Below are 59,434 nucleotides of genomic sequence, written 5' to 3'. Positions count from 1 at the left end.
AGAGGATGCCTCAAGTCTGGAAAGGCTGAGAACCACTGACAGATGGAGGTGACACTAGTTTAAATCGTTTGCAGCTACTAGGGGAGCACTTGCCCTCCAACCATGCAAACACTATGAACAAGTTCGCAGTGGAAAGTGATGTACAAATGTTCAATACTTCTGTAAATGTAATGAGCTGCACTGACTGTTACCACCCCAGGAGGTAGGGTGACACAGAGACACCTTCTCTGGCTTCCTTCATGAAGTGGTAACCACTGCTGCCTGGCGCCAGGAGCACACTGAAAGCCCCCTCGGTGCTGGTGTCCCTGGCTTGGGTACTGGAAGGGAAGGGGTAAAGCCTCACCTGTAAGCCAGGGAGTAGTTTGCTATCCGGTGCATCACATCACACTACCAGCAGGATGTCAGTCCATTGACTTCTTGTTGCCATGGTTGTGCCTGGGGGTGTCTACCGCGTACCTCTTGAATGAACTGATTTGCTCCCTTACAGGTCTCTTCCCACACTGAGCTGCTTGTTGGTCTTTTATTGAGGACCTGGTGATTGTCAACCTAGTCCCCACTTCATACTTATCTCCTGGGAGGCAGCTAATTAGTCATAACTGGGTGCAGAGGGTTGGACAAGATGACCCTGGAGGGTCTGTCCCTTTTAATGGGTCATCACACCCAGTGACACCACCCATGCTATTGCCCACTGATTTCAGGGACAATGTAAGGGGGATTGCAGGACCAATGTAAGCCTCTGACCCAAAGTTGGGGGTGTTGGCAGTCTCCAGCATTAGGTGTTGTCCGAGCTACCATCTAGCTTAAAGCAATCATTTCAGCACAAGGCCTGTAAAATCAAAATCCCTCAGGCCAAGAACGAGGCTTTCACAACCTCCTCTGCCTTTGCCCAGGACATCGCTCTCTCCCTTTTGGTTTCATCCTTCCAGCTGCAGCAAGGGCCTCGAGAGCTGTAATTAAGCAAAGAGATAAAGGCCCATGTTAGTGGAAAGGGCTGGGAGAGGTTCCATTAGTGGCAGCTGGATCTGAAAGGGACTGATAAAGGGGAGAAATTAAATTAGCAGAGCGGGGAGAGGAACTGGTCGTGGCAAGGTTTAAAAGCTCTCAGCACCCTACATGGATTCTGCCGACACGGATGCTTCACAGAGGCTTATCTGCATTACAGCAACGCCTGATAGGGAGCCCTACGGGCAGGGACGCGGTGAGAGACGGCCCTTTCCCTGCAGAGCTGCCAATCCAGCCAGGCAGAAGGGATTAATATTGTTACCAAACAGCTGGGGGAAAAGGGCTAGAGGGATGAAGTGCCTTGCCCACGGTCACACAAGAAAGCTGCGGCACAAGCAGGGGCTGACCACAAATCGTCTAGGACTGGTTCATCAGCGTAACTATAAAGCTGTGCTTCTTCACGGCTATTCTGGGGACTGCAGGGCCTCTGGAGATTACCAGTTCCCTATTCATGTGGATCCTGTGCATGCCACTTGCTATTGGACTTTTTGCACATCTTCCTGTCGTGGATCTGTCCTGGCTTTGAGACCAGAGAGCTTGTGCACACCCTGTTCCTTACCCAGAGGGGCCCTTTGCACAGATCTTTACCCTTCCCTGTGCCACCAGCAACTCTGGATCCACAAAGGGCTGCCCATCTGTCATTCCCTGTAGGGACAGGCTCAGGTGAAGCCAGCGTGAGGAGGGCAGATCAGAGCCCTGGGCCCTGCCAGGCCCGATCAGGGCAGTCCATCCCCTGAGGCTTCAGGGAAACAGGTGCCACCTGCAGCAAGCCCAGGTCTGTGCTAGGGTCCTAATGAGGCAAGGAGGGCAGCCAATACCCTGAGGGTTGCACCTGGTTCAGCCTTTAAAAGCTAGGCTCAGCCAGCAGTCATTTGTCTGGGCAGTTTTAGATGTTTGCTCTTGCTGTGTTTTCCTGCTTCTCCTGTTGGCTCTCTGGCTTTGGTTCTGCTCACCCTGACTTGGCTCTGGCTCTGGATGCTGGTTCCTGACTCCTAGCTCAATCTCTGTTGACTTCTGGGTCCCTGACTGCCCGTGCCATTGTCCCTAACAGCCAGGACTTAGCATCTCTCAGGATCTTTGCTTGGACTTTGGTAGGTGAGTGAATAGCAAATACCCAAGTATGCTGTAAGGCTTAGGGATTCCCAGGAAAAGGAGAAAAGTGCTATTGTGTTGCCCTCAGTTGGCTGGTCCATGTGCAGGATAAGTCTCCTACTGCTGCTGCTAACCAGCAGGTTTACCTCTTAGATGAGGTAGCGGAGGCTGCTGCACTGGAGTGTCCCCTGGCTGGTGACTCAAAGTAGCATCCAGGTGACAGGGCAAGGCTTTCCCCAGCAGAAGCTCTTCGAGGCAAAGGACTTTCAGGCCCTTGCAAACCCACCGGAGAGCAATGCATCCCCACACAACTCTGCGTCGGGGAAGTATAATCCTTCTTCTGCAGCTGACGCCAAGCCCTCTGCCTGGCTGCCCACCGTTCCCAGCCATGCCATGCTATGACACCCTCACAGCACAGTCCCCAGCACCTTCCAAGCAAACTGGGGCAGAAGGGCCCTTGCTATGGTGACTCTTCCAGGCACACCTGTCTCCTCTGCCATTGCCTCTGCCTCTACACCTCTCATCCAGGCTCCCCCTCCGCAGTACATGCTTCACTCATCTCATTCCCATCACCCTTTCATGTCCTTCACCTCCCCATCTCTTTTCTTCTCCTTCTTCCACTCATGGCCTGGCATGGAGGAGATCTGGGGTCTGTTCCTTGTGCTGTGGCCCTTCTTTTCTTTGCACATTGTCTATTTAGGTGGGAAACTCTTCATAGCTTCTTCCTCTGGGTTTGTCCAACAGTGTCTCATGTAAGTGGGACCTCTGTAAGGCAGACAATAAAGCCATGCTCCTGTTTCAGTCCTTTACTGGGCTATTATAAAGGGGTGCTGTTATGGGTGGACTCTGCCCCAGCCAACAGATATGGGTTGGGGGGGCCACACAAGACTGACAGGAGTCAGTATCCATTCAGATTGGTGACTACCATCACAAGAGCCACTTGGCTTGGGGCATATGCTTGGATTTTGGAGCCCTCATGGGGTTTGGATCTGGACTTCCCATTCAACCCTTTGCAAAATGTGGATGTCAGAGTTGAGGGTTTGAGCCCACGCAGGCATGGGCAAACAGGGTGGTCACCTGCTCAGAAAGAGGGCCTGAAAATGGTAATTTTTTTCCCGTTGTCCAATTATTATTATCATTATTTCTGGCGAAGGGGGGCTCAATACTAAAAGTTTGCCCAGGACTGCCGAGAGTCCAGGTATGGTGCTGTTTGAGCATCACCAAAGGTTTAGATGTCGTGACAGCACCTGACCTGGGGCTGATTGACAGATCTCCACAGACCTCATGAGACCGGTGCTATTTGATCCAGCAGCTGAGGATCTGGCCTGTTGGTAGAGAGAGAGTCAGCTCTGGGGAATCGCATGATTCTCTGTTTTCATTAAAAAAACAAAGCCTCAAGTCCCAGCAGGAACCACAAGAAGTCTGCAATTTATATGTTTAAGTCAATCACAGGCTTTTTACAGCCTGCCTTGTGACTTCTTTTTGCACTCCTCGGGGCAGTGACGCTGGGTGTTTAGGGCTTGGGGGTTGTTAGCTTAGAGTGAAGCATTTATTCTCTGAGCATTAGTCTCATCAGTCCAGGCCAAAGCCCCACTGTTCAACAGTAGAGCCGGTCAGAGCAGTCTCTTGCAGGAATGTAGGCATCAAAGAAGCCTCCCATTGCCAAGAAACAAAAAAAACCAACCCAAAACTTTTTTTGCTAAAAGAGTTTGTGGGATTGTCCATTCTAGCTTTTGTCACAGCATAGCCAGCAAGTCCCTTAGCAATGTGCTGCAGGTAGACCGCATAGGAGGTGCAGGCACTGATGCTGCCTGACTGCTGCAAGAGTGGGGGATGTATAAGAGTAAAATATGCTCAGAGGAACCTAGGAAACAAACTCATGCTACAGAGGAAAGGATAAGAGAGCGGGGAAAAAATCCAAACCAGCCCTTATCAGTCTAGCCTGGAGAGGCAATTCTGTCCTGATCCCAAATCTGGCCATGAGCAGCCCAGCAGCCATCTCTTGGCTCATGGGAAACAGGTCATCATCAGCATCCCTGAAGGGGAGTTTTGGTTTTCTGTCTGCAGCCTGTGTTTCTCTTTGCTCCTCTAATACCAGGAGTGACCCTGGGGCGGGGGGCACCCTTTGAGGCAAAGGCCTATGCCAACACTTTCATGGTTCTTTGAAAGTCGACTTTTATGCACAGCCAGAATGGGAGAATCGAAAGAAGTGACAGAGCAGTTCCAGGAGGGCACCCATAAGCCCTACAGAAAGCCAAATTCAAGCGATGAAGGGAAGGCCGAAGAGGGAATGTTCTCTGTAGTTCAAAATGCTCCCGCACTGACTAGTCTGTCTGGAAAGGACCCAGCATGTACTAGACGCTGCTACCAGCAATAATCCCTAACTCTCAAGTAGTTTAATTCAGCTGCAAATCTCCATGCGGTTTGCAAAGGAGATTGGCGTTAAGGCCCCCATTTTACCCGCAAGGCAACTGAGGCACAGGGGGGGAAGGTGACTAGCTGAAGGTTCGCAGGAGGCTAGTGGAAAAGGGTTTCCCAAGTCTGGGAAATCCAGACTCCTCAAGTTTAAGGTCAGTGCCCTCAAGGAAGGATCTCTGCGTTTTGTGAAAAAATGTTACTGATGCAATTGTTCGGTAATGCAATGGATGGAACCAGATTCGGTGTCTGGCTTGGGGGAACCCCCCAATCTCTGCCCTTTTCCAGACTCTCTAGCTTACTCCTAAAATCTTGGAAGGATCCACAAGATGGCACTGTCACCACAACAACAGCAGCCTGGGGACCCGGTGTTACAGCCGCACGCCATCCATGCTTCTCTGCAGCTCAGAGTCCTATTAAAGGAGACGTCTGTGATCAGGAACACGGGCAGTGTCTCGGTGCAACTTGTTCCTTTGCAGTGTATATGGTAGTCCTGGTACGGAGACCATCGCATGTGGCACTCAGGCTCATCCTTCGGGGGTCTCAGCCCAACGATTTTGCCCCCAGAACCAAGTCTGGTTTGCAGGAGATCACCTGAATAGAAGATGCAGCACAAAACTAGCGGTAGAGCCTGCCTTCGTGGACGATACGCTGCTCGTCAGCTGCGAGCAGGAACTTGCAAGGATGTATGGAAAAAGTACGAAGCAGCGGCTTTCCATTTCGGAGCACTCTGCAACGCTCTCCCGCTGTTCAGGGGGGAGCACTAATACATCTCGTTGAACTTGCCCAAGAGATGGAGGTCTGAAGACTGTAAATGTGGTGTTTGGCATTTAGCAAGGATGCTGGGATGACCATATGCCTTCTGCTCTATGAAACCTTTAATGGCCCGGTGGTCCAGATCTCAGCTTTACTTCTTCCCAACTGAAAAAGGAATAAAATGCTTTTCTTCAGCCTCCTGCTGGAGCCAAACTGAGCTCTCTCCAGACATGGGTCTCTCTCTGAGGAGGCCTTGTACACCAGGGTCCCATCTTTCTGCACGGACACTTTAAGGGTCTGATGGCCTTCTTGAACAGTGTACAGGTCTGCACTGGTATCATTGGCTAAAAGTTTCTTTTCTCTCCACATGGGAGTCATTTATCTGGCTGGGCACTTCACCTGCCACCCCGGAGGTGGCCGCACTGTAGTGATGCTAGAAGGATATGCTTTGCTCAGTACATCAAGGTCTCTGGGGATGAAAGGCACTATATAAATGTAAAATCTGAGCATTGGGTCACATCCCTACAGCCTTCATTGCTACTTAATTCTGGCCAGACTCGCATTAAGGAAGGCAAGATTTGATCTATTATGATAGATTTATTATGCAGGGAAGCAGTAGAGTTTGCTTTTCTTAATAACAATTTCCCCAGTCTAAGAAACCAAGAGCCAGATCTCCAACTTAAACCATCTGGGTTACCACTGTGGAGCTGACACGTAAAGTCCAGTGCCCAAGCTACTGTAGGGGAAGGGTGCTGGGTTTAGTACTTTAACTGTGGATCAAGCAGAAAAGTAATGGAACGTATTTCTGTCACATCAAAGTGCCAAATTTCATAGACATTAGGGCTGGTAGGGACCTCAGAAGATCATTGAGCCCAGCCCCCCGCCCAAAGGGCAGGAAGTCGGCTGGGCTCATAGGATCCCAGCAAGATAAGCATCTGATTACACCCATCCCTCCTTGGATATGCAAAGAGAGACTGCAGAAGCCCATTCACCCCATGCAAGAAGCAGTTAATGATGGGGTGGAGAGGATGCCCAGGGCAGCAGAACTAGTAGTGTCTGTCTGCAGCACTAAGCACTTGCGGAGATGTGGACCTGGGCCTGAAGTCACCGCTGCGGATGCCACTGAATGGACTCCGGGGAGCTGCAGTGGCTGCAGCAGGAGGGATCCTTGCTGCTTTGCTTCTCAGCTCCCATGACAAAGCCCTGGCTGGACTAGCAGCAGGGACAGAAGCAAGGAGCTCTGAAGCTGAAGCCACTACCTGAGTTGGTCCTTCACCCTACCCCTACCTCCCCATCCTGCCTCCAGTCCAAGAAAGAAGAGCCATGAGAGCCTTTCTCTGGACTTCGGCTGTGACAGTGGGCCTGATCCCAACCCCGCTGAGCTTGGGGGAAGGCTCCAGTCAACTCTCTTCCCTGAGTTTTGGGTGGGGCAGGAGTGACATCCTTGCGCTGGCCTGCTGCGTCCAGAATGTCGGCACTGCGTGTGGCTCGAGCACCCAAGGTCCTGTGGAGTGGGCCAGCCTAGGCACACCATGCAGCTGACACTGACCTCCAGTACACAGGGCATTGGCCTTGGAAATTATTTTTGTCCCCTATTCCCTTTCCCAAAATGTCTGAAGTCTTCTACCTGGGCAGTCAGTACAAACCACCTAATGGGAGCTTGCTTGAGGGCTCATCCTAGGCATGTGACATCAAGCAGCACAGCTGTCTCCAGGAGGGAGCAGTTTCAGGCATGAGAGCTTGCTACTAGATGGACCCTGCTTTATGGGACCATTGGTTATCCTGTCCTTGGGTTCTGGCAGATGCTTAGCCCAGACACCATTGGAAAGCTCCTTGAACTTGCTGTGCACATTATGGACCCTTGACAGATGCTCTGGAAGGGGGACTGGTCCATAAAACCCCACAAATACTGTGCTCAGGAAGGGAAGGAGGTGTGCAGAAGTGAACAGACTCGGGTAGTCTCATTCCACGCTAGCTCTCCAGGGCAGGCTAGTGCATCAGGGAGAACAGATGGAGAGGATATGTCCTCTGAGAGAGCTGACTATATTATCCCGCACCCTCGTGGAGTGATGTGGATCCCACTTGAGGATCTAGCCCAGATGGTAACTAGCTCTTGATCTGCCTGCGAGACAGAGCTGTGGGTAGAGCTTAGGACCTTGTACAATAGCGTAGGCTCTATTCATGGCTCTGCAAGCAACTGGCTCCCTATCCCCAGCCAGGTCTCTCCAGATCTCTCTCCTGCATTCACCAACAGTGAAACGCAGAGACTTCTATTGCTACATCTCTGTGGACCAAGGCTTGAAGCACTGCTAGTAAAGATTTCATAGACGTTAGGGCTGGAAGGGACCTTGACGATCATCAAGTCCAGCTCCCTACCCCAGGGGTAGGAAGGCAGCTAGGGTCAAAGGGTCGCAGCAAGATAAGCATCCAAACCTTTCTTGAATGAGTGTTTAGAGAGCCTCAGATGGCATTAGGGTGCAGCTAATGGATAATGCCTAGCTAGCCAGATGCTTATGGGGATAGGCAGATGGGGCTGGAGAGAGGAGGGTGAGGTGGGGATGGCTAGGTTGACAGGTAACGGATGGATTGACAAATGCATATAAACATCGAGGCACAAAGCAAGCTGTGCTGCAGTGCAGTGCTGGAAGGGTTAATCAGTTCAGAGAGGAGAAAAGAGAGGGGCTGAGCTACCACTCAGTGGAAAGCCAGGAGCGGAGTGTAAAAGCAACGAACAGCAAGAGGCGCTTCCCAAGCAGCCCCAAAATATGGATGTGCCTCTGCCCTCCCCCTGGAGCAGCCCTCTGCTTCTCTGAGCTGTCCCCCCTTCCCCGACGCGCAGACACACACGCACACTTGCCTTTGGAGAACCCCTCCCTTGCTGGATCCCTGCCTGGGAAGGTGGAGAGAGAGAGAGAGAAGCAACGAAGCAACAGATCTCTGTGGCCCCAGCCTGTGAAGCCAGGAGCCAGCACCTGCCAGGTGATGCAAGAAGATACTTGGGGTGGGAGAGAGCTGCACCAGCCCCTGAGCTGCGACCTAGCTCTGCTTGTACCCCCGCTCCGTGCTGCCGATGCAAAAAGTGATCGTGAGCCGCCAGCGACTGATACACAGCCAGCCTGTAGATCCCACCCATTCATGCTACTGAGATCGGCTTGGTGCTGAAACCCAACCCTGGATCAGAGAGGAGAGGCAGAGAGAGGGGGCAAGTCTGCTGACAAGTGTGCATACATCTCCTCGACCTAAAACTGACACCGCCCAGAGGCCCTGCAGTGTCCCAAGGGCCCGCCTTGGGTCAGAAGCTCACCTGGAGAGGAAAATCTATCCATCCTTTCTGAGTTGTGTGTTTCTTTCTCAAAATAAAGCCAGTGTCCCCATGGGTCTGGTGGTCTCGGATGGGAAGCGGATTCTATGGAGTGTCTGAAAGCAGATGAAGGTGCCATAGAGGAAACCAAAACCAGTCCCTCTTGATTTTGGGGACGCCACCTTTGCCTTGGTCAGGAGCAACTGGTGATGTGCTTTCTACTCTACTTCCCAGATCAGCGGAATAAGCAGGGATCTCTCTTGCAGGCAGGAGCCAGTGCATGAAAACAGTTTAGTCCACGGTATTTCGTGGAGGGAAATATAACACAAGGGAAGAAACACTCTAAATATAGACAAGACCAGGTATCGATAGCTCTGTGTGTGTGTGTGTGTGTGTGTATTTGTGTGTGGTGTGCATGCATGTGTGTGCAAGTAAAGAGGGCTCGTCTTGCGGTGTAGATTTGAATCGTTTCCCTTCGGGTTCTTTCAAACTTTCAAATTTATTTTGAACCAGGGTGAAGCTCTCAAGTCTACTTTGGAAAGAGTCTGTTTTGGATTTTGTGTGTGTGTGCGCCACCGACACGAGCCAAGGGGGGAGGCAGATACTTCAGCAGCAGCAGCAGGAGAAAAAGTATTTTGTTTTTGTTCTCAAGATTTTGTTTTGTGAATCCTCTTCCCCCGGTGAGATACACGCAGATTTTTGTTCCCTTAATGAAGAGATCAAAGTGCCTTTGCTATTAGTGTCCCGGCTGTGGAGCAGCGGCACAACCCTCCGTCGCTGCTCTGCTCTCTCCCCAGTGCGGATTTACTTGTTGCTGCTTGGTGGATTTGGAGCAGGGGACTTGGGTCTTTAGATCTGATCTCCTTCCTTTGCCGTCTCCCTCTGAAGCAACCACCTGTGCACAGCAGCCCCCTCTTCCCGAGAGGGCTCGATGAGGCAAGCACCGGGCAGAGCCATCTGAGGTTGGGGAGAGAGAAATCTGAGCTCCCCCCTGGCTCTCCCCCACCTCTCTTCCCTCCCAGCTCCTTGCCAGAGGAAGGGTGTTTAGAGGGCATCTCCCGTCCACCTAAATCTATGATCAGCTCGGTGTGTGTTTCATCGTACCGTGGGCGTAAGTCTGGGAACAAACCACCCTCCAAAACATGCCTGAAGGAGGAGATGGGCAAGGGGGAAGAGTCGGACAAAATCACCATCAATGTAGGGGGGACCAGGCATGAGACTTACAAGAGCACGCTGCGCACCCTGCCCGGCACCCGTCTGGCATGGCTGGCTGACCCCGATGCCCAGAGCAACTTTGACTTTGATGGCAAGAGCAACGAGTTCTTCTTTGACCGCCACCCTGGCATCTTCTCCTACGTGCTCAACTATTACCGCACAGGCAAGCTGCACTGTCCTGCTGACATCTGCGGGCCCCTCTTTGAGGAGGAGCTGACCTACTGGGGCATCGATGAGACCGACGTAGAGCCCTGCTGCTGGATGACCTACCGCCAGCACCGGGATGCCGAGGAGGCGCTGGACATCTTTGAGAGCCCTGAGCCTGGGGGAGGAGCAGGGGGAGAGGAGCCAGAGGAGGAAGGGGGCAGGGACATGACCCTCCAGCGCCTAGGCATGGATGACAGGCCACCAGGGGCTGCTGGAGCTGCAGGAGGGGGAGGATGCTGTCGCAGTTGGCAGCCCAAGATGTGGGCGCTCTTCGAAGATCCCTACTCATCCCCAGCGGCAAGGGTGAGTTTGCGAATGACCCCCCTGGGTGGGGAAGGGGAGGGACTGGAGCAGCTGCAGGGTCATGCACATGCACTGGTCCCCCCCCCAGTTCATTGACTCTGCTGTGGATCCACTGGTTCCTCCTTGGCTCCCACCATGGGATGCACTGGATCCACCCCCTTGCACCTCCTCTCTGGGGGATGCACTGCTTCCCCGTTCATCTCCCCTCTTGGCTTGCATCAGTTCCCCTCCTTCATTTCCCCCTGTGCTTGGGAAGAGTTTACTCTACCTGTCCATTTCCCCCATCAGGATGTTTTGAGTCCCTTGCGCACACTTACCCCCTTGAGAAGAATAAGTTTTGTTTCGATCTCCCCAGCCTGCTCCCTCGAACTTCCTCTGCTCCACCCCGCCTCCTGTACCCAGGGTGGGTTTCTGTGGGGCATGGGTATGCATTGGTGGCTTCGGTCTCAGAGCTTGCAAGACCTCTTGCCCTGCCACCATCCCCTTTTCCTCTCCCCCACCCCAGCCAGCACACATCCCAGACAAGGCATTGTCAGGGACAGTCCTTGTCTGCCCAAAGTCCTGGCAGAGTTTCAAAAAAGCTCCAGAGGCAGCAGGATTATTTAGTTCCTCTTGCTGCTTTTTGTGTATCTACACGCCGAGGACAATGTTTAACATCACAGTCTTATAGCAGGGAGTACAGGATTGCAGTGTGTGCTGCTCATGTACATGCACAAGCACACACTGACGAAGACATGCACAACCACCACACACATCCCCACCTCTCTCTCTCTCTCTCACTTCCATGCACACGAATATTATAGATATACACACATCATCCCCATACAAACACACACCCACTCCCATCTGCACATATTAAAAAACACAGAATATACCCATACACAAATATCCACAACATAAACTTCCTCATCTGTACATATTAACACACAACGTGCACATGTCTACATCTGTACCATTAACACACGCATGCAATGCACATGCCCATCCAGGCACTTGAATACACACCAGTATATCCCCTTTTTTATACATCTATTAGCATCCCACCAATGCACATTGCACATACCCATCTATACAGATTGATAAGCACCCAACATGCACACCTCACCGGCAAGGTTCCCTCAAAGCTGCGTGCGTCCACGGCCACGCACGGTTAAGCATCTGGTCTGTCACCAGAACACAATAAACATGTACACAACCTATGCAATTCATCTGTGCGCATTAACATGGAGACAAGACATGCACTCTTTTGTCTGTACACATTCGTCCTTCCCAACAGACACAGTCAGAAACATCCACACACCACACATACACCTGTCCATACATCTCAGTATTCACAACACACGCCCAATGTATGCACATCAACATATATACAACACACCCGCTCATCCATGTATTAAAATAGGCATATATGCAATGTCTATCTGCATACATTAACACTCTAACACCCTAAATCATTAGCACATATCCAGATAACTTACTTTCCAGTTTATACATATTGGTTAACGCATAACATACACCCCCCTCTTGCAAATGGATTAACGCACATTGTCACAACGTACACTTCCCATCCATACATATCAACACACCCCCTCTTGAGTCGGTATTAAACACTCCCACCCATCCAAAGCCATCCCCAGTAGCACAGATGTAGACACAATATGTTCTGACCCAATCCTACTCGTACACCTTTACACCTACACACCTTTGCATACTCATCTTTTTATATATAGTCTTATTCCATTTTTATCTACACAACTCCACTCACTGATTCCCATAAACACGCACTCGCTACCACTTTTATCCATGTCTGCCCATGCAGGCTCATCCCTTCCCCTTCATGCAGTCATTCATACCCAGCTCAAAAATATTGGAAGAACCACTGGGGATCTAAAAAACTGGCTTTTGAGGGTTTTGAGGTGTAAAAGGGAACAGTCATTAAAACAGCTTCCAAGGCCAATCCTGCTCTTGGCAGGAATCACACCCAAGCCCAGAGAGGGGGAGGAGGAGGAGATTGCACCTAGAAAGTTTCCTTTCAACTAAAGAGAAGCCCAACAGACGCACAAGATAGATGTTTAGGGAGCAAAATCTGTTTCCTTGGAAAAGCTTCTGAAGATGTAAGCAAACCACTTTCTCATCTCTGAGGGATCTTTGCTCTTGAGAAATCCCAGAGAGATTAGGACAGAAAACAATCCAGTTGGGGGTTTTTTGGCACTGTGCTTGCTGACTCTTGGAAATACCTCCCCCAGTGCAGGAACTCCAGGTCTGTCTCTAGAGGAGCAGAAGTGGAGCTGCTGCAGCTTAGAGGCTAAAGAGCAGTTGGAATTGAGCAAGTGGCTTGCAAATGCTTCCTTCTTCTCTCCTATAACATTAAGACTTTAGTTAGCATTGGCACAGAAACATTTAGCTGTATTGCACTACAGCTGTAATGATCTTTGCCTCTCAACACTTTCCAGGCTGAGGTCTCCAAGGGTTTTGCAAAAATTTAGGATAACACATGACACTTTTACAGCTGTGGAAACTGAGGTGTGACGCCATTTACTTTGGGTCACACAACATGGATGTTTATTATAGATTCCTAGGTCAGGGATCTGCTTCCTAGCCCCCGCGGTCTATTGGGAGAAGGCTGATGTGGGGTGGCCCAGGCATGGGGCAGTCAGTGGGACAGAGACTATATCCTCACCCAGTATAACCCACTACAGCTGCAATTTTATGGGAGCTTGGGGGCATTTGAACTCAGGGTTTTGATGCTGTCACATCTCTAGCTCATACAGGTCCTTCTCCAATGAGGAAGCTGACCACGGGGCAGTGTAAATCAGTGTTATGAAGTCAGTGATGCTGTGATGTCTTGCATCTATTAAGAATCCAGCCCTGTGTTCATAGCCTGAGAAGCTGCTGGCTAGAGAAGCGTTTATGCACTTGGTGAAAATACAAATGAACGTCCTTCATGGGGAATAGCCTTGCATTGCAGCACTCTGGTGCTGGGGGAGAGGCCGGGGGTGAATGAGTGACTGAAATTTGGGCAATAGCAAGTATAGCTTGAATAAGGGATCCTCCTTGACTTAGGGCCCTCAGCCGGCAGCTGCTGCATCCTGACCCTCCGCGGCTCAGAAATGGGCCGAAGCAAAATGAAACTAAATAGGTTGAGGTGGGATGGGGAGAACAGAGCTGATTAAAAGGGGCCTGTTGCTTAGCTACAGGCCTGTTGCCTGCACCCGTTTTGCCAGTCGCACCACCCCAGCTGATTTTCTTGTCTTGAGAGCCGGCTGCTGCCTCCCGTCTCCCTGTCTGGCTGTGGTACTCTTGCTTCGTCGTGTCAGTCTGTTGCTACAAAGCATAGAGCTATTGCCATAGGGTGCCGTCGTTTTGTCTGTCTCCGTTTTGCGTGGCACAGTTTCCACTTGTTAGACTGTAGCTTGGGTTACTAGGACAGTCGCTGCATTGTCTTGTGCTGCTGTACGACCGGGAACATGTGTTGGCTGCCTTATTTCCGCCCTTCTAGCCCGTGCCTTGCATGTCAAGTTGATCAGCCTTCATTCATAGATGTGACCGGTAATTTGGGATCAGCTGCAGAAAATGAGCCTTCAGATTTGTGTTAAAACACACCAATAAATGGAATTCGTATCTGCCTTGCCACCAGCTGCCTCTGCTGATGTCAGTGTTCAAGTCGGTTCAATTTAGTTCACTGGGAAGCACAGACCCTTTCTTTTCCATCAGCTGTTTCTTTCTGGATGTTTTCAGTGAGCCAAAATAAAACAGTGCTTGGTAATTTTCCAGGCCGCTTCCAAAGAAGCAGTTTGAGCCCATTGTTTTCCCATAGTTGTATAGGTGCACTGCCCAGGTCCAGGGCTGGAGAGAGGCACATGAAGATATTTGAAATAAAGCCATTGTTAAGGAATCGGTCAGGCAAATATGAAGCGTTATGCTTCCGGTTCTCTCTTCGCTCCCTCCAGAAATAACCTTGTTGGGTTACTTTGTTCTTTTCCTTCCCTGGTATCTGTTAGAAGTTACTTCGCTTCCTAGCCTGTAAAATCAGTGCAAATGGGAGGAGATTCAAGCCCATTCACACTAGAGACCTTTTTGCACCTGGCTGTGGAAGGGAAAGTCCTGTCAGATCACAGTGGCGCGATAAGGAGGGAAGAGGAGATCTTCTGAGCAAAGTCACAGCTGTTCTGCAGCATGTGAAGACCCTCACAGCTTTCTCCAGCTATTATCCTATGAACTCTTTTCCACTAGGACCTTTTGGAGAGAGACACGTTTAGGAGCAACAAGCACTCTCCATAGGGATTGCCAGGGGACTGGCATGAATTTCTAAGGGTTTGATCCAGAGGACACCACAAGAAACAATAGACCCACGGTGGGTTTCCAAGCAGGTGCTACAAGCTGTCTTACCCTCCATTTCAATCACTGTTCAAACCCGGCCTGGCCTGGCATGGACAGAAGCTGCTATCATGGATCAGCAATTGAATGGCTTAGCGGAGACCAATTAGCTGTGCAGTGCTATGACAAAAAACACCCCGGGAGTTAAGCCTTTGCATGTGTCTACCTAGCTGTGAGCGGATAGTCTACCAATATCCCCTCACACTTTTATCTGGGATAGAGTCCTTGCAGTGTCCTTGCCTGTCTATAGACATGCAGTGAGGCTGCTCCGACGTACCGGCATTGCCACGCACCAGCAGACTCCAGCGTCATGTGTATCAGTGTCCCCGCACTCAAAAACGGTAGCGGGGCCGCTTTAACTAAAGCTCGTCGACATTTTTGAGTGCAGGGACGCTGATACACATGCCGCTCTGTGCGCTTTTATTAAAGCACTCCCCCACCCCCCGACTCCTGGAGCATGTCTGTAAACACGCTAAGCCCCTGGAGGAGAGACTGAGAGTCTTATTTCTGTCGTTGCTGCATGACTTGATCTCACACGCTTATGCCGCTCCACCCATCTCTAAACCGCGTGTCTCCAGGTTCTTTCATTTTCTTTACCTAGGTCTAATATTTTTCACAGACGAAGCAAGGGGAAGACAAAGTGCTGGCGAGAGAAAGAGAGAGTGAGAGCAGGCTGCTTCCCTCAAGATGGAGATAAGACAGCAGCCTAGCCCCTTGGTACTTAACCTCCTGTTAGATGCTCTGCATTATCTCTGCATTAGCCTAGCAGCGAGGAGGCCTGATGGAAATGAATCTGGCCAAATTGCTGGAGTACACAAACAGCATGCAGCAACCTTGGGGATTTGAGAGGCCTAGCAGAAACCCCTTCTGGAGGAAGGAGACTTGTGCCATCCAGCTGAATCGTAGATCAGAGCCGCTCCGCTTGTAACGGTGGCTACGGTGTTGCTCTGCTCTGTGCTTGTGGGTTGGGGTTATTTTTATGAGCATTTCATTCCCTGTGCCCCCTTGGAGCATAGCATGTGGATCAGCATCTGCCCACAAGGTTCCCCCAGGTATTTAACCTCTCTCCCCTGTGGGGTATGGGCAGCTTCAATGCCCACAGAATCAGAGACCCAAGAGCTCACCCCTGGAGTCCAGCTCCCCCGGCATCGATGCAGAATTGTTCCCTACTGCATTTGGAAGCCAGTCTCCAATGAGGCTTCTGCAGCTTCCCTGGGGCAACTATTTAATGCAGAGGTCTTGACCCTGAGCTGGGTGTAACTTGAGGATAGCAGGCACTGTTTCTAGCTTTGTAGTCTAGACAGGGGCAAAGTTAGAGGTAAAAAGGCAGGAGAAGGTTTCCAACCTCCACCCACAAAATAAGCTCCACCTGCTTTGCAAAGCCAGGAAGCTGTTCTTCAAAGATCGTGCAGATGTTTGAAATGCAACCCCGTGTGCCCTGGCAGGCCTTCTGGGGGAGGCTTTGAAGTCCTCCTGGGCTCCACCAGGCTCCTCCTGGAGATCATAAGTGGTGGGACTCTCTCCCAAGTCCAAGTACTAGGCAATCATGCCACCAGCACGAGTGACTCGCAGTGGACAGGACACAACTTCCCATGTGCTGCCCTGCCTCCTTCCTTTCCCACTTCGGTCAGCAGTAAAGTAGCTAAAACCATGGATGGGGCAATTGCCCTGGTTGGGCATCTGACAGAACATCCCAGCAATGGGAACAAGGCAGAGCATGTTGCTCAGAGCCACTGTTTCAGGCTGTTTGCAGACAATGAGCCTCTCCGTATCATGGCAGTCGACAGGAACTGAATGCTGAATTCCAAGAGCCGCTTTTAAGGGTTTCAGCCTTGAACCTTGACCTTCTGATGTGATATTTTGCTGTCTGGATTCTCCCATGGAGTGACCTCTCTTTGCTCAGCCTAGTTCCTTTTAAACACCAAGCTAAAAAGAGGAGCCCTTTCAAAAATGCTTTGACTTGCTGCTGCACAAAGGTCAGCTACAAGGTAAAGTTTTAAGATGAGAGCATGAGCTGATGTAAAATTGGAGCAGCTGGGTTGACTTCAGTAGAGCTATGTTGATTCCCATCAGCTGGGGATCTAACCCTTCTGTTTTTAGATGATGGCTATCTGCTGCAGCTGGTTTGGCTCTCAGCTGCACTGGTCCTTAAGCCAGCCTAGGGCCATTGTGTAAGCAGTTATTTCAAATATACGCCTATGTGAGAGTGCAAAATTGGGGTCTAGCGCACTGTTTTCTCTGTTTCTTTCTTAATCTTCCTTTCCTCTCATTCTTTCTTTTTGACCCCTGAATCTTTGGTGCCTGGTTCTGATCTAAGTTATACTCCTACACTATGGGAGTCATTCCTTTCAAAGTCAATAATTGTGGGTCGGCTGTCAACGTGAGTTGGCCATTTACTTCAGAAGTGCTATGTGAATTTTCACAACTGATGATGTAGCTCAATATAATTGCGCTGAAGGGGAGGAAGGTCAGAATGAGAGCTACCTGTCTTTAGCTGGCACATGCCCTCCATCCTCTTCTTCAGTGTGCTGTAGGGCAGGATCTTGCCCTTTCAATGGTTCTGATCGCTGGCCACGCAGGGCACATCCAGACGAGCGTGCACCTGAAGTCTGCGGTGCTGCAGACCTATCTGGGGCACCACAAACTGCATGTGCCGCACATGCAAGCATTTGCCACATTGCTGATTTGCAGTGCAGTGCGGGTTTTTTGACACCAGGAGATCCCGGCATTAAAAAAACCACACCTGTACAAGAAAAAAGTGGGGTGATGCATGCTTCAGGCAGTGCACGCTGGCACCACTGGAGCCTGGCTAGCCAGAGGACAGTCCAGCTGCTGGCCAGGCTCTGCATACCTGGATCACTGCTGCTGGAGCCCCAGAAAGTCCCCAGGTAAGGATGCTGGGGACAGCCTAGGTGCTGGCCCCAGTCTTCCCTACCCCACCTGGGGCAACTTGCCACGTGCCAACTAGCAGCGGCACAGCTATATTCCTGCTTGGGGGGGGGATACATCCACAGTGCCACACAAGGCAGCCAAGAAGAAATCACTGCCTTTGCCTTGATGAGCCCAGAATGGGGTTCCTGGAGTCTGGCTGCAGGTCTTCTCAGCCATCCACAGGACTAAGTGCTTGATGTTTACGGCCAACCCTTCTGCCGGCGTGACTCAGGACGGCTCCATTGTAATCAAGGCTGATTCACTCCAGCTGAGGATCTGGCCTGTAATTTTTGACTGTCTAGCAATGCTGCTGTCCGAGGCAATAAAGATAGTTCAGAAAAGCAGGAGAAGATCCAACCACAAAACTGGACCGATTCCCTTGACCAGAAGACAGGGAACACTCACAAGGTCTGATCTTGTTTCTGCTGTGATTGGCAGAAGTTTTGCCATCAACTCCAGTGGGAACAGAGTCCTGCTTGTGGTATATTAAGAGTATCAGATCCTGGAAAGCTAAAGGCTTGCCTGAGCTTTTTATAGAGGAGACAGGAGAAGATACAGGAAAGCTTTCCAGGTAGCAGCTTTTCTGTTTGGGGGCTCTCACTGGTGCTCTTGGGAACAGATTCTCTGCATAACGGACTCTCCACAAGCTCATCCTGGCAGGAATGAGGCCTGAGTGTGATTAACTAAGAGAAAAAAACCCCCAAACAAAGTATTTCTGCTAAAGAGCATTTGATTTCCATATTATATTGGGCCTCTTTTCAGTTGCTTGTACTCAAGGTGAAGCAGGTCTTAACTGCTGTCTTAGCTAGGGTGCTGTGCAAAGCCTTTGAACCTAGCAACTAAAGGGTTAAATGTTGGTATCTAATGTGCAAGGATTAGAGAGGAAAGCCAAGTTCCTCCTATGGACCTGATGTTGAACAGGGCTTGTTATCCAAAGGATAGCTGAAGCCATGACTCATAAACCAGGAGCATCTAAGGGAAGGTATCTGCTGTGGGCATATACAATTAGTGGATTAATGCCCTAGTCCCAGCATCAGCTCCGCTCTGCTAATTGATGCATTGCCTCTGCCATTCTCATCCATTTCCACCTCATCATCTTGCTCAGAGCTGGTGGTGCAGATGTGAAGAGGGGGCAGCCTCTTCGTGCACCTTTTGTGTGCACGCCTGGATACAAGGTCTGGCTAGACTGATCCTCAGTATAATCTGATTGCAACCACCTGAGACTCCCCAGCGTGGTCTCCCTTTCGAGACAGGGTCTGACCAATCTCAGCAAGTCCTTCCGCTAGAATTACAAACCTTGTGGGGAAGCAAAAAAGCACCTCTCTATATCAGAAACTTTTAAATCTGAAGAAGTGAATGGCACCGCTATCAGCTCTGGCAAGAGACGTAGCATTTGCATGAATTGCAAACCGAGGCTTTTTTAATTGATGCTGTTATACCAGCCTGAATTCATAATGGACACTTGCACAGAACTGTTGCTACAGCCATTTTCATAAACTCCATCATAACTCCGGCAGCTGCTGCAATCTGACACACCCTGCAGCCATGCTGCATTGTAGCACTTGTAAAAGATTCTGTATCGATGGCCCAGGAAACCAAAGTCCATCATCTCTCCCCAGAGCAGCTGGGGTGTGAGTAGGGTAAGCTTCCTGGCACATAGTCCACTGAACTTTTCTGGGGCTGGGTGGAGGGCAAGGACTGAGGAGAGGCCTCAGCGGGTGAAAATCAACAAAGCTCAATAGAGCTATTTTAGATTTAGTGAGGCCATGCGCATTTACATGCTTGAAGCTCTCTCTCACCTTGTCTAGAACTATTCGGCACCTCGTCTTTTTACTGAGGTTGCCAGGTGTGATTTGGACAGATGTTCCCTAGGAAGTTTGTTGCACGCATGGCCTTCTGGCTGGCACACCAGACTGTGGTGCAGGAGAGGTGCGTTCCAGTCCTCTTCACTTGTGTCTCAGTTTTCCCATCTGTAAATGGGGTTAATGATACTGGCCTGCTTTGGGATCAACTGATGACAAGTGCCAGGTCTTTTTATTAGACAGCTTCAGATTTAGATTTTTTTAGATAGCATCAGTTATCTTAGGTACCTGATTCTCTACTGGCCTGGGGTCAATTGGCTCCACTGGAGCTTCAGTGCTGAGGCTGGATTTGAACCAATGCCCAGTAGAAGAGGGTAAGGCTTGTGTGGACTTTCAGATACTAGCAGCTCCAGCTCAAGCAGCTCGAGGCTATGACCAGAGTTTCCAGTGAAACCAGATCTAGCAGTCCTCTTTGCTCTCAGTGCAGGGGTGGTTGCATGTGTTTCATAGATTTCATAGACATTCAGGCTGGAAGGGACCTCGGGAGAGCATCGAGTCCAGCCCCCAACCCCAGGGGCAGGAAGTCAGCAGGGATCGCAGGATCCCAGCAAGATAGGTATCCAAATGTGTCTTGAAGACGTTCAATGTAGGCACTTGAACCACCTCCGCTGGCAGGCTGTTCCAGACCTTGGGGGCTCGGACAGTAAAGAAATTCTTCCTTATGTCCAGCCTGAAACGGTCTTGCAGGAGTTTGTGACAGTTCGACCTCGTCATCCCTTGGGGCGCTCTGGTGAACAGACGTTCCCCCAGATCCTGGTGGTCACCCCTGATAAACTTACAGGCGGCCACCAGATCACCCCTGAGCCTGCGCTTTTCCAGGCTGAAGAGCCCCACGGCTCTCAGCCTCTCTTCATAAGGTCTGTCTGTTTGTTTGTTGAGGAGGTTGAGATGAGAGCTGGTGGTAGCTGAGCTCTTCAGAAATGTCAGCCTCCACTGTGGGAGCTGAGTCCTGAATTTACTGGAGGGTGGGCCCCTGGACTCGGACTTCAGTGGGGGTGCCACAGTTCATACCAGCTAAGGATCTTGCCCATTGTCCTAGCAAAGGACGAGCCAAGGTTCTCCTAATTATAACTCAGGGTGACCACTAAGTGCTTGGGCAGCCTTTGGGTAAGGACTAGTTATCTCACCATGCCATCACCCTTTGCAATTTAGCTGGTTGACCTATTAATGATAACGTGAATATTAATTTCTCATTGGAACTAACATGAATAACACATAGGAGAAAAATAGAGGCACAAATTAACTCAGGGTACTTCCTGTGCAGGGTCCTAGGTGTGGGGCTAGCTTCTTCCTTGTTATTTGAAGTAGCTGGTGGAAAGCTGGGGAGAACTAGGCCTCCTTGCAGAGATTATATCACATCCAATCCCACTGTAAGCTTCCCCCAAGCATCTCTGTGTCTCTACCTTACTCTTGACCCTAAGTGGTCCCTTCATCTTTGGGGCTGGGAGTAGAGTATGGCCAATTCAGCTGCTAGCAGGGCCGGGGAATGGTGGCTGTGCTATACAGAAGCCTATTCCTCAGGAAAAGGACTAAGAGCTCCCAACAGGTGCCCAGGCTGGTTTGCAGGGGCAGACCCTGTAGTAATATCTTTTTGGCCTTGGAGGACTTGAGCTTTGCCACCATGGTTTAGTACCTTGTGTAGCTCGGAGCCAAGCTATCTGCCCCCACAGACAGTGGTCATTTTTATTTTGAGAACGTTTATCAAAGTGGGCACCACGACCAGTAGGTGGGACACCACTGACAGGTAGAGTTAATTCTCTAAGGGCCAGAATCTGTTCCACATATTAGGATTGAAATGGACTTAGGCTCCTAAGTGTGATTCTATCCTACCCTGTTCAAGTACCTAAAAAATCACTAAACCATTTGCTTTCATAATAAACCCTCATCTTACCCTTAATGCTGAACCACAAAAAAGTAGCGAGGAGGAGGAGGAGGAAAAGCCCACCCCCACCTGTTGCATTAACTGCATTTCAGGCACTCAAGCAGGATCATATTTAGGATCCTAAGGTCACTAATACACCCAACAGGAGGAATAGAAGCTGCCCTAAATGTTTCTTGGGAATTTTCTCTTTGCCAATGACCTCTCGCAGGGAAAGCGTCTCTCTTCTACTTCGATGGGATAGCTGGAGAAGATGAGGTGGGGGGCTAGAGCCGTGTGTGCATGTTTATAAAACATGTGGGGCAGAAAGAACATTGTGGAGCTGCATCTGATCCCCCAGGTCTGAACACGGCAGGCATCTTTCCTCAGCTTTATACGAGTGGGAAGGGAATCCAATTTCCCTTTCTTGACCTCATTTTAATATCTGCAATACATGCATTAGATAGAATGCTAAGCTCTTTTAATTCACATTAATCTCTTTACTTAATGTGTAACTTCAACTATATGCATGCGTAGGTAGTTATCCTTGCCTACATAATTTCTTAATCCGTGCATGCATTGCCTTTTCTTGACCCCCTCATCCCCATATAATACTCTTGTACCTTGGTTTTCCACTGCAAAGTTCCTACCATTATTACACCCAAGTCCTCTCCATCCCACCTGCAACATCCTCCTAACCACTGAATTCATTTCCTCCTGCAGGTGGTTGCCTTTGCCTCGCTTTTCTTCATCCTGGTTTCCATTACGACCTTCTGCCTGGAGACACACGAGGCCTTTAACATAGACGTCAACGTGACTGAAACACTGGTGGTTGGCAATACCTCTACAATCCTGCTGACACGCAAGGTGGAGACGGAGCCCATCTTGACCTACATTGAGGGAGTCTGTGTCCTGTGGTTCACCCTGGAGTTCCTGGTGCGCATTATTTGCTGCCCAGATAAGCTGGTCTTCATCAAGAACCTACTCAACATCATTGATTTTGTGGCCATCTTGCCCTTCTATCTGGAGGTAGGCCTCAGCGGCCTGTCCTCCAAAGCTGCAAGGGACGTGCTGGGCTTCCTGAGGGTGGTCCGTTTCGTCCGGATCCTTAGGATCTTCAAGTTGACGCGACACTTTGTGGGGCTTCGGGTGCTAGGCCACACGCTCCGGGCTAGTACCAACGAGTTCCTGCTGCTCATCATCTTCCTGGCCCTAGGGGTCTTGATCTTCGCTACCATGATCTACTATGCCGAGAGGATTGGGGCCAAGTCACTGGACCCCAGAGGAGGTGATACGCACTTTAAGAACATCCCCATTGGGTTCTGGTGGGCAGTCGTCACCATGACAACACTGGGATATGGTGACATGTACCCCAAGACCTGGTCAGGCATGGTGGTGGGGGCACTGTGCGCGCTCGCTGGGGTGCTCACTATTGCCATGCCAGTGCCCGTCATCGTTAACAACTTTGGGATGTATTACTCACTGGCTATGGCCAAGCAAAAGCTCCCAAAGAAGAAGAAAAAGCATATACCCCGCCCAGCCCCACTGGACTCCCCCGCCTACTGCAAGTCTGAGGATAACTCGCCCCGCAGCAGCACGCAGAGCGACACTTGCCCCCTGGCAACAGAGGAGGTGGCAGAGAGGAAACGAGCAGGTGAGATGCAAAACCCCAAGGTACATAAAGCCTGAAGCGGGAGGGAACAGGTGACAGGTACGTACACCCAATCTAGATTTCATAGATTTCTAGGGTTGGAAGGGACCTATTAGCTCATCGAGTCCGACCCCCTGCTCTGGGGCAGGAAAGAGTGCTGGGGTCAAGTAACCCCAGCCAGTTGCTCGTCTAATCTCCTTTTAAACTCTTCCAAGCTAGGGGAAAGCACCATCTAGTACCTTACAATGGCTCTGGGATGGATTCTGCTCCCAGTGCTACATCTGATGGTCTGCCATGGTTCCAAGGGAGCTGCTGCAGATTCAGCCCAGGTGTAAGAGCAGAATACGGCCCTGATGCTACCACTTCTGTGAGATGCTGTTGCAAGAAGGGCCAGAGGCAGCCAGGTGGCTGACTGCTCTGTGCTGTACCCAAGTGGCCAGAGGCTCCGGTGATTTCAGCATTATGAGAAGCAGGTAGGGACTGAGCTGAGTGGGCCTAATTCTGCTCTGACAGGGATAAAGATCAAGGCTAAGTCTACTGGACTTGACCTTCCCCTCTTATTCACCTGGTAGCAATCAGGAGCACTGTTATTGGGACAACTTCCCCTCCCTCTCTCCTCCACATGAATTAGGTGGGATCCTCCTGGATCTCACTCATAACTGTAAACTGGGAGTAAACACAGTGGGATAAGGGGTCCTTTTACTTCCCCATGTGTAAATGAGAATTAACTGTCAGGCCATATTCCTGTCCCAACCTGGTCTAGGTCAGGAGTAACTCCACTGGGTCAGAGTCCCTGCTCATGCACACTTGTGTAAATCATGAATGACTGCATCAAATCATGATCTCCTTTTGTTTCTTATGCTGTAAATCAGGAGTAACTTTACTGGTTGTAGAGAAGAGAAGACTGGGGGGAGGGATGGGAGACCATGAAAACAGCCTCCCAGAACCCAACAGCCTGGTATAAAGGGGATGCTGGTCAAGTCTTCTCCATCACTACTGAAAGAAAGATGCAATTAAATCAATTTATTCTGCAGCAAGAGGCTTATGTTGGTATTAGGAAAACCTGCCTAATGTAGGGGAGTAAAACAGTGGAAGAGCCATAGGGAGGTTGTGGAAGCTCCTTCACTCGAGGTGTTACCGATCAGGGAAGCAAACATCTGCTGAGGCTCGGCCAGCGTAGAGGGTTGGACTAGATGATCTCCTGAGGTCCCTTCTGAGTGTGCCCCACGTGCTAGCTAGCAGCTAGCCTGAGAAGATCAGCTTCTAGCAAGCATTGTGTTCCAGTATTTGAACTGCTACCATGCGGTATGCTGGCATCTTAGCAGCTGGCATGGCCTGCAAGGTGCCTGATTAAATGGCCAGTTCAAGCCTTGAGTCCGTCTCCTGGTAGCTAATCTATCCCAGCTTGATTGTTCCACCACGCTCCATTTACATGGCTAGTTTGGGCTCGTTCCACTGACCTCATGTCTATACTTTACTGAGCCAGCTGGGTCTCCTTGCTGGGTCCTCCAGCCTCAGTGGGCCACATGGAAGCTGTACTGTTGAGGAGCCAGGGGCAATCTAAACCATGGCACCCTGGTGGCATGTTTTACAGAGTCAGAAGAAGCAATTTCTCATGCGGTGTCTCCAGAGCACAGTCTGCCATCAAAGGGAACGAGATGCAGCTGGCTCCTGATCTGTACGGCTTCTCAGCGCCAGTGCTTTTCAGCAGCGAAGCTATGTGTAGCTGCTTCCCAAGGCCTTGTGCATCTCTGGGGTTTCTTGCTGCAGGTGCTGACTGGCAAAGAAAGGTGTTCTGGGCCCTCCGTGGGAAAATGCTGCTCGTGGCAGAGAAGAAATTCAGATTCCTTTGTTTCTCCAGGAAAAAAAAAGCCACCAAATGTTCCTGCTAGAGAGCATCCTTCCCACCCAATAGTGGCTCTCACAGAGCTGCCAGAAGGAGGGGAGCTATCCTCAGCCGGTGTCAAGAGAAGCAACAACATTGGCCCTGAAGGAGCGTCGCCGATTTGCAGGAGCTGAGAGTCCAGGCTGGGATGGCTGTCTCCAGTTCTGGATGTCAAAAGCAAATGCATTCAAATCATGTTAAGAGCTTAGCCTCCAGCTTAGATTGGAGCCTTGGCAGTGGGACCCCTTCCACCGAGGCCACCGCTTCCAATCTGTCTAGCCCAGCAGTGAGGGAAAGAGGCAGCAAATGGGCACAAGAGCAGGCTGGTGGGACCTAGATGACATGAGCCTGCTGGGTCTCTGCCCAGGTCTGAGTGGGTATGTGTCTGCATTGCTAAACAGCAAATTTAATTGGCATTAGGTGGCCTCTGTGCTGGCAGTTTCAGCAGAGACGCCAAAGATGGAATGGGCCACAGTGGCTGAATTTCCTTTGGCCCAAGTGTTGATGCCATTCAGTTCATGGTTGGACATGCAGCATGATGGGAACTGGTCTGGTGGCAGCTATCTATGGTGCACCTGTCTTGCACCAGCACTGAATTCACACAGCTTCTCAGGGGTCATCCCCGTCAGCTTCAGTGAGCGATCCCATCTCAGGATCTGGGCCTGCTTGTGTTTGCTGATGGGTGCATGGTAGTGCCTGCTTGATGCCTCTTGTACTTGCCCGTGTTTACATGCACTACAGTGGTATTTGAGAACCTCGGCTGAGCTCCATGTGTTTGCTTTGTAACTCCCTTGTTTCTACATGCTCACAAACATTTACTTTTGGACTGAAGCTTTGTGAGCCTCAGACCCAGTCCTCAGTAAAAGTCCGCTGGGTGCAGCCCGGGGCATATGCAAAGGAGCCGGCTGTCGTCCCCAATTCCGCAGGTGGCGGTTTGATCCCCAGTGTAATTTAGAGCAGCTCTTGGAGCTGATCAAGGACTCACCTTTTGATCAGTCCTGAACAAAACCTGCTGAGGGCCTGAACAAAACTGCTCTGATCAGCTTGGAGATAGCAGAGGATGGAATTGCCTGGGGAATAGGCCATCAGTCCCATTGACCTCAGACGTGGCTCAGTTCCTCTCTCTCCCTTTAGACTGGTCCCTTCAGGTCAGGGCTAGGGGATCCCAGTTTGGGCAATGTTCAGGGGAATGTTTCTGTAGCTAGTGGGCAGCCATCTGCAAGGCCTTCTTATAGCCAGTGGCAAGAGCCTGGATCTCGGCAGTTTCCTTAGAGAATATTTAATATTTTTCTTAATTTTTCTCCTCCTTAACCCTGCCTCTGAAGACTCCAAGCAGAATGGCGATGCCAATGTGGTGCTGTCAGATGAAGAGCAGCCCCTGTCACCATCCAACGAGGAGAAAAAGCCCATGAGACGCTCCAGCACCAGAGACAAGAACAAGAAAGCGGCAACGTGCTTTCTGCTGACTGCTGGGGACTTCTCCTGTGCAGCTGATGGTGGCATCCGGAAAGGTATGGGCGAGACCTAGAGGCACTTGGTAACTGGAGAGAGCCCAGGCAGGGAAGGGGGAGGACAGAGGAACAAGTACAGATGCATGAGGTTGGTTTTCCATGGGGGGGCCATTTCCAGCTGCTTTCCCATTGGTTCTCCTCATTGCGGTCCCTTTTGAAGAAAAGAAAAATGTGTCTTTTCTGGGGACAGTGCATTCCCTGCCCTTCTCCTGCCAGTGCTGTCCCTGGAGCCCCATGCCTGTAGCCATGGTGCATTATGCACGCACTGTGCTGCTGAGGCGAAGCAACCTACCCATCACGTGTGTACAGCTCTTCAGTAATGAATGCCAAAGTCCATCCGTAAGATGTCATGTGGCCATGAGCTTTTGGCCTTCTACGCCTCATCTTTTAATCTTGCTCTACAGATGTGTGCTGTCCTGGCACTGTGTTTGCCCAGTGCTTCCAGATGTGCCTTACATCTGTCTGAGACCCCTTTCTTTTCATTGTCCTATATGGCTTTTGTTCTTTCACTTCTTCTATCCATCTCTATGACAACACTGCACTTTTCTTGTCCCTTGTTCCCCTCTTTCTATACTTCTATTTTCTATACTTTCTACTTTCATTACTGGAATTCCTTTGTAGTCTTCCCATACTTCACATCCTAGGTTTTAAATTTCCACCAAAACCCACCAGGGTTTTTCCAGCTGAATCTAATTATGTCTTCCCATACTGCACTAGCCAAGGAGCCAATAAAGTGAGTTTTAGGTCCAGTTAGCTGAACCAGTCTGGCTATTGTACGTCCATTGGTTTTACCTGGGGCTCTTTCTACTCTAGCCCATTAGACTAGCATGTGGTATGCTGCTGTTTCATAAGCACATTCTGCAAAGAGCTTAACTGAGAACTGGGAAAATGAATGAAATGGGGAAGTTTCTCTTTTCTATCTCATGAGCCATATAAACAGACTTCTCTTCTGGCTGTGTTTTCTTTCACTGGGTTTTGAGCTCAGAAGCTCTAAACAACAGCTTAGGTCTTTAAATCTCAAACTGAGGCACCATAGTTTAATCTCCCCCCTCCATCTTGCACAGTAAAACACTGTAGTTGAGAGCTGGGCTGCTCCTGCCTTCTCGGTAACATGTAATTTCAAGGCCTAACAGCTCTGCTTATTCTCATGTATCCCACTTGTCAGGGCCATTGTGTATTGTGCATCCACCTCTGTGCCAGATCCAGAGAGCAGATGAGTTTGGTATAGCTTTCAGCCAGGAGTCCTGACACATTAGCTCAAGCAGAAAAGATTCCTGCTTTCAACTCCAGAGGGTCACAGCTCAGTCCTTGGTGCCGGCTAACAAGTTGGCTGTCACACGAGCATCTCTCGCGTCAGTAAAGATGGGGTCAAGCCGGCACTGTGGTGCGTCCAGGGGTGGGGAGCTGTGAGCTGCTTCACAAGCGCCCTTTTCTCTTGTAGTCTGAAGGGCTAACTCAGCAGCGAGTGTCTTGTTCCTGTGATCTCTTAGGACAAGGAAGAATCATCTGCCCTTGCTGAGGCTGATTGAGCTCTGAGGGCTTGGGAACAGCACTGCCCAACCAGTGGTAAATGCAGTGCGAGTGTACTGAGGCCAGTCCCTTGCAGTACAGGGACCCCTGACTTGCTTTGAATTTACTTTACCATCATCCCTATTGCTAAACCCACACTAATAAGAGACACTGGGCAAAGCTGTCAGCCAATCGTGGTAGTAGCAACCAGATCCCTCCAGCACCTCCAGCAGAGACTGGCATTGGAAAGGGTCTTTGGAAGACCATTCAATTGTTCTTCCCTAATGCGAAGATTAGGGACCAGATCTGAAAACCACAGAAGTCAATGAGCCTTTACATTGGTTTCACTGGACTTTGGGCCAGGTCTTGGGTCAGTTAGGACACTGGCAGATGATAAGAGAGATCAGATTTATAATGTGTGGTACTTCTGGGCATCCATAAGGGGAAACTCAGAGATGCTTGATTGGAATATTTTAGTAGTTTTTGGCACTGGTAGAAAAACGTCACTTTTGTTTCACAGGTAATTTTCAAAACTGCTTACTAAAAAACTTCCAGCTATTTTTTTTTTTTTAACATTTTTCTGATTAATGCCCCCCCCCAAAATATTTTCAGTTTTCCAAGCCTGTTTTTGGCGAATCCAAAGACTTAAAAATTCCAGCAATTCATCTTGAGAAACAAGTGACAAGTCTTCATTTAATTAAGCCTTTGAGGGGGATGAGCGCAGTAAATATTTCCACAAAGAAAAGTTTCCAGCTTTTTGGAGCAAAATAAACCATTTTTGCCAAATTTTTACTTTGGTCCAATTTTACTTTGGTCCAATTTTTACCTTTTTTCAATGCAAGGTTGCTGTTGGAAGACCATCTTCCCTCTAAGCAGGGCCACCTGGTCCCAGAGCAGCACCAGCTGCAAGCACTGAGCTGATGGGCTGCAGAGCCAGCTGGGCCGAGTATATAAGTCCAGGCCCTTCAGTTAAGCTCTTGCTGCTCAAACTGTAAGTACAATACAATTGTAAGAAGGCCATAGTTATTCTTGTGGAGTGTGGGCCTAGCCAAGTACCTGAGATCTGGACCAGTGGTTGAGGCTATGACAAAAGGCGAAATGTCAGAGTCACATTTCTAATCTAATATGATATCTGTATTCATAGTCCGGGCCTCAGGTCAGGAGCAGAACAGGATAAGCCGGGCCAAGATAATGGGGTCTGGAGCTGGAGCCAGGCTGAGATCCTACAGGGTGTGAAGGATGAGACTGCAATGAGGAAATTGCACCAGGCACTATAGCTCTTCGACTTCCTGACTAGTTGGGGAAGGCAAGAAGTTTAAGTTTACAGGACAGGAAGTTAAAAAGCTGGTTTTAGCCATGTCCACAATCGGCATGCATTAGAAAAACTAGGATTAGTCAGTCTGGGGAAGACCAGACTGAAGAGGGATTTGATGACAATCTTCAAATACAAAGAGGTTTATTCTCAAGAGGGTGCTGATCAGTTGTTTCCTGAGTCCCCGAGAGGCAGACTGAGAAGTAATGGGCTTAAATTCCAAGCAGGCAGATTTGGAGATTTGGGTTAGATATTACAAAGCCCACTCTACCTTTCAGAGTGGTTAAACCCCAGAATAGATTATCTCAAGCAGTTATGAAACCTCTGGTATTAGAAGTTTTTAAGTACAGGTTAGATAGAAATTTATCTGCGATGGTGCAGATTAGTCACAATTCTGTCTTGACCAGGTCTTATGAAAAATGGTTATTTTGATTATTGATTCATGTGGATGGTTCTGTCTGCACACTTCATCGTTTAGATGCACACATGAATTTCTCAGGCTTGACCCTAAACTGAAATGCAGACACCCCCAGGGTAGGACCTGGCATGCTTACAGCCTGAGCAATGTTACAAGACTGCTCCAAAACACAGAAAGTATTTACAAGATGTAGCAGGAGCCACAGGGAGATGGAGTTAGAACGAGTGTAATTATTATTCACATTAGCTGGGCCCCAGAGGGCTGAGCTCCCTCCTTTGGAGAAAAGCTCTATGAGATAACATGAAGTCATTGGCAGTCAGGGCATCTTTTTAACAGCTGATCAAAAAAACAGAACCTCATTAGCTTCACCTCTCCTATCCACCCTATTGGGACACTGATTCACAACCAAATCCATGCAAAGAGCACCCACCCTTCTGACTCACTGTTTCCTGGAGATCCCCCAGTCAAGTACAGCCCTAGCCTGGCCCTGCTTGACTTGATCACAGTGTAGTGCTGCATGCAAACCTCAAACACTGCATTTTTCAAATCTCCAACAAGACATCTAGCCCTTCTGGTCAGAAGTTCAACTGGTAGCTGATGGCTTGGGAACTGTCAAAGACACCCTACGAGCATGTGCCTCACCCAGCTTCCTTAGCTAGGCCAGTCAGTTTTGTGTTCAGACTTTCCAGACAGTTTTGATTCCTCTTGAACAGGCTTCACAACCTTAACAGACCAACCCAAGGCAAGACCCAGCACCTTCCTTCAGGCAGTATAGGAGGAACTGCTTGGATTCGGGGCTTCCCCCTCCCCCTGGAGTTTTTAAACCCTCTTTATGGCTCTTCCTTCATTAGCTTGTATCAGCCCCAGCTGGCTCCCAGTCTCTCAGCCAGGCAGACTATTAGCTGCTGAGTACTTGCAGCTGGGTAAAGGAGGGCAAAGCACCTCTTTACACACCCATTGGAAAAAAAACCCAAACCCTGCTTTCTTCGTTCTGCAGGGTATTAAACTGATACATCTCAGAATATATCTTCACTGCGCAGTTAACCTGAATAAGTAAAGCTTGGGTCTGAGCATCTAGGTCAGCCTCACATGGGGAGTGCAAAAGTCCTACTTGCTTTTTTGTGTCCTTCCTGTTTCAGCACATGTGCATGGGTGTTGGGGCATATCCTGTGCTCAGACGGTCTAGGATCAATTATGAGAGACCTTGCAGTGGGATTGTGGGAAGGTTATTGGAGCCCTGTCCACAGTTGGGTGATTTGTCTTGCACCCTCACTGCAAAGCAAGCAGGTTTCGGTGTGAGTTCAAGCAGAACTGGGGCTCTGCCCCATATCCAAAGATTAATAAACTAGACTCACTTAAAGCTCCTCCATACCCAGGTCAGAGGCATTGCTGGTGGGTGATGGGATAGTGGAAAACTAAACCCAGGTAACCACATGGCTTACATTTGCAGTGAAGGAATAGCTTCAGGGGATCAAGATGGATGTTTCTCGTCATACTTTGTGACATACGTTTAGCTTGGAGATTAGTGACTGTTCCTATTAACTGCAGCCTTTGCTTCATGCATTGTTATTTAAAGTGGGTCCTTTAGACAGGAGCAGAGAAAGGACAGGGCTAGATATGCCTAGCAGGATGCTTTGTATGTCGCATCACAGCTAAGACCTTCTGACTCTGGATGATCATAGGTGCAGAGCAAAGTCCCTCAATCAGCTGTGGCAGCTCAGCTATTTGGAAAACAGACTGTATTAATCTCCTGTTGAGGCTGTCTGTACTGGTACTGGACATGCTGGCAGTGCTTCAGATTGAGATTGCTTTGGTTCTCAGCCCAGTTCACTGACAGCCATCTGTCAGCTTCTGGGGCAGGTACTTGTGTTGTTACAAGCGGAGGAAATCGGGGAGATTGGGTTCTGCTTGGAAGTATAACGCACGTACTGGCATTCGACATGTTTTGGTCCAGATTCCAGGAGAACTGATTCGGGCACGGTATGGTTTATTTCAGGCAACTAGAAGAATATAGTTCTTCTTCCCATGAGCCCCGGCAACCAGTTTCCCAGCCTCCACGGCAATCTCCTTTCTACACTGCAAAGCTCATCTGCACTGAGCCCACCCTAACATAAAGGAGGGACTCTTTGCTTGTCTCACGGCATGACCTGCCTTCCTTGCCCATGTAGATGAGGTGTATGAAACCATCTCATCTGCAGAACTGGGGACTTGCTCTTCTCCCTCCCCAAAGTGTGTGCCTACCTCTGCATCTGCTTGTGACTGCACATCAATGTTGGCATGCACGTATACCTTATTGTGGACTCTGAGAGTGTATTGCTGATTCAAATCCCTGGTCTTTTGTTGAGCTAAATGCTAAGAATTGTGGAGGGACTGTCCTTTTGGGAAGTCTAGAAGTCCTTCCAGGCAGGTCGTTGGGTGTAAGGGTTTTGAAGTAACCACGTCGGTTGGAGAGAACTAGCTACAGGCAATCGGTTAGAAGCAAGGGCTCTGAGCAGTGATATAATAGAGTTGTCTCCCAATTATATCCCTCTCCTGTAGTTTGTAATATCATTAAGTTTATCTTTTTCCTGAAAGTCTGACTAAGGCTCCTCTGCTGAATTTACAAATGTCAAATTGAGGACGGTATGGTAGGATACACTGTAATTCTTCAAATGGATCCGTTGGCATTTTCCATTGACTAGATTATGGGTAGAATTTAACCCCCTACCCTTCTACACCCCTACTATGTATTGGGTAAAATTAACTCCAGATGCATGGCAGTCGGTTGGGGGGGTCTGGCAATGTCATGGACCCTGCAGACCATGTCTCTTTGGGTCCTTGAGGCTAGCATTGAGCTGTCAGTTTGGAGCTCTGCCCTGATATCTAACAAGAGACTCCAATTTAGTCCTGTTGTCCTTTTTTCCTCAGCTCAGTGAGTCAAGCAGCAGAGAATTTTTTCCTCTTAGTACATCTGAGTGAATGTGCGTGTGGGGAATGCAGGAGTGGGTGTGTTGGTGTGTATATACAGATGCTCGTGTGGATGAGAACGTTACACGTGTTGGCGAGTGTGCAGGCTTGAGCTAACGGAGCATATCAGAAGCCTGCAAACATTTCTGCATGTCTACCTGAAATACATACAATCTGTGTGCATGGGTTAATATTGGTTGCCATGTGGGTGTAGTGATTATATATGCATTTTTTGCATGAGTGTATATGTATGGATGTAAGTGGCCAATGGGATCTGGAGTGCATGAGCTAATGCAGCCCTCCATCCTTGTGTTGTCCAATACAAGTGCGTGTCTGTGTGATGACGCATCCATCATCGTGGATCAATACATGGACACCAGGATGCAATAAGTACTTGCAGGTGGATCTTCTGTGTTGCTATGATGCTAATTCCCATGGGAAGAGACCACTGAGGTGCATGCTGCCCCAGTCGCTCTGTTTATAAAGTGCCTCCACACAGCTCCTTGGCAACAAACCCATTTTTAAACCAATTAGGGTGACCTCAGTTAGCACCTATATGGGTTGCCGGGAAACCACTCTTACTAACTAACAACACCGATGGCAATCAGTGTAAAAGAATCCTCCAGTGCTTTTGCAGCTTTACTTCTGTGTTACGTCCAAGCCGTAGTTTGAGATCAGGTGACTTCAATGGCTTTAGTAGAAAGCAAAGATACTCTGTAGACTGAGTGAAAAGAGTTGAGATGTCTTCATGCAGCTCCTTGGTAATGAAGCCTCCTGATAGGCTTTTATTCACAAACACCGAGGGTGTCTGTCTATACACGTGCTCTGCTACGTCCTGATTAGGCATCACAGCAGACTCGATTCATCTAATTACAACACTCCAGTATTTATTCAGTGTCCTATGTTTCAAAATGGTGGCAGGGGCACTTTAACTAAAGCTCATCGAAGGTGCTTTAACTAAAGCCCCTTCATTGAGCTTTAGTTAAAGCACCCCCCCAGCCGTTTTGAAACATGGCGTGCTAAATACACGAGAGAGTGCGGCATTTTAATTAAAGCGGCTCCCGAGAGCCACCTTAATTAAAACACACCCCTACCCTGGAGCATGTGTCTAGGCACCCTGAGTGAGCAAGGTGTAATTCAAACTGGACTCAATTTGTGCATTTTCGGTTGGGTGGGTTAATCAGTAGAACTGTTTGCTATGGATTTTCCATGCTTTATGGGCCCCTATTTAGGAAAGAACTTAAGCATGTACTAAACTTTAGCATGTATGCACTTGCTGTCTCAAATAACAATACTTAGGCATCTTAAAATAAGGACTGGATGCCTTCTTAAAAAAACTGTTCCAGTGTTCAACCACAAATTGCTGGGACGGGAAACACTGGATGAAAATATCTAACTTAGGTTGTGCACAAGGCCAAAGGTGATCATCTCATGGTCACACAAAGCCCTAAAATTATGAATGTATTATGTTATAAACATTGAGAATATTGCCAAATAGATTTCATTTTTGATGCAATCAGTCTATAAATAATAATATATTTTTTAGAGTGATTTGCAAACAGAAAGGGGTTCTTCGCATTAACCCAAGTGATCAGTCATTGGAAATAAATAGAGAATACAAAGTAGCAGGCCATCCACAGGTTGCAATCTGTTCATACAAACTGTTAGATGAATCATCATGATAGAAGTCTACAGCCCCTATTTTCAAAAAAGAGCTGCTAATTTTAGGTAGCTTTTGTTTGAAGTGTTGCGTGATGTTCCTGCAGCTGATTGCCCATAGCCCCTGATCTTTGAAATTGTTGGCCCCTTCGCAAATATTTTAAGATTAAATCAATAAAATTTACAACCTGTTCACAGACAATTTGTTACGGAAGAAAGGGCCACATCTGTTGAATAAATGACTTGCTGCAATAGTTCAACTTACCTTAGGGACCTCTCTCCCGGCAAACTCAGATTGCAACCTCAACCAAAAAAAAAAAGCCACTTTTCTCTACTCCAGTCCTGATTCTGCTTTCACCTCCTCCCCTGGAAACCAGGAGTCCACTGAAGTCACAGTAAGATGAGAATAAGTTTCTCTGAGCCTAAATGGGACCTAGAGACGCACCATTAACCCTCAGCTAGAGGCAGTGATGCTTTCATATGGCGCACTTGGCACCATCAAACTGACCATCTATCAGTTTGTTTTTTTGCTGTCAGAGCCGACTCCCTTCCCCCACATATGCCTTTTTTTTTCCTGGAAGCTCTCCAGGAAACAGCAAAAGCATTTCTATTTTCAAGGGATCACCCCAGTGCAGTCCTCTTGAAAATGACATATTGTCTTTGGAAAGGGAATGCAGCACAATTCAAAGTCCTGCACTTTACCAAGGGACATTTTTGCCTTATCGCAGATGAGAGTGCATTTATTTTAAGCAGAGAAGCTTGCTTTATCTTGGATTGTCTCTACTACAGCAAACCTGGACTTTTAATTCACCGTTAATGTCGGGGTAGACAGGCTCATGCTATAGCCTCCACAATTGCTACCGCTGTGGGTGCTGCACCAGTGTTGAATGTTCCCTAGCAGAGATGAAGCTTAGTGGAAGCTGGAAGTTTCTTTGCGTGAATTTTGTCCCGATAACCTTTTCCCCTAAAGAACTATGGATTTTTTTGACACAAACATTTCAGCTTGAAATGTTTCAGTTTTCAGTACAAAAAAATTGGTTGTCAAAACCTGATTTTTTTCCCCCACATCACCTTTGGGTGTTTCCCTGGGGAAAAAAAAGAAAAAGAAACATCCATGTGGAATGTATTGGCAGGGTTTGGTGACATTTTCTAAATTTTGCATAGAAAACATTTGGCATTTTTGACTGTTTCTACCTGATGCATGCAGGTATTATCACTAGAGGCCAGTTCTAGTAAAGCAGCTTTAAAACTAGAGCTAAGGGAATAATTCAGTGCAAATCATCTGTTTGCTGAATTAGGCTTCCTTCCTTCTCTGTTTGTTTGCAGTCCACAGAAAATCCCTAGCTTCATTTGTTATTCAAAGTAATTTGTAAGACAAAAAATAATTCCCCCTAAGAGTAAAACAATTCATTATTCAGACTCCAAAGAATCAGGAAAACGTTGGTTGGTTGCATGAGTCGCATAGCATTGTGTCCATGCCCCGACTGGATGATGTGTGTGTATAACCAAAGCAACTCGTATTCACAGCTGAATATATTCCACTCTCCATTTTCTGTTAGTGAATGCTTGACTTCAAAAAGAGCTTTCACATTCATGCTGTGGTAGAAGGGCCATCTGCAGAAATCCAGACAAAAGGTGAGGGAACGTGGTTGAAGCAAAGCAGTCTTTAGAATTTGCTGGCTTTTTACTTGAAGTCTCTTCCACTGCTCTCTTTCCAGCAGGGAAAAGACTTTCCTGACATGATTATCATTATTATTTGGAGTGTCATGCATGCACATGGACTTGTTTTCAGAGCTAAATATTGCTAGGTAGATGTGGACTGTGATCTCCAGGCATCCAAATCCAGGAGGGTGTAAAACCTTGATGATGCTCAGCTAGAAGGTTTCTTTAGGTCTCAGTTTCATGACTCCTGACTCTCCTAGGTGTAGTGGCCTCTCACCTCCCCTCCATCCAGTTTTCTTACAAAGTCCATGAGAAATCCAGGGATCTGAATGACACAGCTGGTATAGCAAGATCTACCCTGGTCTCTCTGTACTCAAATCACACTCCATCTCATCATATCCTCTGAGACACCCCCAATCTCTTAGATGCTCCAGTCTCCGAGAGCACATGTCCTCCTCTCAGTCATTTAATTGGCTGCTCTATTGAGCTAGTTTCTTCTCCATCCCAGCTGGGCTGGGTTTCCATCCTCAGCCCGATCTAGCTCTGGGGAGGGGAACTGAGCAATCGGGTCCCGTTCCTTTCCCCAGTCCCAGGCGGCAGCCCCGGCTTCCCGCCCCCCTCCATCCGGCAGGCAGATCGGGGGCCCGCAGCCCCAATCTGCCTGTCAGATGAGAGAGGCTTTTTTGAGCTTCCCCATTAGAGCTAATGGGCAAAATGTCGAAACAGCCTCACTGTTTCGATGAAGCAAAACAGAACAGCTATTTCAAATTGCAATTCAATAGCAATTCGAAACAAAACGCTCTCTGTCGAAACCTTGAAACCCAAGTCAAAATGGAGCAGTGCCATTTTGCACAGCCCTAGTGTATACACATCTCTGGGTCAGGATCTAACTCAAAATCTTCTGGTTTTTTTCAGTTATCATGACTTTATGGCAGGCATGATTGAATAAATTCCCATTCCCCCCCTGTTCGGGTGGTTGCAGCTGTCTGACTCAGCCAGTCTTCATCTCTTTGTCTATGTCTCCTTTTCAACACCAGGGCCATCATCCAAGTGAAAAAAAGATCTTACGGCTCATTGCGGGGGTTTGGGCAAAGTCAGACCAATGGAATACGTTTGCAGCATAGCGGGCAGGAGGATTTAGCAGGAGCTTTGGGTAAGAGGAGCGTGCCCTTAGAAAGTGTAGGGGAAGGAGACTAGTACTGCAGGAGAAGGAGGTCAGAAGAGTCCCAAGTATGAAGGTGGTTTAGGGTTGTTGGTTGTAAGGTGGAAGTTTCTGTCTCCATAGAGGCAGCCCTTTCTGCTTGCTGGTTTGGGAGTTCCTTGATGGAACATTTTCCACTGGAAAATACAAATTCAGGGAAAGTGGCACTTTTAACTGAGATGGTTTAGTGTTGATGGATTTATCCCCAGGAAGGTCTCACAGGCCCAGGGTGGGATTCCTGATCAAAGCAAGAGAGAGCACCTTTACCCCTGGGAAGAGCCTCCAGTCCAGCAAGTGTGGTCACTCAGGTTGGGTATAAGGAGAACCCAGTCCAAGCCCTCCTCTGAATGAAGTAGAGGAGGAAGCTGAACTTGAGTTTTTTGCATCTACAGGGAATGCCTTGAGCGCCAAGCAAGTAGCTGTTGTGAGGAGAGAGACTGCTGGCTTTTCATAGTTTCATAATTGGTAGGGGCTGGAAAGGACCTTACAGATCGAGTCCAGCCCCCCCGCACTTGGGCTGGGAAGACTGCTGGCATCAAATGACTCCAGCTGCAGCAGGGTTAGAAAAGCTAAAAGAAATCACTTTTACCTTACTTCATTTCTTGAGTGACTCTGCATGAAAATTTGGGATGGGTTTCATTTTCATTCATCACCAAAGCCCGAGAAAACTGTTTTAATTGAAGTGAGATGGCTGTTTTCCAGCCAGCCACAGGGCCGGGTACCACAAGGGCACTGTGTCTCCAGGAGTACACCCGCCTACGGTTGCTCCATAACTGGGCCATATTCTGACTCCTTGCACACACTCTACATAAGACCCACCGACTTCAGAAGCATATTGGTGGAGTAAGGGGCCAGTCAGCCTGAAGGAGACCAGAGCAGCTGTGGGTGAGAATTTGTCCCTTTATCGGTCTTAAGAAAAGCGCTGGGCGTGTTGCAGGAGGCAAGCCAATTGCCTGCCTCACTAGCAAATCACAGCATGGGTTATTGCTCCAAGGGGACTATTTGAGCGGTAAGAGGATGCTCAGCTTCAGTTAAAGTGACACAATCCAGCTCTTAAGGGCCACCACATTTTTTAACACATTTCAGTCCAAGGGGGATTGGCCTGGAAGCGAAGAGAGAGGGTTTCTATTCTTAGCTGTGCTGTGCAGCTGGGTAGTACACTCAGGCAGCTCCTCGCTCTTCCTTTTGCCTCCTTTCCCCATCCATAGAAAAGGAACAGGGCTAGCGACCTTCCTCAGTAAAGTGCTTTGTGATCTGTGTGTGAAAGCAAAGTGTTAAGTGGCTGGCCTGATTTTCCCCAGCGAGTTTAACAAGATCACAGGAGCAAAGAGAAAACGCTCCCTTTTTATTTCAGGAGAAAGAAAACTTGTTGGTTTGGGTTTTTTTAGGAGCCCTAGTTAGCACAAGGCAGAGACTAGACAAGTCTGGGCTCCCCCCGCTCCAAGTCTTCCCCCTCCCTAGCTTGTCTGCGGATCATTAAGAAAAGAAGCAGAAGCAAAGAAAGCTGCGATTTGTGCTGCCAGCTCTGTGAAGTGCTCAGCTCCTTCTCCTAGGCTTCAGGTCACTGACAGATTTATGTCAGGGCTGCGAAGTGCCGAATAAACATTTCTGACAAGGACTGATTTTTTTTTTAACCCTTTCATGCTTCCAAATTGTCCACGGGGGGTGCAGAAAAGCCCTGCATTATTCATTGGTTTCAGCAATCAGTGCCATGAACTCTGTGCCATGCCAGTGACTCATCTGCCATTTGCATCAAACATGTTTGTCATGTATTGATTCTGTAACTGTGCACTCATCTAATTTCTATAATTAAGTGTATTCATTTACCTAACGATTCTGCTAATTCAACAGGTTTGTGAGTCACAGAACAAACATGTTAAGTGCGACTGATTTAGTGGAGGGGAAAAAAAGAAAAGGCCACAGCTCATAGCAATAATAATACCCCTGCCCTTCTCTATTGTTAGTTATCCTTGGAGAGCCAAGCTTGTCACAGACATTAATGATCTTAGCCGCTCGGTTCCTTCTAGCAAACAGGTCAGGATCAGCATTGCAGATAGGGATTTTGAGGCAAGGAGGACAAAAGTTTATTAAGATTTGAATACCAGGGGCCTCACTAGAGCTGTTGTACGTCTTAGAACAGGGTTCTGCGGTGGAGTTTCCAGCACCTGATATCTTCATGCGGGATAAGATGTTTCTTCCTACCAGCTATTTTGGCCTGGCCACCAGGTGTGGGCTTACTGCAAGGGTCAGTGGCTGCAGTTCATTGGCCTTGCCTTAAAATCTTTGGATCAAAGGTTTTGCTCCAGGTCACACGGCAAGTGTGTGGAGCAGCCAGGGAGAGAGGTCTCTTGATCTTGCCTCCAAGGAGGACCTTGGGTTTGAGGAGCTCAGGACAGTGACTTGACCCTATGCTGGATGCCTCTCCAGGTCCAGACAGATTCGGTTCTTTTCCATCCAGGCTGCTAATTAGTTAGGGCAGGAAACTGATTCCAGCAAACCCTAAAGCCTGTTGCTCTGCCTGGTACAGAAAACCCTCCATGGACCATGACACTTTTTACCAGCAAAGCTCTTCATGTTTCCTCTAATGCGTATTAAACCTGACATGTAGCTGCGCTCTGCAATTTTTAGAATTGGCATTATGCAACTTGGTATAAAGCATGACTAATATGCCAATGCTCCTACTTCTGAAACAACAGAAACCAGCATTAGAAAGTAAGATACTGGAATCTTAGTGGAAAGAAAGCATTGGACTGTATAGGAATCTGCTGCGTTTCCTTCCCCCAACCCTTTTCCAGGAGACATTTATGTAGGGAAAGGAGTGGCAAGGACACCTGTAGGTTAGACTGGAATGATCCCACAGGCTCATCATTTAACACAAGTTGGGGTACAGCCTCAGATGATCAGGATTTCTGTGCATACTACCAGCCCAAGCTGGAGATGACCCTGTGCTTTAGGAATACAAGACCTCCCCTGCCTATTGCCAGTCATCTGAGCTGCCTGGGAGGAGCAAGAGATTGGCCACTCATCCTTAATTGGGTGCAAGTTGCCCTGCAACTGAAGCCTTGAAACTAAAAGGATCCCCGGAGGGGGGAGGTGCCGGTGTCGGTTGGGATAAAAATATTCCTACAAACTTTGAAGAGGAAACTCTAGCAGAGGTGGGTTATGTATCGGAAGTAATTACTCCAGTTTCACACATAGAGATCAATACCAAGTGAACGTTACTGAAACTCTGATGCATACAGTAAGTTAGGCCCATGTGGGCCTGCGCTAGAAATGTTCAGCACTACTAGAGATTAGGTATTCAGGGTATCGATCTTCACTAAATACAAACCCACTGGATATACAGCTGCATATACATATCATATGTATTATCAGGCATACGTTACACGTGCTAGCACGCAAACTGTTACTGTACGCAACGTACACCTTAGCCATGCATGTGCTATGAGGCAGAGTCTCCATACACGTCTTCAGTCCATGCTAAAACACCATACACAGACGCTTGATCTGAGCCTTCAAGAGGCTGAACATGGAGCACATCCCTTGCACACTGCTTGGGGTTCAGCCTCACCATGTGAGAGGCAGCCAAGGGGCACAGGCTACAGTACAAGGCAAGTGGTAGCAAGGTTGAGTGCAGGAACTAGTGAGGAGAGGGTGTGCAATGTAGCTGGGGTCTAGATCAGTGGTCTCCAAAGTGGGGTGCACAAGACGATCCATTGGGGTGCAGGAAGAAAATATTAGAACTTCTATTTCTATTTATATAAAAACACATACATTGGGGGTACGTGCTCAAAAATTTTTTACTCATAGGGCTGCGTGAATATACATATACGTATATGGGGGGTGCGTGCTCAAAATTTTTTTAGTGATAGGGTTGTGTGATCAAAAAAGTTTGGAGACCACTGGTCTAGATTCAGGTTAGCCACTGGTCTGCTCCTGTCCTAACGCAAGTTATTTTCACCTCTGTCTTTCTTTAAATTGCAAACTCTTTGGGGCAGGGACTATCTTGGCAAGGTCGTTCATGTCAAGATAATGAATGAGTCGATGCCTTCAGTAAAGCCATCTTCCATCACCACCCCATATACAGTCGTCCCTATGACTGATCCAAAAGAGAGCGCCTAAAGCACCTTTGTGGTGTTCAACGATAGGTGCTCCGAATCCTCCCCAGATCTCCAGGTTACTGGTGTGTCAGCTCAGGGGGCACTGGAAGCAAAAATGCCTCTTTGTTCCCAGTGCTATTAAACGCCATGGTTATCGCCACCTTCAGTGGACAAGTTGCTTCACCGTTCGAGGCGTCCATTTTCCTCCCAGTAAACTAGGGAGCATGATACCTCTGTATCTCACATGGATGTTGTGGCTCTTTAATGCCTATAAAGCACTTGGAGATCCTTAGAAAAGAGCCAGGCAGAGCATTGTTAGTAGCAGCTCTGCTCTATTTCTGAGAAATGCCAGGAAAATAGAAAGACCTAGAGATCAGCTGAGCAGGAAAATAATTGTTCTGCCCAGAAACAGCCTTTGCTAGGTTTCCCCAGCACTGCCAGTAAAAAGCCTCAGTAACAGGTCTAAATGACCCCCCCTCACCCCCCACAACCCAAAATAAAATAATAAAACCCACCATCAGTGCCAGTGCCTTTAAGGCACTGGACAGTGAGCCAGCACAGGGGATGCAGTCCTAACAAAGAAGTTCTCTACCCGCCCTAATATACTGATTTATCATGCTACCTCCTGATGTCCTTATGGGGCAGTCAGCTGCTTGCAGTGTCTGTGTGGGCTCCTTTTGGATGGATTGCTCTTTCGCAAGCCATTTATACAGGGTTGTTTTCGTCTCCTGCTGATGTGCAGCCTCCTCGTTGGCAGAGCTCAGCAGCTGTTTAACAGGCACGATTTAAAGTTAACAGCAGCTTAAGGCAGGAAGAGACAGGAACTTCCAGAATACTAAATAGAGGTACAACTTCTGATCGGTTTACGCTGGACACACAGCTACCACGGATCCTCAGTGAGCACGCTAGGCTAGACCTAGGACCCCTTTATGCCTTGTCAGAGACAGAAAATGAAGGCTGCCAAGTTAGACCCGGGCCCAGTTTCTAGCCATAAAATGGAACTCAACTAGTTTAAGAGTAGTAACAACCTGTGAAAGCAAGAGTGACTCCGGAGCAAAGTCCCTCTGAACTGAGGCTTTCCGAGCCATCCCAGGGGCTGGGACTCTCACGGCCTATTCACTGGGTTCGGCTGAGGCTGTCCAAATACTGCAGGTAGCTTAAAATATGTACAGCAGTTGTTTTCAACTTTGTTAGACTTAAGGCACTTCTTGGACCATACCAGCTCTTAGCTTTTACTTGGTTTTTTTTTACTACAGACCTATATTAGAGCAATTTTTCTGCTGCAAAACTCAGACAGACCACAGCAGGGCAGAATGTTTTTAACACTGTGGATTTTTCTTTGAAATCTCTGGGTTTATCTTGTGATCATGTTGGCACACCTAACCATGCTCGCATCGTGTGGCACTTCACTGCATCTTTGAAAGGATTTCAAGGCACCCCAGTGTGCCATGGCATCCTGGCTGTGAATCACTGATGACCGACATGACCGAGGGATTTTTTCCATCTGACTCTGATCCTCAAGGAAGCTGATGTTCAAAATAACCAGGCTCCCATACTAAATCGAACCACTGTTGTGACAAGATCCCGTGTTTAGGGACTGCCTCGGTGATGGGAGCCTTAGGAGACCGCTCATGAATAGGTGAAATATTGCTTGCGTCTAAGAAGTTCTTCCTTTGCCATACACCCAATGCACTGCTGTCCCTTGAAGCTAAGAGTGGCCACACAAACGCATAGTTCTGGTTTTAGGTTTGGAGGAGCTGCCAAGAATCTGAGACCACCGATGTTTTGGCCCTGGAGAGCCATTTCTGAAGGGTTGTCCGGGGTGGCAGGCTTCATCAAAGGGGCTCAGCTCATGGGCTGCACTTTAGGAACCTGCTCTGGTCCAGATTTCCGCATGCACCTGCTTTCCTTTGTCTGTTCACTACTTCTCAGCTAGGAGTGATTGAAATCCCTCTGCCGTCTCAGGACACGTTCTTCCCAGCCCCTGGGAAGAGTCCCTTTTGGGACAGGAGCCTCAAGCCCTCCTTCTCCAGCAGGGTCCAGCAGCTTTCAGTCTCAAAGTCCCTGGGCCACTTAGCCATCTCTTGGCTTTGCTATCATGGGCCTTTACTTGGCTTGTCTTATCATTTTTAATTGCAACCCAGGCCTGGGTTTTACAACAGCCCCTGAAGATCTTAAAGGAAATCAGGCTTCTGCTGGCTTAGGCAGGCTGCAGAGCATGAGAGAGTCCCCTCTCTAAAGGGCTAATCTAAACAGAGCAGAAAATAGAAGCAGCCTGGTTTGTAGGTGAGGAACTAGGAGTGCTCTGTCTGTGGGCTTCCAGGGAAGGCATGGGAGAAGAGAGGACAGAAGCCACATTTGCCAAGTCCCAGCCCTGTGCCCAACCAATAAAATTATCTCTCTGCCTGTAAAATTACCCCGGCATTCTCAGACAGCTCCTCTTTGAGGTCTAATCCATGCTTTACCTGCCTGAGCCAGTGGGGCCAAAGTAAACTTTACCCATGAACTGGGTTTGCAGTAGCACAGCCAGCCACGAGCCCTGGCTTGGAGTCAAACAAGTAGGCCTGCCCTTCTCAAACTGATGCCTTACTTTATGACTGGAGGAATGACAGGGGTCAGAGGGGTGTGGAAATCAGAGTCTGAGTGAGATGAATGGGAACTGCCATCAAATAAGCTCAACGACAGACTGCGGGAGGCCCTGATCTAGAGCAGAATGTGTCAGTCTGATGGGAACTCACGTGTGCAGAATGAAATTCGTGCCCGGCGCTTATTGTCTAACCCTCACAACACCGATTACAAGTGCACAGCCCTTCACTTGGAGGCTGCTCTGTGTAGCTAAGGAGGCAGGGGGCAATCTGGGCACCAGCCCCCAGGTGCTGAGTTGGGAGAGAGACAAAAGATAGCTGCTACTGCATGGCAATCCCAGCAGCTGCCACTGCCACCACCAGCTCAATCACTGAGGCCATAGACATAGAGATGCAGTGTTTCAATTTGGAATAAGTCCGAAGTGAAGTTTAGATGCAGAGCTGAACCTTTCCAAAGCCCTGGAGCTTTTGATTTATGCCTAATTGCATGGACATTGCGGACAGGGACACAGTGCTAAACCAGGATTTGCAGTAAGAGCTTTGGGCCTGATATTTGAGTGTTCAGTATCTACCATCAGCTCCAGATTTTCCAAAAAGGTCAGCTTCCTTATCAGTATAAGTTCCTTGGCATTGTAATCTAGGTGCAAAACAATTTGTAGATCGCTTCAAGTCAGCAGTGTCCCAAAGAAACATGGTTGATCTAAATTAGCAGCACTGGGGGAGGACATATAAGGGAATGTAAAACTGAGTTTGCCCAAAGTACACAATTTAGCGACAGCAGAAAGGAGGAAGCTGATTGTTGCTCTGGGTACATTAATTCCTTCAGTGCTAGATGTTGTCAGAGTTGCTAAAGGAAAATAAAAGAGAAGAGAAAAATGGGACCTTGAGTTGTCATGTCCCAGATCTAGACAGCAAAACCTTCAAAGCAGCGTGTCTGAAAGATTAAAGTCAGATTCTCAGGGCTGGAAACCGGGGTAATGATATTCAATAGAGCAAGGGAGAAAGGCTTCTTGGAAGGAAGAGAAGACATTTCCTTTTTCTCCCATCCGGTGGCAAGCAGTGAGTCCCTACTGTGGGACCATATGGTGGGCTGGGCGTTGTCACCTCACTTTAGTGGATGGATTGCATGGGAGGGTAGGAGGCTGCTGCCAGGGAGAGCTGTTCCTCTAGCTCAAGTGGCTGGGGCCTGGGGTAAACCCAGCCAAATAGACATAGAGCTTTTGCAGGTGAATAAATTGCTTAGGGGAGCAAGTCCCAAATATTTTGGACCAGTAGACCACTGTCCACACTCAAAGGTCTTCTAGATCACTATGGACTCATATAATCACATTTTTGATTGAAAGGAAGAGACAGGGGGACATGATGCAAATTGCAGACTACCTGTCAGAGACTGTCACTGGTTTGCTAACCGCAGGCCTAGGGGGAGCTGGGTTCAAGTTTATGTTCCACCACAGATTTCCAAGGTGGTTTTGGGCAAGTCACTCAGGTCCAGACCCTCCAAGGTATTTAGATTCCCAACTCTCATGGATTTTGGTATTGAGTAAAGGGCCCAGATAACTTTCACCATCTGACCCTTAGCCTCTCTGTGCCTCATTTCTTTCTCTGTAAAATGGGAATAATAGCACTGCCCGACACCATGAGGGTGTTGCTAGGATAAAAATATTAAAGACTGTTAGTATTCAGATACTGCAAGAATTACAGTCTTGTGAGGGAGCTAAGATAGCTCCCCACAAAGCAAGGCTCCAGGACAGTGAGGCCTTGATTCATGAAAGCACATACCAAGCAGTAATGCTAAGGTCACTATTAGATCCCCTTGGCTCCAGTGGGCATCTGTGACTGTTCACCAGTGCTCCCTTTTTCAGGTGTGGTGCAGTCTTCATGGTCCGTGCACAAACCAGGTGTTTGTCTCCCAGCTTCCCCAGCTGACTCAGCTTTACGGTGGTTTAGTGAGTGGAGCACGGGAGGAAGGTGAGCCTTGCTCACAGGGGCATAGCGCCTTTCTCGACCATGCTGCCTCTGGATCCATTTCCATGCAGCCGCCTTAATAACATCCCTTGGGTTTGTTGTCCAACTTCTCGGGACTTCCTCCACAGCCCATTATCTCTGCACAGTATCTGCTAGGCTCTCCCAGCACCAGCCTTTCTTTAGGCCCCATTTTACAGTCCTTCTCATGAGGTTTCATTAGACCAGCCTTTCTTCCAACCACCTGGGTCTCAGCTTGGTTCTTATCCAGTGTGACTGTCCTGTAGCATCTGGTTTCTGGGTTCAGCCTTCTCCTGAAGAAGTATTTCTGCCCTTTACTGCTGGGGCTTTCCCTTTGTTCCCTTCCTTCTAGTGAGGACCACAGGGGGCCCTACTACAGCATCAAGATTCATAGATTTTAGGGGCTGGAAGAGACCTCATGAGATCATCAGGTCCAGCCTCCCTGCACTTAGGCAGGAAAGACGGCTGGGGTCAGATGGCCCCAGCAAGGTGGGCCTTAAGTTGTTCTTTAAAGATCTCCAGGGCAGGTGATTGTACCACCTCTCGGGGGAGTTTGTTCTAGACCCTCGGCACTCGACTCATAAAGAAGTTTCTCCTTATGTCCAGTCTGAAGTGATCTTCAAGCCGCTTGTGCCCATAGTTTCTTGTCTTCCCCTGGGGTGCTTTGGTGAACAGATGTTCCCCAAGCCCTGATGTGCTGCCACCAAGTCCCCTCCAAGTCTTCTCTTCCCCAGGCTGAACAGTCCCAAGTTTTTCAGCCTCTCCTTGTATGACCTGCTCTCCAGACCTCTAATCATGTGCGTGGCCCTCCTTTGGACTCTCTCGAGCTTCTCCGCATCCTTTCTGAAGTGCGGTGCTCTGAACTGGATGCAGTACTCCAGCTGCCGTCTCACCAAGCTGAGTAGAGCAGGAGGATGACATCCTTAGTCTTGCTTGAGATGCATCGGTAGATGCATGCCAGCATTTTCTTCGCTCTGCCAGCTACGGCGTCACGTTGGTGGCTCACGTTCGTTCTGTGGTCTATCATGACCCCCCCAGGTCTCATCCAGTTGTGGTGCTGGCAAGTGTAGCACCGCTGAACCTGTAAGCGTGTTGTGGATTATTTCTCCCCGAATGGAGCACTTTACATTTCTGCATGTTAAACATCATCAGGTTTTGATCCACCCACCTTGCCAGCCTGTCCAGGTCAGCCTGTGTCCCCAGCCTGTGCTCAGGCGTGACTGCACTCCCCCATAATTTGGTGTTGTCTGTGAACTTAGCCTTTTAACACCCAAATCCAAATCATTGATGAACATGTTGAAAAGCACTGAGCCAAATACTGAACGCTGAGGAATGCTGCTAGTCACCTTCCCCCACGCTGCCTCAGTGCCATCCATTAATACTCTGTGGGTCCTATCTCAGAGTCCATTACCTAGCCACCAGACAGGAAAGTTAAAGATCTTTAAAGATCACTCACTTAAAGATGGAGATCTTTTTCTATTGATCCTGTGTTTTAAGCTGCTTTGTGTCTGCTGCAATAGTCTGTAAACTGGTGACAAAACCTATAGAAAGGATCTCTTGGAAAGCCCTATTGTTTCTATCCACACATAGCACTTTAATCAAGAATGGGCCTTTTTCTAAACAATAAGCTCATCCAGAAATTATGGGCAGGCTGAAGGAATCACTGACTGAGTGCTATGGTCTGTGTTCTTCAGGTTGTCGAACAAGATAGCCATCATGGTCCCTTCTGGCCTTGCCATCTGTGGAGTGATGAATTCGGTGGGGCTTATTCCAGCATACATATCACTTTTCATCTGCAGCCCTCAGATTTCTTATCACAGGTGGGCATTTCATTTTGCAGAAAGGAGAAACTGGTGCACAGAGAGTTTAAAGGATCCCAACCGGTGCAGAAAGCAAAGTGTACAGCAATGCCCAAACTGGGGCTTGAACCCAATCTCCACTCCCTGCTCCCATGCCTTGTTAACCAGAGCTGTCTATTGTGCTGCTTGTCTGAGAGGCTTTCAGATGGGAAACCCAGTGCTGGCACAGCCTTCAAGTTTCTGCTGTGACCAGGAGTGCCAGTCAATATAAATTAATTCAGTGACAAAGAGCTAGAGCAATGTGGGTTATTAAGGCTTTGGCTTTGGGACATCTGGTTGAGAGCCCATCAGAAAGGTTTGGGTGGAATCAGATTGTTTTTCATGAAATTATACTGATTTCAACTCAGTTTCCCACAGAAAAGAACTTGAATGAAAAAAAAATGTAATTTGGGGAAGTCATTATTTTAAAATTTTATATTTTCTTTCATTTCATGTTGCTTCTCTAGTATTTTGATCATTATTACATTATTTTCTAGTATGGCAGTAGCAGTGCATAATTCTGTCAAGTTGAGCCTTGTCAGACTATTTCATGACAGCCAAACTAGGAGACACTTTGCTTTAACAAAGAAGATGATAGCATTTAATCAGTACTAAGTCGTAGCTGTCCTTAATGATTTTAGAATAAAACAATAGAATAGTCCAGCTAATAAGCCATATGGTAATATGTCAGTAGAAGTTGTGCATAATGTGAAGATACTACTAACATAACAGGAAGTAAATTAAAGCAGTCTAAAATGGAAAAAAAAAGTCATGGCATAAAATTCAAGGCCGAAATACGAAATGAAACTTTTAAATTATATTTTTTCAATACCTGTTTTATGGGGATTTTTGAAAACACTGTTAATGTTTTCTCCATATGTAGCATAAAAAACAAATTTTGAAAGCTGGGAATTTCTGTTTGGGAGGAAATTTTAAACCTGTCACTCTAGTTGGTAGAGCTGCATGCTTAGATTGTCATGGAGTTTGTCCATAAAGCTCCCATAGCCAAGCAGTCCTCTCTCTGGCAGACCGCGCGAGAGCTCTGGGATTGGATTTAGCAGGGCATTGCGTGGGCAGTCCTCTGTGAGGCCTGATGACTGGCCTGGCAGTGGGAATTGTAAATCTGGGCTGAAGAACAGTGGCATAGCTGTGTGGGTGCAATGAGCTAAAAATGCAGGAGATGCTACAGGTCAAGGAGGGAGGAGCATCAGCAGAGCTGTCTGTGGGAGTCCAGGACTGGAATAGCAGGGCATACGGCGGGTCAGGATAGAGGTGCGTTGGCAGGGCGCGTGGGTGGTAAGCTTGCACAACTCATCCCTATATCATGGCTTGCTATTATGATGTATTACAGACAGGGCGCTGCAAACAGGGTGCTTCTGTTGCAGCAGCAGATTGCTCAGGGCCCAGCTGTGCCAGGCACTGCATACACCCGTACGTAGTAAGACAATTGCGGCCCAGAAGATTTTGCTGTCCAAAGAAAATTGCTAAAGATTGTAGACTGGTATCTTCCACTGGCCATGACACCCCTGCTGTGTCAGGGGGAACAGGCCCAGTGAGCGCAGTGTAAAGAAGGCAGTTTGAGCTTGCTTTTTTTTACATAACCCAGAATCAGGCTGCAGACCTCACTACCGCAAGATCGTGTGACCCAGTGGCGAGCGGGCGCTTTGGATTCCCTTCTGCGCATCATTTGCAAAGGAGAAGAGCAGTTATACTCCCCTGTTGCAGGTGCTTGCCTCTTTTTCGCTCAGCATGTAGAAGCCCGTGCTTTAGTTACGAATGTCCCCCACAGCCCCAGGTATATTGGCCAAGAGGGCAGTTGGCATAGTCGCACTGCAGCAAGGAGCTACAGGAGTAACCACAATGTTTTATTTGCTCGCGGTCACCCATAAACAATGTGTAACTCACTAGATAAGTGTGTTCTGCCCCTTCTAATGGCTAATCTGCATAAAGCACAGGTGTGAAACACATGCCCATAGGCCAACATGTGGCTTACTCGGCCACAGGGCTTTTCACAGACTAAGCCGTCCACTTCCCTGGGCCAGGTTGAGTCCTCGGGGCTTGTTGCTGTGGCTGCCGGTGCTCCTGTGGCAGCAACGTTGACCGCCTCTGTTTCAGTATGGCTACAGCACCCAAGGAGTTAATGCTGTTCGCCTCCTCTTCCTCCTATTCACCACTGAAATTGGGTGTTTTAGTTTCCACGGGGCAAGGGAAAAGGGTGGGGAGCAAGCGGCAGCAGTGTTAACTTCCTGGATTATGGAGCTGTGCTGAAACAGCGGATTAATGCTACCACTGTTCGCGAGTTTAAACCCCGGGAGCTGGATGCAGCCTGTGGGGCCCAACAGGTTTGACATCCCTGATATAAAGCATAAGAGCCCACCGTTGCTTCCAGCACATGGCATAGCTCAAGTGATGCAGCTGAAGATCCAGCTTCCTGCCTGAGTGGAGGTGACTTCTGGGGGATGAGCAGGGTACACTGTGCCAGCTAAACTTGTCTTTGTCCCCCTTCCAGCAGCCAGACCACGGAAGTCGATTTATGAGTGACCCTGTCTGTAAGTGCATGGGGCTGGTGATTTAGCTCAAGCAATAGCACTGCATGCTTTTAGATGTAGAGGGCATGGCTTTGGTCACTGCAGATGGCTCATCCAGGACTGATCCAGGAGCGATTTCACCCTCCTGATTTTCCTCTTTTTCTCATCCCCCGAACCTGCTTTTATTTCAGTGCTGCCCTAAGGGAACACGCCGCATAGCAGTCATTCCTGTCCTGAATGTCTTATTCCTTCCCAGGTGCTTTAATTTCCCACAATTGCCATCTCAAGTGACTCTTGTCCTGAGGAACAGCAAAAGGAGTGGGGGAAGATAAATTGGAGATATATAATGCATGAGAGCTGATCTTCCCCAGGGACATTTATCTCCCTTCACAAGAGAAGTCAGTAGAACTCACTCCTGGCCGTGGTACATTTGAGCTGGCCCGTTGCTTCCCAGCAGGGCATGTAATGACATTTCAGAGCACAGTCATCAAATACCTATAAGCAAGGGAATAATTTTTTGTATCATATCAGATTTAAGCACTCACAATAGAGGGCAGCTTTCCAAGAACAATACCACCACCTTGCCCTTGTTTGGCTCATCGTATTGGTAGATCGCAAAGCTTTTTATAAAGGCGGTTGGCATCATCATTCCCATTTTCCAGATGGGAAAACGGAGGCACAGAGCAGTCATAAATCTGAAATCTCCAGTCCTAGGGCAGAACTCCAGTCGCTGGACTGTGTGGCTCAGCTCCCAGGTACTTGGGCAATTTAACCCCACTTGCTTTAGGGCCGAGCTACCTTGAGCTAGTTTCCCTTTGCTATGGGATAAGAATGGGTGGACAGAGCCCTGCTCTGTGTGAGCAGTTCTGCCCAAAGTCCTCATTCTCTCCCATCTCATGGGAGTGTCATTGTTTTTCCATACCCTAAGACAGGCACAAAGCCAAGGGCCTGCATGTGCAGTCAGGGAAACCCATGAGCTCACACCGCTTGGCTCTGCCCTGCAAAGCACCTTGGGCAGCCTTCCATTGCCTGTAGCATCCTCTGCTATGTGAAGGATCTTAATTGCTCTCTCTCTTATCTCTCAGACCCCTTGACTATAGCAAGGTCAGTGGGTAAATGTGAGTCTTTAAACTAAAGACTCGCATGGTAGCAGCCATTAGTACCTTTCAGCATAACTGTCCCCCGAGATCCCTTCATCCCTCCATCAGCCAGTGGAGAAAAGCTCAGCAGACCCTTGGACCATTCTCCATGCTCAGAGATGAGGCTCTGCTTTAACACTGACCTTCCCATGTATGACGCAGTCCCCCCGGGGCCAGAGCATCCTGTCCTGCTTCTGGGCACCTCGTTTTCCACGTGCTGAGCCCAAGGGGGACATGCAACATAGCTAAATGCATGGCAGCCTGCCCCTGCTAATCTGCAAGCTGTTCCCGCCCCTGCAGTCTTGGAGACTGAAAACGATCTTTTTTATGTCAGAAATATTGGTCAACATGAAACTTAAAAAAAGAAACCAGCTTCACCGAAAAGCCCAAGAAAGCCAACTGCAGTTTCCATCCTCTCCAAAGCTGTTCAGTTGTAAGAGGGGGGATGGGGCAGGGGATCTGCTCAATACAACATAGATGCCTTTGAGTAACAGAGCATGCAAATGCATTATGAGTCAAAAAGCCTGTAGATGTGAATGTAGTGCAGCACCAAGTAGACCGAGCCTAGGATGTCAGTGGATGGATTGGCTTCACGGTGCTGCTATCTAAAGAATACCCCCCTTGACAGGTAGTTGCATGGCTACCTAGCTATTGATGGTACTGCTATTACTGTAGTATCTACTAAAAAAATTCAATCCGTGGATCTCCCAACACCAAGCTGGTATTATCCCCATTTTTTTTCCAGATGGGAAACAGAGGGATTAAGGCCAACATACTCCAAAAAATTACGCACCTAACTCCACTTTAGGGAAGTGATTCCCTTTGCCTAAGTAATTTTGAGGATCTAGGTCAAAGTGACTTGCCAAGGTCACCCAGGGAGTTTATGGTGAAGCAGAGAGCTGAACCCAGGTGTCCTGGGTCCTAGGCTAGACTGGACTGAACATGCTTCCTTTCTGGAAGGCCTCTGTTGGAAATGGAGATACCACTGGCTGAACATTACCTTCTCCTCTCCACGAGCAGAGACCGCTCTGCTGCATGGGATCTGAGTTAGCAGGGGTCACACTCCCCGTTTTCCACTGCAGCCGTTCTTCTGGCAGTGCTAACCAAAGGGTGTTTCATCTCATGCATTCCCAGCATGCAACCCAGAGGAAGCAATATTGTCATCAGATGGACGCTGATTAGTATGGGAGAGGTGGATGCCCGGCAGCTGCTTGTGACATTGCACACAGCTGCAGCTCAGGAAAGGTCCTGAATACCTGTTCATCTGAGCGCACTGCAATGCCATATTCACGCAGTTGTCACCAAAGCCAAGTCAGTGGGTGGCTCTGTGGCAGCAGTTCCAAAGCCGCTTTACATTCATACATCTCATTCATGTCTCCTTCGGAGCACGGTTCCTCTATAAAGTGCCTATTTTGAGCCAACAATACAATGTCCTTGAGCTGCATACATGAAAAGCCAGGTCCAACTCCCCACCCGAGACCCCAGCTCAGCATTTGCACAGAGTCTTCTTTATTGAACCCAAACAACTCCTGAGAATCCTGTGAATGTCTGCAATGTCGTATCCCACCACTATGATAAAGAAAATGCTTCTCTAGATGGCTGGGAAACAGAGGGCATAGCCTATAAATCCAGTATTTTTCCTGGGCATCCCAGCTGCCTTTGCAAATTCCTGTTCATAAGTATGTGCTCAGCCTCAAGTACCCGCTTGGTCTCCTTGCACTTTTATAGGGCAGGGTTTCCCTCTTGAAGGCCCTATGCAAAGATTTCATACCAGACCCCTCCCTATTCTTTACCAGACAATCATACCAACAGCAGCCATGAAATCAGGCAGTTTCATAGCTGCTAATTCAGTGGGGGGGTGGAGGGGGGGTGATCCATGATCAACTCAGGCCCCTGCCAGTTACATGCTTTGTACTGGCCTAATACCCCCCACGACCCCATGCTTAAAAGTAGGCACATCCCCACATCCTTTGGCCATCTGGCCAAATAATAACAATACTAATTTGTAGCAATGAGCTGACTAGGGTGATTCCAAAATGTATTGCACCATTGGCGCGGATTGGGCGGTGTTTTCTCATGCCTGCTGGAAAGAGCAAGACTTATACGGTCACCTAACATCCTTAGTTATTTTGTTCAGTGTGTTAGCTGGGATTATATATGCAGGGTCCTTGAATAGCCTTTGTTCCCTGGGGGATCTTCTCCCCTGTTGCATCTCCTGACTACAATCAATAGCAGTTCCCTCCTCGAACCTCATGTTGCTTCCCTGCATGTAACTTGCTAGGTAATGGACCCCGGGGATTGCCAGCTAGTATTTACCATCCCCAGAAGCTTTATTCAGACTGCTGTGAATGCATGGGCATCTGGGATGTGAGCCTAGCTCAGCTGAAGCAGGGAGTTGTCAGTACAAACATGGAATGAGCTCCAGAGGATGCACAGCTACACGGCATGGTCCCTGCAGGCTCTTTGCTGGCGTGGTAACCTACCCAGCCTCAGGCTTCCTTGGCCAAGGCGAGGATGCTGTGGGTCTGCAAAGGGTGATGGTTTTCTGCCTCGTGCAATCCTGAATGGTTCCTCAAGTGTATTTTTACTGTAACACGCGGTCACAGTATTCACTGGTTCTCAACCATTTCCATACTAGAGTCTCAGCCAAGGTAAGAATAGTTCAGTGCTCACTGGTAGCTTACTCCTTGGACCTGCCATGGTGCTCACAAGGGTGGCGGTACTCCACAAAGCCCTGGGGACAACAGTCCCATTTTCAACCCCAGGAATAGTCGGTCAGGGTGGTGTCAGCATTTCCTTTATCCCTTGTCTTTCTCTGACTCGTCCAAACTCAAAATACCACATATTTTCTCTGGGTGGTTTCGATGTTCTCCTGCCTTTAGAAAGTTGAGCAAATGGTCCTTGCTTTTCCCCTTGGAAGCCTCTCAGTGCCTGCATCCACCAGCCCACGGCTCTCATTCTCTTGCTCTCTTTATTCATTTCAACAGTAATAATCATGAGTCGGAAGTGCGGAAAGGAAAAGCTGTGCAATGGTGTGTTTAATACCTGTATCCTTTAAACACAGAGAGCTGCAAAGATGTCCTCTCTTCTAATTATCCCCAAGCTGAGGTCGTCACCTTCTCATAAGGCTTTGGTCCTGTGACGACAGGCAGAGAGACAGAGAGAGCAAAGAAACTTTAGCAGGGCATGTTTGCCTGTCCTGAAGGCTCTTTTGCTGTGCAAGACTGAAAATCCTTGTTTTTGCAGGACTCTTGAACCCCCCGTGACTCTCATGGAAGCTGGGATTTGCTCAGACTATTTTCCTGTTGTAAATGTACACAGGGCAGAGGGGTGGGAGGGGGGAGTCACTCTCCGTGCTGTAAACCAACTTGTTGTGCATGTGTTGTACAAGAGTCTGTCTGATGTGTACCATGATCCCCCACATTGCCAATGCCATTATGGACACCTGTGCTGTACTGTTCCAGTAACAACCCCCCTCCCCCTTTTAACTTGTTGACTGCCCTGTTGGCCGCCGTGATTGCTGTCATTCTGCTGTAGTAACTTAGACGGCGCCTGGATCCCATCGCAGATGACCACCGCTGGGCGCCGGATGCTCATCCAAGACACTCACCTGCAGGCTCCATCAGTGCTCCGACTGTGTTCATCCGCCAAACAGTAGCTGTGGACTATTTTTTTTAAACTCCATGATGTTTGCTACGCCCTTCTCCACTGTACAGATTCCTCTTCTGGACGAGACTGCTCGTGGGAGTGTTTGGGGAGGGTTAAAGCCATTGGATGACTGCTCCTGAGGTGTGCGGAAAGGAGAAGCAATACTAGAATAGCTAATGGATGAGTGCAATAGCAGAGATGGGGTGGATCCACTGGCCTAGACTGGCCAGTTTCTTTTTAATGCTGTTACATTTCTTTGTGACCAAGGCAATACCAACCCCATTACCTTATGTCCTGTGCGCATGCGTCTACCTGTCAAGCAGTACTAGAGTTCTAATAAAGAGACCCGAGAGCTGAAATGCAGCTCTTGTACCTGATCCTGTCTCTGCTTCTCCTTTGTGCAAAACACAGTGCCTTGTATCTGGTTACCTGCCAAGCCCACTGCTCCAAACAGTGGCTGTCGCGGGCTCATATAAATAAGGGCCTTCATGGGTCTTAAGTCTGCTGTAGGATCTCCTGAATTTTGTGCCAAAGTTGCCTGGACTCTGAGGCCAAGGTCTCAGGAGCGGGGCCTTTGGGCTCCTCTGCACTTTCGGTGAGGCAGGCTGGGAACACCGTGACAGCTTCACTGAAACATTTACAGTTTGGACATATCATTCGACAGGAATTTCCCCACTTGATTGCAACTGGATTGTGCAATAAGCACTGGATGCTTCTTCTCAAATGACCAGCTGTGAAATGGCCAGCAGCGTGGTCTTTAAAAGACATCTTTTCAGGGGCATGGGATTGTTCACACTCTGAGCAGTGCCTGCAGCAAGAGGACGGTGCTAGTTTGGGGTGGAGTGAGCTGACACTTTCGATCGGCTTTTGCGCAGTCATAAAGGTGGTTGTTAACTGGTGAAGATTCACTGAAGGCAAAGGATCCCAGTGGATTTGCACCAGCCATAGCTGTGGCCTGTACTACTTTTGTAGGAGAGTTTAGGGAGTCTTTCAGAGTAATTCTGCAGCTTAAAGGCGGAGTTCAGCAGCAAAACCAATGCAACTACAAGGCGTGAGGGAACCCTACTTGTAGTTCATTGCTCATTGTCTGATCACTGTTGCCATGTGTTTGATGGGTCTCCAGGTAAGCTCACAGGAAACATCTGATGGAAATCATGGCAGAGAAAACACACAATGGGGACAAAGAGTCTGGTTTATGACTTACGGGCAAATACAACAGTGACCAGAAAGAAAATGAGAGGGTTTCAGCCCATGGGAATCTTTCTGTGGGAACGGCCTGCCATGAGACTGAAAAGAAGGCAGTATAAAATACAGGATGATCAATGCTTTTTGTGGCTGATGGCCAAGCATCAATTAAAGATAAAACCTTTCCCAAGGCATTGGGAGAAACTATCTATTTCCCACTCAGATGGAATAAAGCCATTTGCAAGCGGGGTTGGCTGAAAGCTGCACTGCTGGGTTTGTAATGATATTGGATGTATTGCTAAGTTCGTAATGATATTTAAATATCACGACCTGATTCCAGGACTGCCGCAGTTTCGGTCTCAGATCAATGCGGAGCGGTTTCATTGTCTAGGGCTGAAAGCTGATCAGAGTCACTGCTCAAATGAATCAGGGCACCTGATCTTTGGTGACGCAGGACGACTGTGACACTCAGTGACTGACTGCACTGCAGGGTGAGTCCAAGGACTCCGCAGTCCTACTCTCCTGAAGACAGCCACAGGACAGTGGGATCAAAACCCCTGATGGGCCCAGGGAAGCAAACCCTGGTTGAGATGTTGGGGATAATCAAGTCACATCCGTTTCCTGCAGAGCAGTCAAGGCCACTGCAGGACTGTGGGTGTGGACAGAGGGCAAGTTTGCTCCAGTGTGTTCTCAGTGCACTCAGGAGGCATTGTGCGGGCACAGCGTACAGTGTTTATTCTAGAAAGACGCTATTCTCCAGGGCAAAGGTACTTCGGAGGAAGCCAGGAGTAAACCTCCAGTAGAGAAGATCACTCTGTGTATGTGTCCTGGGTCCACTACCAAGCTCAAATTCACTCCAGAGGCACCTATGATGTAGTTCTTGAAGGGCCTCATGAAGTTTTTGGTCAGAAGCAAATTCCTTGAATTTCTTCAACCCTGGAATCACCAAGATCCTTGCAGATAAGACACATTTTGCTAGTCATCTGTGTGCAGTCATCCACATGGAATCGGTGTGTGGAAATTAATGACATGGTATTGCCTCTACTGTTTATAGCACGCTCATTCAGTGCACATCAGCTCTAGTCCCACCTCCTGGCCAGGCTCTGAAATAACCTCCCGAACCTCTGAATAACCTCCTGGCCAGGCTCTGAAATAGCATCTACTACAGGCAGCTGGCTTATGAAAGCTGGCCATGGATCTGCCCCTTTCCATAGAGTCTAAAATGTACTGGGGAGTAAATTATGGGGTAAGCAACTCCAGAGTAAATGTGCAATGTGTCTGCACCTCATGTGAAGCATGAGGAAGGACTCAACAAGTAAGATGAGTGCAGCAGAGATTTCAAGGGTCTTGGCTACTAATTAGTGTGATAAGAGAGGATAAGAAGCCTTCTGCCATAGAAGATCTCCACTGGCAGGCAGCAGTAGTAGGTTCATTATCTACTTTGCCTGTCCTTAAGGAGCAGCGTCAGCTACTCAGTCACACTCGGCCAGTGCGTTTTACTGTATCATTGAAACCCGTTCGTTATCCAGCCTGTCGCTGAAGTGTCTTGTGAAAATTTCAGCGAGAAAATGAGGAGAAACTCAGGAACAGTCATCCTGTTTTTTCACCATAGTTCAAACTTTGGAGGAAAAGTTGCGTCTTCATCCCCAAAATCAAGCACTGGAGAAATATTAACCAGCTTTAGTTTTCTGTTAGTAAACACGCCTCTCCAAGGTACCCATCATCTTATATTTCCAGCCAGCCCCAAAATAGAGCTCTCAAAGTGGTAGGCGGACATGCCAGCTCGGGGAGGTGGGAGGAGACTGGCTATTTGGGGATTGGTGCAAAGAAAACAGATCTTTTGCAGTGTCTTGGCCAAAGCAGGAAATCCTGGTTGCCAAATGGCACTCTGCAGGGTGTCCTGCCCACTTGTGACACCTGCACACACATAAATATGCCCAACGACGCTGCACACACGTCTGCACCCAGCTGCTCGCACACAATTTGCTTATGTGCCCCTATACACAACACGCCCATATACACACAGTCCCCAGGACTGAAAATGGGTTTGGGCAGATGGCTGCTGAAACATGAGATCAGCAAATGATTGAAATGGGTTTTGCAAAGGCAGCCCGACAAGCATAGAGGAAAATGTACAAAATGAAGCATTCCTGCATTCATACAGGGCTTGGACAAAATGACCCTTGAGAGCCCTTCCAGTCCTGCGGTTCCATGATTCTGTAAGACTCGTCCAGAACCGCTGCGCAGAGGAAGAGGAGAGGGTAACAGTCTCTAAGGGAGCCCAAATGGTTTTGTCTGCTCTGGAAAAATCCTACATCCTGAAAGCAGGCAGCAGAGCAATGGAGACACAGTACAGATGATGAAAGAAAGGAAAGCAAGAGAAAGAGATTGAATTAGGGGGACAGGAAAAAGCAAGCAGCTGTTATCAGATGCCAGTCTGGGAAAGGAAATACGATACCCCATTTCCCTTTCGTTTTCTTTCTCATTTACTTTCTCCCCTCCCTCCCACTCACCCTTTTCTCTGTCCCTTTCTGTCTCCACATTCCAGAAAGCAAATGCACTGAAGAGAAAGGCGCCTTTCTTGTTTCTCCATTCTGGTTCCTATTAGGGAGGTTGTCATCGCAGTGAAGAGCAGAAGGCTGGGATCTGGCAAGATGCCTAGAGGAGTTTTGAGCACTTCTAATGTTTGATGTGCTGACCTCTCCTAGGACCGTAGGAAAATCCCAGCCTATAATGCATCAGTCCTAGGGCAAATCAAATATTAAAAATGCTCAGCTCCTCCTAGCAGAGGCACCAGAGCTTCCAATTGCCCTGAAGCCTTTTGAGGGTCCTGCCAAAGAATCCAAAATAATGATCACTGCAGCTGGTGGCTTTTTTTGGTTCCAGGAATCAGAGCCAGCTGCCGGCTTTCACCAGTTGATCCCATGGAGCTGTAGCCTTAATAGCTGCAGGGGCAGACTCTAGGTAAGACGTCTGTGTCAAACAGCAGAAGTTGCCACAGATGGAAACAGGCAACCGTTGTGAGCCAGGACCCTTTCTTTGAGGCCCCTTGTAAATTCATCCTCCATTAACAGATGAGCTCCCAGCGGTAGTATGATCGTGGGCATGAGCCTTGGGTAGTGCCTGGAGGTGGAGCATGGGCATGAAGCTAGGGATTGCCTTCCCTCCACTCACAAAACCTGGGTCCCATCCCCTGCTGCTTTCCTGCAGAGTTTAAATGGATTCTTAATACATGCCAATTGGGAAAAAAAAAAAGGAGGTGACATCTTCCCCCAGCAGCAGCAAACCTCCAGCCACTGCACATGCATTGTGTGCCACTGCTGCCAGATGCATGGCACTGGCCAGGCAGTTATGC

General features: G+C 48.5%; 1 protein-coding gene across 2 annotated transcripts; it reads left to right on the top strand.

Moving 5' to 3' along the window:
* Window positions 1–9,307: 9,307 nt before the first annotated feature.
* KCNC4 (potassium voltage-gated channel subfamily C member 4) lies at window positions 9,308–55,238 on the top strand. Of its 2 annotated transcripts, none has more exons than XM_090026181.1 (4): window positions 9,308–10,291; window positions 22,043–22,973; window positions 26,181–26,366; window positions 54,311–55,238. In XM_090026181.1, the coding sequence occupies exons 1-4, from the start codon at window positions 9,641–9,643 to the stop codon at window positions 54,370–54,372; spliced, it is 1,830 nt and encodes a 609-aa protein (XP_089882307.1). In that variant the 5' UTR covers window positions 9,308–9,640; the 3' UTR covers window positions 54,373–55,238. The 2 variants fall into 2 exon arrangements, with proteins under 2 accessions (XP_089882307.1, XP_089882306.1); XM_090026180.1 differs by having other exon boundaries at window positions 9,522–10,291; window positions 54,784–55,238.
* Window positions 55,239–59,434: the final 4,196 nt, after the last annotated feature.

This window comes from Crocodylus siamensis, chromosome 13 (genome assembly GCF_052110815.1).
Source record: "Crocodylus siamensis isolate JL-2025a chromosome 13, ASM5211081v1, whole genome shotgun sequence".
Classification (NCBI taxonomy): domain Eukaryota; kingdom Metazoa; phylum Chordata; order Crocodylia; family Crocodylidae; genus Crocodylus; species Crocodylus siamensis.
The sequence above is the reverse complement of the archived record's forward strand: the minus strand, read 5'-3'. Positions and strand labels throughout refer to the sequence as shown.

Excerpts from the sequence above, each read along its gene's own strand:
- KCNC4 (XM_090026181.1), top strand. The coding sequence starts at position 9,641 with ATGATCAGCTCGGTGTGTGTTTCATCGTACCGTGGGCGTAAGTCTGGG. Across the intron at positions 10,292-22,042 it reads ACTCATCCCCAGCGGCAAGG|GTGGTTGCCTTTGCCTCGCT; the intron begins GTGAGTTTGCGA and ends TTCCTCCTGCAG. Across the intron at positions 26,367-54,310 it reads TGATGGTGGCATCCGGAAAG|AGAGCTGCAAAGATGTCCTC; the intron begins GTATGGGCGAGA and ends CTTTAAACACAG.